At 32.9% G+C, this 72,089-nt stretch overlaps 1 protein-coding gene, 1 non-coding gene and 1 pseudogene across 3 annotated transcripts; all 3 read right to left on the bottom strand.

Moving 5' to 3' along the window:
• Positions 1-26,612: 26,612 nt before the first annotated feature.
• On the bottom strand, positions 26,613-26,685 carry TRNAK-CUU. The gene has a single exon. It is a non-coding gene; the product is annotated as a tRNA-Lys (tRNA).
• Positions 26,686-29,499: 2,814 nt separating this feature from the next.
• LOC120156040 lies at positions 29,500-33,237 on the bottom strand (annotated as a pseudogene).
• An 8,555-nt stretch (positions 33,238-41,792) lies between these two features.
• LOC120156265 (ras-related protein RABF1-like) lies at positions 41,793-47,588 on the bottom strand. Of its 2 annotated transcripts, XM_039167654.1 has the most exons (9): positions 47,402-47,588; positions 47,047-47,126; positions 46,516-46,599; positions 46,251-46,345; positions 45,992-46,097; positions 45,837-45,890; positions 45,389-45,478; positions 45,221-45,307; positions 41,793-42,074 (listed from the first exon to the last, which is right to left on the bottom strand). In XM_039167654.1, the coding sequence occupies exons 1-9, from the start codon at positions 47,424-47,426 to the stop codon at positions 42,033-42,035; spliced, it is 663 nt and encodes a 220-aa protein (XP_039023585.1). In that variant the 5' UTR covers positions 47,427-47,588; the 3' UTR covers positions 41,793-42,032. The 2 variants fall into 2 exon arrangements, with proteins under 2 accessions (XP_039023585.1, XP_039023586.1); XM_039167655.1 differs by lacking the exon at positions 45,837-45,890 and having other exon boundaries at positions 47,402-47,582.
• Between the last annotated feature and the right edge of the window lie 24,501 nt (positions 47,589-72,089).

Genomic DNA, 72,089 nt, shown 5'->3' on the forward strand with positions numbered 1-72,089 from the left:
ACAGCTTGATGGAGAAGGATATAGTACAACCTTTTCAGGTTGTGAATGGAAGATTACCAAAGGAGCACTCGTCATTGCTCGTGGTAAGAAGACTGGTACTCTCTATGTAACCTCAAATTTAGAGAATATCATTGCAGTAGCAGATGCTGATGGAAAATCAAACCTATGGCACCAAAGGCTTGGCCATATGAGCGAGAAAGGAATGAAGATACTTCTGTCAAAAGGGAAGCTGCCGGATCTAAGAATGTGGATGTCGGACTATGCGAGGATTGCATCTTTGGAAAACAAAAGAAAGTCAGTTTTGCAAAGATTGGCAAGGCACCCAAGGCAGAAAGGTTAGAATTGATTCATAATGATGTATGGGGACCATCCCCAGTTCCATCTCTTGCAGGCTCACTATATTATGTCACCTTCATCGATGATTCAACAAGGAAGGTGTGGGTTTATTTTCTGAAGAAGAAATCAGAAGTCTTTGATACCTTCAGAAAATGGAAGGCCATGGTGGAAAATGAGACTGGTTTGAAAGTCAAGAGGTTGAGGTCTGACAATGGAGGAGAATACAGAGACAGTAGATTCAGAGATTTCTACGCAAACAATGGGATTAAGATGGAGAAAACAGTTCCCATAACACCGCAGCAGAATGGCGTAGTAGAGCGCATGAACAGAACTCTGAATGAACGTGCTAGAAGCATGAGGATACATGCCGGATTGCCCAAATTTCTATGGGCTGAAGCTATCAACACTGCAGCTTACCTGATCAACCGTGGGCCCTCTGTTCCTTGGATGGCGGAATACCAGAGGAAGCTTGGAGCAAGAAAGAAATAAACCTTTCACACTTAAGAGTGTTTGGTTGTATTTCTTATGTACACATAGACTCTGCTGAAAGAAGTAAACTTGATGCTAAGTCCAACAAATGTGCCTTTGTTGGTTATGGCGGTGATGAGTTCGGTTACCGGTTTTGGGACTACGAAAATCGAAAGATCATCAGAAGCAGAGACATCATTTTCAATGAAAATGTGATGTACAAAGACAGGTCAACCGCAGAATCAAGTAATACCGAGGCTGAAACAAAGGAATTTGCTGAGTTCGAGGAGATTTCTAGAAATGATGTTCAGATCAGTCCTGAAGCAGTTCAAGAGGAAGAACCAGGCACACCAGAACTGAGACGCTCCTCCAGAATTCCTAAACCAACCCAACGGTATTCACCTTCTTTACACTACTTGTTGCTGACTGACAATGGTGAACCAGAGTGTTATGATGAAGCAATGCAAGTGGAGGATTCAGTCAAGTGGGAGTCTTCCATGAAAGATGAGATGGACTCGCTTATGTCAAATCAGACGTGGGAATTAGCTGAATTACCACCAGGCAATAGAGCGCTCCATAACAAGTGGATTTACAGGATCAAAGAAGAGCACGATGGGAGCAAACGTTACAAAGCAAGATTGGTTGTCAAAGGCTTTCAGCAAAAAGAAGGTATTGATTACAATGAAATTTTCTCTCCAGTCGTGAAACTGTCTACAATCAGACTGATGTTGAAAATTGTAGCTGCAGAAAATTTACATCTTGAGCAGTTAGATGTAAAGACAGCTTTCCTTCATGGTGATTTGGAGGAAGAAATCTATATGAGGCAGCCAGAAGGCTTCATAGAGGCAGGCAAGAAAAACCTGGTATGCAGGTTGAAGAAGAGCTTGTATGGTTTAAAACAAGCTGCTAGACAGTGGTACAAGAAGTTCGATAGTTTCATGGGTAGTAGTGGTTTTACCAGATGCCAAGCAGATCATTGTTGTTACATCAAGAGGTTCGACAACAGCTTCATTATTTTATTATTGTACGTTGATGACATGCTCGTTGCAGGCTCAAACATGCAAGAGATTATACACTTAAAGCAAAAATTGTCGAAGCAGTTTGCTATGAAGGATCTGGGCGCTGCAAAGCAGATTCTTGGGATGAGGATCAAGAGAGACACAAAGTCGGGGACTTTGATGTTATCACAGGCTGAGTACATCAACAAAGTACTCTCCAGGTTCAACATGCAAGATGCTAAACCAGTAAATACACCTTTAGGTGTTCATTTCAGACTCTCCAAAGAACAGTCACCAAAGACGGAGGAAGAACGTGCACACATGGTGAAGGTGTCGTATGCCTCAGCAATTGGAAGTCTGATGTATGCCATGGTTTGTACCAGACCAGATATTGCTCAAGCAGTGGGAGCTGTTAGCAGGTACATGAATAATCCAGGCAAAATACACTGGGAAGCAGTCAAATGGATCCTCAGATATCTGCGAGGTACCACAAACAAAGCACTTTGTTTCAAAGGTGGAGATACGATACTGACAGGCTATGTAGATGCTGACTTAGCCGGAAATGTTGACATCAGAAGAAGCACTACAGGGTATGTCTATACTCTAGGAGGAACCGCAGTGAGTTGGGTTTCTCAACTACAGAAGATAGTTGCTCTCTCCACAACCGAAGCAGAATATGTCGCTGTTACGGAAGCCAGCAAAGAGATGGTCTGGCTCCAAAGTTTCTTGAATGAGTTAGGCAAGAAACAAGAAAACAATGTCTTATATTGCGACAGTCAAAGTGCTATCCATCTAGCGAAGAATCCGTCTTTTCATTCCAGGACGAAGCACATACAATTGCGATATCATTTTATCCGATCTCTTCTGGAAGATGGGATTTTGAAACTTGAAAAGATCAGTGGAGCTCAAAATCCAGCAGACATGTTAACAAAGACGGTAACTACGGACAAACTGAAGTTGTGTTCAACTTCAGTTGGCATGCTAGAGTAACAAGACTAGAAAAGCTGCTGCATCGATCGAGGTGTGAAGATAGATTAAAATCAGTCTTCAAGTGGGAGATTGTTGGTCAAATATGAATACTAGCAGCCGGTGGCTGCTTGATATTCAAAGGTGGGGGGGGGCTGCTTTGAATAAATGGGTGGCTGCCTAATTTTGTTGAATTTAGGTTTGGGTTAATTATTTTTGGTCACTAGACTTTAGAGTATTTTCAAAGATTAGTCCCTAAGTTTTAACTATAAATACCCTAGCTCATTTAGCTTCAAAATCATCCCAAAATCTTCTAGTTCTCTCTCAAGTGTGTTGTGTAAACACCTGTAAATTTTCTCTTAGTAAAAGATCTGCAGCAGTCCGGAGACGTAAGCATAAATTGGCTGAACTCCGTTATCAAATTTCGGGTATTATTTTTCCGCTTTTATTTCGCATTCTCACTAATCTGGTTATAGGGAAATTACTTGTACTTGGTTTATTTCCTAACAACCTTAGATACCTGCAACTTGAGAAACAAAGATTTATATTAGCACATCATATCATAACTGAAATGTGCATCAAGTGGTGATATAATTAATATTCTGCTAAGATAAGAAGACATTATTACCTTTTGATTGAGCAGTGTATGGAGTTTGATTCCCACGATCTAATCGAGTTGGACGAAGAAGTTTATTTGAATAGAACAAAGCTTGGTAACAACATCACACATGTCCATCCGCTCACTCAGTGATTTAGCAGAACAAGTGAGTCCAATTTCAAATATTGATTTCGAGCACTGAAGGTGGTTGTCATTTCCCATGCAGTTTGCATTGCGAGTGATGTCTGTGAATGTTCCTTCTCTGACACTCTCTTGAAGTAGGATGGGATCGATAATCTCAACCATTTGATCGGGCAAAGCGGCCTTAACAAAGATATGGAGACTTAAACCTTCTTTGAACTTTTCACCAGTTGGTCTTTTCCCCGTAAAGATCTCCAGCAAAAGGATGCCATAGCTATACACTTCACCTTTTGTTGATAACTCGCTTCCCACGCCATACTATACAATTAATTCACCACAAGTTGCATATAAAGATAATTGTGGACGAAAACCCTCTAAATAAAAAAATACAAAGTAATTACCTGGTGGAGCATAACCAAGGGTTCTATTGATTAGAATAATGGTTAAGACTGTCTGTAAAAAGGATTTTTGCTAAGCCAAAGTCACTTAAATAACCCATCATTTTGTCATCAAGTAGAATATTGCTTGGCTTGAGGTCACAAATCACAATGAATTATCGTTGTTTCACAAAGATGTGTAAATATTGAAGTGCATGAGCTACATCTATAGCCACATCAACTCTTTGAAAAAGTTCAAGTATGTCATCGTCTCCGGTTCATTCATGCTGATAGATGGATGCAATCAATCCTCAAGTTTCCACTTGCCATGAACTCATAAACTAAGGTTTTAAAATCATTGCCTTTATAATCGATACCTGAAATGGCTGTTAATACCTTGACAAGATTTCGATGTCGAATGTTTTTCAGGCCTCACATTCAGTCAAAAAAAATTTTGATGCTCCTCGATTCATAAGATTAAACACCTTTACTGCAATAGTTGTTCCACTCTCTTCAAGAATTCTTCTGTATACAAAGCCTTAACTTCCCGAACCAACTAAATTTTGCATGGAAAAACCATTAGTAGCTCTCAGGATGTTTTGGTATTATAACTGTAACAATGAATTTTCTGCACAAGTTTCTGTTGTTTTACTCTCTTTCTTCTTTCTAAAACATAAGATGAGGAGACAAGTGAAAATCAAACTTTTGATAGAGCAGGAAAGAAACGTCGTTCTTCTGGCAGAAACGACTTGTCGACAAGAATCAAAGTTGGCAGCCCGGTTGCTTGAATAATCTATACAACAACGTTAAAAATCTCAATCTGAAAAGTTTTCGGACTGAAGCATGTAAGCATATGCTGCTTTATCCTAGAAACGTTTATGATGTCGAGTTTAAGAAGTTGAAGCTCAATATGGATCTTACAGGGCCTACAGGGTATTTCATATGCGTAAATGAGCTATGCAACAACAAAAAACATGGTGGTTTGTTTAGTTATTATGACACTCCAAGATGCACCTGCGGAAATTTGATGAATCAACAAGCTACTACTTTACAGGACCCTCCTGAATTTCATTATTGTTACAGCTTCTGTGACTACAATTCAGGAAGAAACAAAGAATCAAGAGTGGCCAATAAACCATTGGACCCGAAATCTCCGAAGCTGAGCACAACAAATAGTTCGGGTTATGTTGAGAAAGACTTGCTGTTTGTGGTCTCATGTGATGTAATAGTTAAATGACTGTCCTCCGTTTCCAGCATATCTTTACTGAAGGAAATAGGGATGCCACTTGATGAAGTTGAACAGAAAGTTATTAGCACTGGAGAGGTTTAAGCCGCTGCCTTATTGGGGGCTTGTGCGTGGTCATCCTTGTTAGAACTAAATCACAATAACTATGAAATTAACCGGATCTAAGCCAAATCATCAATAATAAAATAAATACTAAATGCGGAAGTATATCTGAATTAATTAATCGGTCGCAATCCTTGAATCTTTCTTTGGTTGTGATCTTCCAAGAAGATTAAGTTCCTTTACGTATAAACTCTCTAACGGGATAAGAGTAAATATGAGATTGTCTATTTCATAGGGACTATAACCCCTTTATATAGCTGATTTAAGAATCAATTATTGTTTATACTTATAACTTTACCCCTCATCAAGTTATAAATACAACTTTATTAATATCTATACTTTTATTTCCATGACACTTTGTTGTACCTTTTTTTTTTCAAAATGAAAATGATTTTGTTTAAAAGTGTAATGTAGGTTAAATACCTAAAAATTATTTTTTAAACAATTTTAAGAAAAATCATTTTAAAGACAAAAAATTAGTCTGTATTAACCAAAGATTTGTTTTTAAGGGTTCGGGAGTCGATTATGTGTGGGAGAAGGATCAACACCCCCACAACGCCCAAAAATTGATACATGATCGCTTAAATGTTGTCATAGTGGTGGAATCTATTGATTCGAGTCAAAATGTGATGTTTGATCCCTTCATCGAATATTGATTTATTTAATCATTTTTATTCAAGCATACTCAATTGTTTCAAGTTCACTTTTCATTCTAATGTCGTATTGAATTTTGCTACCTCCACAAATTGCACTTTTCACACCTATTCTACAAAATGCGTTCTTGAAAATAGATACGAGTATACAGATAAAAAAATTGACACATAAATGGGGCGTAGTAATTTTATTAATTCTAAAAAGTAAAATATAAAATAAATACATACATACATTAAAATGTAAGGGTTAAAAATGGGACAAACAAATAAATAAAGGAAATTATGCATTTATATACATATATTAAAAATTTAAAGGACTAACTTTAAAAGTTTTAAAATGCAAGTAACAAATAATTAACAAGCATATGAAATAAAATATGAATATAAAAAATTAATAAATTAATGAGTATTAAGATTAGTTATACAAATTTAATTAAAATACCAGTTAATAATTTTCAAACTACAAAAAACAAAATTTTTAAATTAATATTAGGGTTAATTAGTAAAATAATTGATCTGGGGACTAAATAGAAGTCAACAATGTAATGCAAGAACTTCATTGAAATTAACCATGCAAATTTCAAATAGTGACTAAATTGAATAGTATCCAAAATCGAGCATGAAAATTTATAATTAGAGCAGTGACTTAAGTGCAAAAACAAGACAAATATACATGGGTATGAGAGAGAATAAACCAAAAATAAACATTAAACCTAAATACGGAAAATAGCAAGATGAGAACAAATAAATTTGAAATAAAACTGAAATGGTCGTTGAAATTATTAACCCAGGCGCTCCTCTTCAGCTCCAAAACGGCGTCGTATGACCTTTTCTATATAAAGCCGAAATGAGGCCTAAAACAACCTTGATTTTTTATTTCACCCAATTTTCTTTTTTCCCAAAACGAGAAACCTTTCTCTTATCTGCTCTCTCTTCTCCCTCGTTGCTGGAGGAGGCTAAACGACCACCACGGGTAAACTTCGACCACCTCCAGCAGCCACTGTCAACGGTGACAGGAAAGCCCAAACTCACCAAAAACGATCTCTCTGTCCTCTACCCAAAAACAACCTTCCCTCATCCTAAAAAACCTCCCACCATCCTAGATCTAAGTGTTTACCTTCAAAAGATGGGCTTTTTCGACGATGTTGGAGGCTCCGGTGAAGGGTCGAGCACTCGGTTGGTAAGATTCTCCCTTTTTCTTTTTATTTCTCCTACCCAGTGTCTCCTCGTTTTTCTTTCAAAGTCCCCCGGTTCCTCCGTCGAAATCTCCCTCTCTCATTTTTGTTTTCCGAAAAGTTCTCCCCTTTCTCCTGTTTGCTCATGTTTTTAAACCGAAAAAAGTCTTCTCTTTTTCATTTCGTTGCATGTTATTGGAAATTGTTTTGACTTGTTTTTTTTACTTCTTTCATATTTATGCTTTGACCGAGGAGCGGACAACAATCTCCCACTTGGGTAACATATGTTTCCTGATAAATGTATAACCTTATGAGCTCAAAATTCGTTATCATACAATAGGTACTTTATAATAATCTCGTCTGTCAACTATATCTATATAGGGTCAAAGCGACCTTTGTCATATTTATCATGACTAGGCCCGTCAATGGTCACGTATACAAACACAATCAAATGACATAGATCAATCATGGAGGGTAACAAGGAAATTACATGCAGCCTTAAATAAAAAGAAAACCAGAGTGGATAAACCTAAACAAACTTTATTTATACAGAAAATAACTTTAAAATAAATATTCTTAAACTAAAGTTGTGTTTATAGTAAACGAGCATTAAAATTACAAACTCCCACTAAAATAGAATATCCTTAAATGATATTACACCCATATGAGTAGTGTGCTCATGAAAGACCTTGGGTGACAGTTCTTTAGTAAGCACACAGTTATGAGTTTGTACCAACATTCTCTATAAACACATAATCACTTTGAATTTTCTCTAATAACTAGAAACATAATGTTTATGTGCTTAGACTTAAGATGTTTCTATTATATATGGAAAAAATGACTGCAACTTAGTTGTCACAAAATAACTTAAGTGATCTTTCTTACCAATCTATAATTAGCAATTCATGTGACAAAATTTTACATTAATATTCCAATAAGTTAGAGTCCATAAACCTGATGATCTCTTACTTACTAGACCTTCGATACGTGGGCATGTAACATTTTGTCTTAAATATATTGTATGAATTAATTTGGCTGCTATCCAACGATCCATACCTAAATTGCTTAAATATTAGCTTAATATCCTAAAATCATATGCTATTTCTAAATGCGTATAAATCTGAGTATACATTAATTTCTTTATTTATTTTGAAGTATAAGGAACCTTTTACATTTCCTTAGTTTCAAAATCATCCTTAGGGCACTAATCCAGACTAAACTTGGTTCCTTTAGCAATAAGGAATATTATTTGGTTCACTCTCACTGAACTTATAATATATACAATTATCAACCAAATTCATCTCAAAACCAAACGAGATAATCACTTGGTGCGGTTTGTTATACAATACGGGAGTAATACTTGAACTTATAAATGGATTTCCTTAATTTGCATATTATTAATTTTGTATCATTAGATACAATTGGCTGATTGCATCGTATAAAATATTTCATCATTGTTTCTATTGAAAAACACAATTTTGAAATCCAATTTATGTAACTCAAAATCAAAAATGAGCAACAAGTATCATAATTATCAACTAAAGAGAAAGTCTCTACAAAATTAATGACTCTTTTCTGAGTATATCATTTATATACAAGACATGTTTTATACTTATCAACATCACTATTGCATCCATATTGATTATAAATACTTATTTATAACCAATTAACTTTGCACATTCAGGAATACTTTATTATCTTGTATAAAACTTATACTCTTCTTACTTGGCATTAATCCACTTTTGAGAGTCATAACTTTTATGACATGACGAAAATTGATTAGATCATCTTTCATCATTCTAATGTCATCCTTATTTCTTAAAGAAACATAATAATCTAAAATAATATTTCTCTTATCTCGTGGATCTTCTTAAAGACACTTGTTCTTTGAGATTGTTGAGTTTGATCTTCTGTAACAATTTGTTTTCTTAATTGGAGAATTGTTCAAAATAATCTTATTGAGATTCTAGACCCACTTCTTAATTAACAACATGTATGGACACATGTATATCATCAAAAGTAATAGTAGGAATTGAGTTATAATCCAATTCCTCCTCAAAATTAATTCCTTAAATATTGTTTCTCCCTCCAAACTCAATATCCTAAAAGATAATATTATAGATCTCACCTTAAAAATATTTTTAATTATGAGATCATAAAACTTATAACTCATGGACCGCTCAAAATAACCAAAGTAGTTGCTTACATTCCATTATGAGTCCTAACTTAACTTTAAAGATAACAACCCTTTGTAACATATTGTTGTCTCTTTTAAGTTGGACTCTTGACAATTACATTCTGATTTTATTTTATTTTATTTTTGGCCTTATCTTTATATGCCCTTATCTTTATATGCATTTTTCAAGTGAGTACTTTTAGACTTATTATGCTTTAACTTTTCTTCCTCTTGCACACAATAAAAAATGAGCTCCTTTAGAGTTCATTTCTCCCCTTGAGTTGATTAAACTATAGAAAGCGATACTGAAATCACAAGAACAAGTAATTCTTTAGAAAAACTCGATCTTAAGTGTCTTAAGTCTTGAAGCAATATGCAACATATCCATAATGTACTCCCTCACATTTCCTTGACCCTTATACTTTATAAACATCAAAGAAGTCACAAATGATGCCATTTAAACCTTATTGTTTTTGGAAAAATATTTCTCAAGGAAACCATTAGCCTTAGTAATCTTTTCAAATTATGTGCCCCTAAAGGCTTCTAAAATATTGTGCTTCATGACCACTAGACTTATGCAATTTAAACAAATTTCACCTCTCAAAATCCCTTATACGAATTAATAATGTTAACCAAAAGCTTATGTAAGTGCATTTTTTCATACCTTCATTTTCTCTTTCCTAAGTGCATTTTCCATAGAGCAGATATTGTGTTAGTAATAAATAAATAAATAATTTGAATATAGAACAAAATATAAATAAAACTAAAGCTCACATCTTAAGTAAACAAATAAATTCAAAATTATGGCTAATTCCCATCACAAGATACCAAACACTACATCAATATCAAGTCTTTGGACTGTAATATTAACAGTAAATGATACACTTGTTTACGTCGAACAAAAGACTAATCTTTGGACTAATGTAATGCTCACATAAAATAAATACCTTATAATTGTCACATGTCATTATCACAAGTGTTGTTTGAAATCTAGTCAAATATTAACTTTCATTTGGGCCAATTAATAAACGCATAAATTATAAGAAACACGTAATCATCCTGATATTTCAAATTAATCAATCTACACAAAAGAGATCACTTTGGTGACATTTTGCTTCAACTAATCTATCAAAATATTAGACATAGTCATAATATGAATTAATTTGTTTCAATATATATTATTAACCAACAATCAAATATGAAAAAATCGAATTGAATATATACATATATTGCATTAACAATATAAATAAAATCATAGAAATATTGTCAACCAATCAATTTTTCTTAATTTTTCTTTTAATTATATGGCAACCATTTCGTTATACAATGATGATGCAATAATTATATTTAACAAAAAAAATTCAGATAATCGGATAGGATACAAATCGAATAAATTCTAATTCCAGATTATACGAAATTCTGAAAATATAGGCTTTTAGATTTTATATATCATTTAGCCCAATAAATGAGTAACTCACTAACTCATTAAAGCTCTAACCCAATAAAAATTAGAAGATTTAATTATTTATTATATGTGAGTAATTATATATATATAATATAGTGGAAGAACCAGATAAATTATATCAAATAAAAAATATAATATATAAAATTATTTTTTATCAAATTAAATTTTATATTTCGATTCAGATATCCAAAAATTTGGACATTTAATATCTAATTTAGTGCAACAACTCCTTATAGTATATTTTGACATGTTGATATTGAAAGAAGAAACAAGGAGATTTCCCCCAATCCTCAAAGAAGAATAACATTTGCATGTGACAAGAAGTGGTCGGACTAGGACATATACAAATAATTGAATTCAAACACCACTATTGTCACTGTAGATAACGTCATAAAAATGTACATGAAATTTATCCAATTTCATAATTTCACTCTTATGGTACTACTCATTGAATTTGCAGCATTCTACTTAGCAATAAAAAAATCAAAATAAACGGATAATAACACATTTGTTGGTATATGTGGCTGCTGGGATTCGTGCCTAGGTCCCTATGAAAAAAAAACGCACTCCCTGGGGTTCTAAACACACGACCACATGGTTAAGAGTTTTGCGCTCTACCTGTAAAGTCAAAAAGGGAGGCTATAGGGGGCACCGTTTTGCATGGGTTTTCAACAAAAGGGCACCGAATTCGGTGCCCCAATTTTTTTACCTAAAATGTTTTTGGGTTAATTATATTTTAGCCACTTTATACTTTAGGATATTTACAAGATTAATCCTTAAGCTTCAACTATAAATACCCTAGTCCATTTAGCTTCAAAATCATCCCAAATCATTTCTTTCTCCCAATACTAGAGAGTTTTCTTGTGAGTAGTGAGTGTTTTGTAAACACCTATAAATTTTCTCTTTTAATAAAAGATCTGCAGCAGTCTGGAGACGTAGGCATAATTGGCTGAACTCCGTTATCAATTTCGGGTATTATTTTTCCGTTTTTATTTCTCATTCTCACTAATCTGGTTATAGGGAAATTACTCGTACTCGGTTTTATTTCCCAACAACTGGTAATCAGAGCTTTTGGTTGTGAATTTTGTCAATTTTTTTGCGAGGTTACTATTCATTACTATTTAAATGAATAGTGAATTTCGTGAATAGTAGAAATTTTGTCTGCGATACGAATTTATCGATAGAGGTGTTCTAATACACGGTGGTTCGCAATAATTGTCAGAAACGATCCAAACGAAGCCATATTCAAGTGGGAGCGATGGTTGTAGACGAAGGGAATGTGAAAATTGAAAAATTCGATGGTACGGACTTTGGCTTTTGGAAGATGCAGATTGAAGATTTTTTGTACCAGAAAAATCTATATCAACCCCTCTCAGAAAAGCAACCATAGGGCATGAAGAATGAATACTGGGCTCTTCTTGACAGGTAAGCCCTCGGAGTTATCCGACTGACGTTATCCCACAATGTTGCTTTCAAAATAGTAAAGGAAAAGATCACGGTGGGTCTTATGGCGACTCTCTCCAGTATGTATGAGAAGTCATCAGCCTCAAACAAAGTTCACTTGATGAGGCGATTATTCAATTTTCAGATGGCAGAAGGGGCATCAGTGGCTCAACACCTAAATGAACTCAACACAATCACAACCCAGTTGAGTTTCGTGGAAATTGAATTTGATGATGAAGTTCGAGCTTTAATTCTCTTATCATCTCTACCAGACAGTTGGAATGCTACTGTTACAGCAATCAGCAGCTCGTCGGGAAATATCAAATTAAAATTTGACGATGTTCGGGATCTGGTATTGAGTGAAGATATTCGACGGAGAGAATCGGGTGAAGCATTAACCTCCTCAGCATTGCACACGGAGTCTAGAGGGAGAACTTCATAAAGAAATTCAAATCGTGGCAGATCCAAATCCAGAAGGGGAAAATCAAGAACGGGAAAAAAAGATTATACCAGTTATAATTGTCGTAAGAAGGGTCACTTTAAAAGAGATTGTCAAGCATCGAAGAAAGATACCAGCGCACAAGAATCTGCCAACATGATAGAGGAGACAGGTGATGCCATGATTTTAAACGTCAACAATTTGATTAAATCATGGATCTTGGATTCAGTGGCATCTTTCCACTCCACCCCATGCCAAGAAATCATGGAGAACTATGTCAGTAGTGATTTTGGGAAGGTTCATCTAGCTGATTATGAAACCTTGAAGATTGCCAGAAAAGGAGACATCCGATTAAAGTTGCCAAACCAACCACCTGGACGCTGAAAGAAGTGAGTCATATTCCTAGCCTCAAAAGAAATTTGATTTCTGTATGACAGCTTGATGGAGAAGGTTATAGTATAACCTTTTCAGGCTATGAATGAAAGATTACCAAAGGAGCACTCATCATTGCTCGTGGTAAGAAGACTGGTACTCTCTATGTAACCTCAAATTTAGAACATATCATTACAGTAGCAGATGTTGATGGAAAATCAAACCTATGGCACCAAAGGCTTGGCAATATGAGCTAGAAAGGGATAAAGACACTTTTGTCAAAAGGGAAACTGTCGGATGTAAAGAGTGTAGATGTCGGACTATGCGAGGATTGCATCTTTGGCAAATAAAAGAAAGTCAGTTTTACAAAGATTGGCAAGACACCCAAGGCTGAAAAGTTAGAGTTGGTTCATACTGATGTATGGGGACCATCTCCAATTTCATCTCTTGTAGGCTCACTATATTATGTCACCTTCATCGATGATTCTACAAGGAATGTGTGGGTTTATTTTCTGAAGAAGAAATCAGAAGTCTTTGATACCTTTAGAAAATGGAAGGCCATGGTGGAGAGTATATAAATAGTAAATTCAGAGATTTCTGCGCAAACAATGGGATCAAGATGGAGACAACAGTTCCCATTACACCACAGCAGAATGGCGTAGCAGAACGCATGAACAAAACTCTGAATGAACGTGCAAGAAGCATGAGGATACATGTCGGATTGCCCAATTTTCTATGGGCTGAAGTTATCAACACTGCAGCTTACCTGATCAATCGTGGGCCCTCAATTCCTTTGGATAGTGGAATACCAGAGGAAGCTTAGAGCAAGAAAGAAATAAACCTTTTATACTTAAGAGTGTTTGGTTGTATTTCTTATGTACACATAAACTCTGCTGAAAGAAGTAAACTTGATGTCAAGTCCAACAAATGTGTCTTTGTTGGTTATGGTGGTGATGAGTTTGGTTACCGGTTTTGGGACTACGAATATCGAAAGATCATTAGAAGCAGAGATGTTATTTTCAATGAGAATATGATGTACAAAGACAGGTCAACCATAGAATCAAGTAGCTCCAATACTGAAGCTGAAACAAAGGAATTTGCTGAGTTTGAGGAGATTTCTGGAAATGATGTTCAGATCAATCCTGAAGCAGTTCAAGAAGAACCATGCACACCAGAACTGAGACGCTCCTCCAGAATTGCTAAACCAACCCAGCGTTATTCGCCTTCTTTGCACTACTTGTTGCTGACTGGCAATGGTGAACCAGAGTGCTATGATGAAGCAATATAGGTGGAGGATTCATTCAAGTGGGAGTCTTCCATGAAAGATGAGATGGACTCGCTTATGTCAAATCAGACTTGAGAATTAGCTGAATTACCACCAGGCAAGAAAGCGCTCCACAACAAGTGGATTTACAGGATCAAAGAAGATCACGATGGGAGCAAACACTACAAAACAAGATTGGTTGTCAAAGGTTTTCAGCAGAAAGAAGGTATTGACTACAATGAAATTTTCTCTCCTGTCGTAAAACTATCTACAATCAGACTGGTGTTGAAAATTGTAGCTGCGGAGAATTTACATCTTGAGTAGTTAGATATGAAGACAGCTTTCCTTCACGGTGATTTGGAGGAAGAAATCTATATGAGGCAGCAGAAGGCTTCATAGAGGTAGACAAGAAAAACCTGGTATGCAGGTTGAAGAAGAGCTTCTATGGTTTAAAACAAGCTCCTAGACAGTGGTACAAGAAGTTTGATAGCTTCATGAGGAGCAGTGGTTTTACCAGATGCCAAGCAGATCATTGTTGCTACATCAAGAGGTTCGACAACAGCTTTATTATTTTATTATTGTACGTTGATGACATGCTCGTTGCAGGCTCAGACATGCAAGAAATTATAAATTTAAAGAAAAAATTGTATAAGCAGTTTTCTATGAAGGATCTAGGCACTGCAGATTCTTGGGATGAGGATTAAGAGAGACACAAAGTCGGGGACTTTGATGTTATCACAGGCTGAGTACATCAACAAAGTACTCTTCAGGTTCAACATGCAAGATGCTAAACCAGTAAATACACCTTTAGGTGTTCATTTTAGGCTCTCTAAAGAACAGTCACCAAAGACGAAGGAAGAACGTACATACATGGTGAAGGTGTCGTATGCCTCAACAATTGGAAGTCTGATGTATGTCATGGTTTGTATTAGACCAGATATTGCTCATGCAGTAGGAGTTGTTAGCAGATACATGAATAATCCGGGCAAGGTACACTGGGAGGCAGTCAAATGGATCCTCAGATATCTGCGGGGTACCACAAACAAATCACTTTATTTCAAAGGTGGAGATACGATACTGACAGGCTATGTAGATGCTGACTTAGCCGAAAATGTTGACATCAGAAGGAGCACTACAGGGTATGTCTATACTCTAGGAAGAACCATAGTGAGTTGGGTTTCTCAACTACAGAAGATAGTTGCTCTCTCCACAACTGAAGCAGAATATGTCGCTATTATGGAAGCCAGCAAGGAGATGGTTTGGCTCCAAAGTTTTTTGGAAGAGTTAGGCAAGAAACAAGAAAACAATGTCTTGTATTGCGATAGTCAAAGTTTTATCCATCTAGCAAAGAATTCGTCTTTTCATTCCAGGACGAAGCACATACAATTACGATATCATTTTATCCGGTCTCTTCTGGAAGATGGGATTTTGAAACTTGAAAATATTAGTGGAGCTCAAAATCCGACAAACATTTTAGCAAAGACGGTGACTACGGACAAACTGAAGTTATGTTCAGCTTCAGTTGTCATGCTAGAGTAACAAGACCAGAAATGATGTTGTATCGATCGAGGTGTGAAGACAGATTAAAATCAGTATTCAAGTAGGAGATTGTAAAGTCAAAAATAAAGGCTATAGGGGGCACCGTTTTGCATGGGTTTTCAACAAAGGCCCAATTTTTTTACCTAAAATGTTTTTGGGTTAATTACATTTTAGCCACTACACACTTTAGGGTATTTATAAGATTAGTCCTTCAGCTTCAAATATAAATATCATAGCCCATTTAGCTTCAAAATCGTCTCAAATCATTTCTTTCTCCCAATACTAGAGAGCTTTCTTGTGAGTAGTGAGTGTTTTATAAACACCATTAAATTTTCTCTCTTAGTAAAAGATTTACAGCAATCCGGAGACGTATGCATAATTGGTTGAACTCCGTTATCAATTTCCGGTATTATTTTTCTATTTTTATTTCACATTCTCACTAATCTAATTATAAAAAATTACTCATAGTCGATTTTATTTCCTAACACTACCGAGCTGGACGGGCTTTGTTTATTCCAAGGCAGGTTACATCTGAACACGATTAACCATATAGAGCAGGATATAATAGATAAAAGAGCATTTTACTACAGTTGACACAGCTATGGGAATTGAACACACGGCCTTTTCGGACCAAACCCTAAAATTGGCACCTAAGACCACTTGGTCAAACTGTCAGCAGATGAGGTCCTAAGATTAATAAACCTACTAGATCATGTTACTGACCACTAAATTACAACCTCATGTTGTGCTCCCAACGTTGATACGCATTTATATGTTTATTATTAGTCTATAATCTTTGAGGTTAAGGTTCAAAATGTAATAATTTCATAATAATATTTAATTTTATTAAAAATAAAATTATATTGTGCGTCGGAAATAACGTTTTTGCACTAACTATTTAGCATATAAATAATGGTAATTTTATTAATTTGAGATTACCCCTAAGTAAATATTTGCTTTAAAACACTCTTTGGTATTTTTCCTTCAGCGTTGTTTTGAATAGAGAAAAGAGTACTACCACCCAATTCCACTTCATCTTTCGGTTTTACATAATTTAGAGAGTTGTACTATTCTCCAGTATCATTCATTTATTGCAACGATTACACGCATCGGAATAAATTTACTTCTAAGACGATAATTAATATCATGACACGATTAATCAGTTCTTGCTTATATAATTCATCTTTTATTTTTTTTAATTAATTTTAGTGTCTCGTTTTGCAGCAGTCTATTTTCCAACAATCTTAACAAATCACGATGTATAAAATATTTATTTATACAACTATGAGATGGAAAACAATGGAGTTTTCTTTTTCATGCTCCATTTAGCCTGCATTTTTATCAATGTTTTGCTTGTTCCATGAACACAACCCTAGAGAGTACCAAGAATCTGTTCACTTTGTTATTGGGGTTGGCTTTTTGGCAGAGGCTGATTGACGTGTAGTTTATACGAGTCAACTGACTTCACTTAGGTCTAAAAAATCTGCGTATAAAGCATGAATGTTTGGAAAAGAAAAAAATTAAATATACTTGAATTGAACCCACTTGATACGAAGTCCAAATCCGTAATAGTTTTTTGGTCTCAACAGATATAGAATTTCAGTGTTTGCTGCTTCATCTCAAAAGCTAGAGAGAATCCAAAGAATAAACCCTTATTGCAATTAAATTTTAGTTGGTTTAATACACTTTTTTAGTATTTAAATTATACCTTAAAATAATGATTTAGTACCTAAAGAATTTTTTGTTAATAATAGGTGGTTAATATTTTCTCCGTTACATTTTTAGGTGTCTATCGTTATATCTTTTAATTTTTAAATTTATAAAAATAAAAATATTATTTAAAAAATTTAAAAAAAAAACTCCTCGCGACGTCCCCCTCCCTTCCATCACCCCACCTCCGACTACGAATGGTCACCACCAGTCGGGTTTTGTTTGGAGCAGGACGAGAAACTCAACTGTGACGACTATGTAATGTATGGACGGTTATAACCATCAAAATCGCTGGAAAATAGCAAAGAAAATATAGAAATCCAACGACCCTTTGCGGCATTTTTCATGATGATCGGCGTAGTTTCATAGTGGGTGGGAGATTGGGTTTTGGTTGCGGTAGCGAGACAGTTCTGATGGTGTTAACAGTGATGGCCACGAACCGACTATGACTGATCGATGAAGGAAGATGTAAAATAGGGGGGGATTTTGGTTTTTTTAATTATAATATTAAGTTTTTTAAATAAATTTTTTTTGAAATTTTATATGCGTTACACGTGTCAAATAACTGTCAAAATTAATGGTTGCCACTATTCAGACACCTAAAAATATAATATTGGAAAAGTTAGACACCTATTGTTAACAAAAATTCTTTAAACGCTAAATCCTATTTTGAGGTATAATTTAAGCACTAAAAAGTGTGTTAAGCCATTTTAGTTAAGAAAATGGTAAATCCCTTGAGCTTTGGCCTTGTTCATAATGTAACCCCCCAGACCGATGCGGGTAGCCCGATCTGATCCGGGAAGTCACATTAGGGCCACCGGAGCGACCCACTGTAAAAATAGCTGAAAATTTAAAACTTTTTATCAGAACATGTAAACTTATAAAATCATTTATCACTATTTAAAAATAAAACAGATTTCCAAACTCGTATATAAATCAAAATACAATTACATGCCCCCTAATCACAAGTACCATACTCTGCAACCACGCCGGAAGAACTCCCTTACTGAAGTCGATAGATGCACTGGTACAATTGTTTTGAACCTGAAAAGGTGAGTAATAGAGTGAGCTTCGAAAAGCTCAGTAATACAGAACTACCAAATGATGCTGATGAACGTGCAGATACAGATAAATATATATTTCCTTATTGTTTCTGAACATTTACAGATTTTTATACTGAGCAGAGATCATACTGATTTTTCAGGTGGTAACGGACAATGAGCTTTCAGTTCAGAGAAATATTTAGGATGACTGAGTTCAGGAGATCAGAATAGGTTTTCTAGTGTGTTCCCAAAAACCATGTAACTTTTCAGATCTTTTTAAAACATATATATATACATATACCCCCCATCCCAACACAACATAATGTGTAGGTTCCCCAGAACTATACACCCAACCCAACACAACATATAAGGCCCTGAGCACAAAGCCGAGGAACCTGGGAAAATTCTTCCTTCAACAATACCCCCCAATTAAAACATTTTTCCGTCATTAAACGGAGATATCAGAAATCAAAACAGAATTCAGAACAGATATTAGAACAGAATCCATATCAGAAATCAGAACAGAATTCAGGTCATGTATCAGAACAGAATTCAAGTTGAAAATCAGATAAAATAATTATATGATTAGGGAACACACCAGAGTTTACAATTATTATTCGGAGGTATTGGATAATCTTATCGGACAGAGAAACGCAAATCTTCAGTTTACCAATAGAATGCCGGAAATTAGAATCACTATTAGAAGAGTTTGTTAACTGACAAAATCATCGGTTATTCAGGATATGATTCATCGGAATCATCTTATTCGTACACTTTTCTGAAGCTCTACGAAATTTGAAGGTATTCAGAATCTTTACAATCTATGACGATTAATCTGATTATCGAACAACTCCAGATGAATAGCTTCTAGAACCAATACTTACCAACTTGTCAATTCATTAACCTTTCAGGGTATTTACTCTTTAATACCAAATATTCTTATCCACAAATCATTATCTGAGTCATCACTGAATAGATCTTAAGGAGACAAGCAAATATTCTAATGGTCTTTATTTTATTTCCATGTTTCAACTATACCATGAAATGCTGACGTACTTGATTTGTGGTTCAAAATCCATAGGGATGATATATCATATAAGTTCATCCGAGTTTCCAAACTTATTCCAATCTCTTACTTAATCCTCAGTCATTGAGGTTACTTAGTTCATTTAACATTCAAGTCCAATCCAGTTACTTCGGGATTTTCCAGAATAATTTAAACGTTCCTGAATTTCAGATACATGTTGTACTTCCATTCCATTCAATTCGGTCTTCGTGGTTGATTTTTCGAACAAACGTCCAATTCTTAGTACTGAATACGATCTAGATCTTAGTTGAACTGAATACTTCCAAAATTTGTCATCGAGCCAAACTTGAGAAGACGAACACATATTCCAGTAATATATATGTCATTCAGGTATTGACATAGCTTTAGGGTTGATCTACTCACTTAAATTATTTTCCATTACCTTTAAAGGTAGTCCAATACCTATGCTTACTTGGATTCCTTAATTAATCCAAGACATTTACTAAATTTAGGTCATAAGGGTATTTTGGTAATTTTGATGTTCAGTTTTATTCCATTCATTTCAGAGCTCGAGGATATTCAATCATTCCTGAGCTTGGTGATATTCTTGGGTCATTTCCATTACAGGGGTATTTTGGTCATTTTACAGATATACAATATTTCAATCTTTTCCTTCCATCTGATCTTATTATTTAATTCAATCTTATCATTTACTTCAGTCCTTTCGAACAATTCTGACAGCAGAATACCCCCGATAAATTACTCTTCAAGTATTTACTCATTATTCGAATATTTTCAGGTCAAGAGTCTTCTCAGACTTTACAAACGGAATATCAGGAATTTTCCTGCACTAAGTCAGGATCTTAACAATTAAATTCGTACTTAATCGAGTTAAGTACGAATCCTCTAAGTATTTTCTCATTCAAAGTCATCTCAGACTATTCTACCTCTTAAGGGCATTTCCGTAATTTCTTAACCAGATAAGTTCGATATTAGCTCTTAACGAAAATAATATAATTTAGAGATCCTATGATTAATTGCTTTCTTGAACACTCTCTGATCTAGAAATAATTCCCTTAACACACTTCTAGTATCTTGCATAAACCCTCTTGGGGTTAAAAACCATAATTTCTAAGTATAACTATCATTTCTTATGCACATTAATATTTTTATCGTATCAACATGTCTTTTCAGATTTATTAATCCACTTCCAGGGACAATTCTTATCATTTTCCAATATAAGGGTAATTTCGTATTTTTACCATACCGAAGTATTCTCATAATTTCCCATCCAAGTACCTTTAACATTTAACCTTTGATGATATAAAATATAATTTACAAATCCATGTCTGATTTCTTTATCACTATTTACAAACTTGTAATTTAATTCTAACAATCTTTCAATCTCTTATATTAGTCATTCGATCCGTATTCAGTTACAGAATTTCTACCACATTCATATCGAGTGAATAAATTATTCAACTCCACAAAAGTGACCAACATTATCTTATTCATGCATTTACTAATATCAACATGTTCCATAAAGCATAAAGAGGTAGTAAAGTATTACCTCGATTTCCATGCAATACTGATCGACCATAAAAATTCCATTTGAACGTCTTTGATCTTCAATTCAACTTCCAATAATTCCTAAGATACATATCAACATAAATTATATCAGAAACGGAGCTTAATTGCGATAAACATATCAAATCGGGTGATAAATCAGTAAAAGATGGCTTACCGGGTTCGAATTTGGAGAAACGGACTTCGGATTCGGATTCAGGACGTCGAAAGCATAAAATATGACTTTTCGAAAATTTGGAATTTTCGGTCAAAATCAAAGTCAACGGGTTTGACTGCAAATTTTGAGGCCTTCGGGTCCGAATTTCGAGAAACGGACTGAGGAATCAGATTTGGAACGTCAAAAAATGTCAGGATAAGTATACTCGGTCAAAAACAAAGGTCGTTTAATGCTCGGTCAAAGCCAGTCAAAGTTTTGGTCAATAGTGGTCAACGCCGTCAACGTGTCAACAGTCAACAGGTCAACGGGTCGAGTCAACGGGTCGGGTCGGGTTAACGGGTCGGGTAAACGGGTCGGGTCGGTTGTGACCGGTCAAACTGGTCAAAACAGTTCCAAAACCGGTCAAACCGGTCACTTTTTCCTTCCCCACGCGCTGTGGCGGCGCGTGGGGGCGCGTGAACAGTGCTAAAATCCCGGAAAAATTTCTAAAAATTATTTTGAGCGATTTCGAGATACTTACAAAGCTCAGTTCACAATTTTGAACGGCGGAGAGCTCGATTTCAACAAATCGGAAACTTTGACCGCTTCACCTCCTCACGCGCCGCCGTCGTCGGAGACCAAGGATGACACCGGAAAACTCGTAACGATGCAACGAACACGATGGTGTGGGAGGTGTTGTAAACGGATGATCCGATCGTCGTGAATCGATGAAAAACCAACTAAAACCGTGTTATCACCGATGATACTTCCGACTGAAATTCACGACGAACGGCGATGATTCATGACGAAAGGTTTGAGGGGTTTTGTTCCTCGTTTGACAACGAACATGATGGTGGTTTCGGATCGTCGTTTGGAGGTCGGACGGCGAGTAGATCGGAGTTGGAAGTTGGGTCGTTGGAGAGGAAAAACTAGAAAATTTTATGTTTCTGCGCACGGGGAGAGTTTATAATTCTCTCCTATAGGAAATTGGCTAAATCAAGAGTTTAATCACTGAACTTCCTGTACTTCATAAAACGGTCTGCCAACTTTAAAAATTTACAATTTAATCCCCTGTTTCTTTTAAAATACCAAATTAAATCCACCACTTTATAATTTCTTAATTTTAGCCCCTAAATTAGGGTGTTACACATAAGTTTCATTATTATTAGATATTGATTCGTATTCTAATCAGTAATTAGTTTGAATCTTTATGAATTTCTATTAGTTGAATATTACAAGATATTTAAAGATGATAAAAAAGTAATAGAAAATAAGAATTTTTTATGATTAAGTAATATGCTCTATATACAAAGTAGACACTAGTAAGTTTGAGTATTCGAATGAGACATGTCAAGTTAAAAAATTTCAAGTCATTCGAGTTGACAAGTCTTATTTTATGATTCAAATTTTATCTAAATATTTTCCAGTCAGGTTGTATGAGTTTCTCTTTAAATTTAATTATAATTATATAATAACATAATGATTCAAATTTAACCGACTTTCTCTAATGAGTTTCTAAAAATATATGAGTTTCTCTTTAAATTTAATTATAATTATTTAATAACACATTGATTCATATTATTTGTTCATATAAATCAAATGCCAACTAAAATTATAAATTATATTTATAATATGATTTTCTAAAGAAGCGATTTTAAGGACAAAGTATTGATTGAAGTTAGTAAAGGAACTAATGAATTGATGATAAGAAAGAATTTATAAAAATAATAATGCAAAAAAATTCAAATTGAATAAAGGCTTAATGTAAAAAATTTCTCAAAATATACTTCTTTTCTCACTTAGGTGTCTAAATTTTTTTTATCAATATGGGTAACTAACGTTTTTGACGTTACCATTTTATGTGTTTGGTCCGTCACAGCTGTTAAAAAAATATCGTCAACCACTCTAAAATGTGAAATGGCGCACTTCTATTTTTTAAAATATTGTAAAAAAAATTATTTATTTTTTAAAACCCCCAATATTTCTCTAAAATATCGAAAAAGTCTAAAAATCCTAAATCCCAAAGTATCAACCCCACTATTTGGTCGTCCCCCGTAGTTCCCCTATCAATCGCTTACCCACTCGTCGTCGGTCGTCACCCGTATTCACAATCCCTAAATTTCATAAACCTAAATCTTTGAATCCAAACCTTGAATCCCTAAATCACAAGACACACATTCATCACAATCGGTGGGTGAGTGGGTGGGCGTCGTTGGTGATGATGGTCAACGAAAAAATTTAATGGATATTTTAAAATTTTATAATTTTAGGATATTTTTTGAAAATAGGAAAAGTTGGGATTTTTTAAAACAAAATAAAGGAAATAAAAATTTAGGTCACATGTCAAACATTGGTTGACTTATTTTAAACAAGTTTTTTAACGGCTGTGATAGACCGGACACCTGAAATGGAAACGTTGAAAATGTTTGATGCCTACGTTGATCGAAAAAATAAGAACTTAAAAGGGAAAAGATGTATAGGTTAAGCACTTTTTTATATTAAGCCTTGAAAAATACAAATTTTAAGAACTAATTTGAAAAATGAGTAAATTTTTTGTTAAAAATAGGAATTGAAGTGACATAGGTATTCTATAGCGATAGAGGGGCATGTGGTTAAAATTTGGTCAAAATAGAATTAAAACAAATGATGGATCGAAGAAATGAGAAAAATATTTAAAATTGAGAAACTAAAGTCACACCCTAATTTTCGGGGTTAATTTTTTTTAATTCATTTTATGGATTAAATCAATTTTTAAATAAATCTTGATACAAATTCGTAATTTAGGAAAGACTCGAGGACTTAGAGTTGAATTTCACTATTTCTTTGGGTAAGGAGAATTTAAAAAGCCCCCACATTTCCGGAGACTTCCCAAAATTAGCAAACTTCATTCTCTCTTTCCACACCTTTCCACTTTTATCTCTCCTCCAAGAAAACTTTGAAACATCTTTTCAACGTTGATCGTAGTTCTGTTTAGTACATCGCCCATACTATTGAAATACTGGTATTGTTCTGAGTCGATCGGTGGTCTCAAAATTATGGTAGTCACCGACGTGTGAGAAGTGATGGAAAATGAGTTTTTAATGTTGTAAAATTTAGTTATCTGTCGTGAACCGAGCTTAGTAAGTGACTCAAAATCTCATTTTATTAGTTTTATAAATTTTTCATAATTTTTCGACCATTCATGCCACAGCACGGGACCCCACGTTGTCGTATGCGCCCTCACGCACTGCCCCTTTGCATGGGGTTACTCCATTGCCCAGGGGAGATGATTTTGGGAAACAGGTTAATCCGACCTGCCTACCAACTCGTATCCTGCCTTAAACCCGTCCGGTCCAAGCCAAAATGGGCCCAATCGAACCGGTCCAACCGAGCCAAGTCGAGTCGAATCGCGTCGAACCGAGCCGAGCCGAGCCATTGATCGTTGACCATTGACTGTCGTCTTTTATCATTGGCCGACTTTGAATTCTTTTAAAAACCTCCCTCTTGACATTTTTGATGTTATGAGTCTGATTTTATGGTTTGTTTCACCGAATTCTAACCTGAAAACCCCAAAATAAGCCCATTAACCCAAAAGTGTGTTAGTATTTTAGTGTTTATACACGTTTATTAGGTATTGAAATTATAATTGATTTGAGATATATTTTTAGGAAAGTACTAATGTTTCCCCTTATCAAGGATCGATTAGATATGACGCTTCTCATCCAGTAGATTCGCACGATTCACGTACTTTGAGAGTTACTCATAGGTTTTCATAAATTGTTTAAATAAAGTTTATAATTTATTATTTTTAGGATAGTGATATAATTTCTTCTTATTCGTATGATCTAGCACGGTCGTCGATTGGGATATACAAATTCAACAGTAGTCTACCCTATTAGACTTCTCCAATCCATTCAGGTGTGTTCCTGATTGTGTTACATTATTGTTTTGACTGATTTATCTGAATTGCTCTGAACTTTTGATGATGTTGAATATTTTAAATGACATGATTTCTGATTTAAAATATACCGTTGATTTGATTAACGATTTAATATATGTTTTGACATGATATCTGGATATCGTATTTTCTGAATATGTTTTTAGATCATGGATTATTTTCATGCTTTGATATTAAACTATTACTTTCACTTAAAATACATGCATATTATTACTGTCATGAGGGTATTGTTGGAGGAAGTATTTCAAGCCTAGTCTATTACTTGTAAGACCTTACCACATGCTCGTCTTCTTTATGTACATGGTAAGTCCTTACCGCATGTCCTTAAGCTACAAGTATAAAGTCCTTACTGGGTATACAGGTGGATGTATGGTTCGGAGGAACCTATACATTTTGATGTTCAGATGTAGGTTGTGCTCATGTTTTTAAAACATGTTTTATAAAAATTTATTTTTACTCAAGTATTTTATTTTTATTTCTTTCTATATATTATAAGGAGCACATTAGGCTTTTTAGCTTACTTTTTAATTTTTTTAACCTTTTAGATATTAACAGACAGTAGACTAGCAGAATTGGCATCAGAAGAATCAATCGTTTCTCCTTTTTGTACCACAGTACATTCCTATATGCCTTTTCTGTTATATTTTGGTGACACGGATTTTACTATTGTCTTTATGTATTTGTATTATCGGTATTTTGTTTCGAGTATGTTTTATCTGAGTTTTCGACGTTAGTATTTTTATATGTCTATAGTATGAATTTTACTTGATGGATATTTCCGTAATAGACTGTCATAAGTATTTTAATTATTGAAATGGATTTGAACTACGTTTTAAACATAAAAAGATTTTTTAATATGACATGTGACCGCCTAGATTCGGTCGTAATGTCTGGGGCGGGTCTAGGGTTACATTAAATTGCAAAAAGAGAATTATTTTCAAAAATAAGAATAAACGCTACATTGTTATTCTATAGTGGTTTAAGAGCGTTTGATTCCAATTTGGTTAAAACATACTTTAAGTGAAGAAGGAAATGGAGAAATAAGAAAATCAGAGACTGCATTGCAAATTGATTAAACTACTTAACTGAAGATCAAAATGCCGTAGTTTTGAAATTTGATTTTCGTTCTTTAAAAACGATAAAATATGAACTCGATTCAAACTCAAAAATAGACTCATTAATTCGAATTGATTAAAATTTGATTAGTTTTGTGTGGTTAAAAATTTGCTTCACCTTTCTATATTTGTCATAGTGAACATGAATATATATAATTTGCAGAGAACCTTTTTTTTATAACACTTATACTCTCTTCACTCATGCAGAAAAATGCAGAACAACTGCATTTCACTTTTTGAACACATCGTTTCATTCCAGCTGCTGTGCCCATTTGAATAGTTTTGCAAATAAAAGAAAACGCCCACCGTGGGGCTCGAACCCACGACCACAAGGTTAAGAGCCTTGCGCTCTACCGACTGAGCTAGACGGGCTTTGCTTTTGAAATCAGGTTATACCTTTACAGACTTATTCATTCAGAACAGGCATAAAATGTGTAATTCTAGACTAAAGAATTGATTAGTTAAAATGGTTGACAACAATGGGATTTGAAACCACGCCCTTTCGGACCAGAGCCTAAATCTGGCGCCTTAGACCACTCGGCCAAGCTGTCAGCGGATGAGGGGTCAAGATTAATAGACCTTCTAGACCTGTTTCTTGAAATTCTTACCACTATGCTACAACCGTTCCCTACATTGATACGCTTTTAAATGTTTATTATCAGTCTACAGTCTTTACTAAACAAGAGATCTTCACTCATGCTGAATGACTGGTATGTTATTGCTTGTTCCATGAACACAACCCTAGAGAGTAGCAAGAATCTGTTCACATTGTTATTGGAGGTTGGCTGGTAGGTCCCAACAGATATATGATTTGAGTGTTTGCTTCTTGATCACTGAGAATCCAAAGAATAAAGTTGAATCTGAAGGACAAGCTCTCATCAAGAACCTATATAACTTCTTCCAAGGGTCAATGTTCCATGTTTAAGCAACTTTCTTTTTACCCTACATTTGCTGTTGTTGCATGTGGCTCGCAGTAGCATGAAAAGCTCTTATTTGCATGATTTGCTGTTTTTTCAAGGTTTTTCAGCTTTCTAGCTGATAGTATAATGTTTAAATCTGTATATATTTCAAAAATGTGCAATGCCTTGAACCTTTGGCTTTGTTCATAAGTTTCATTATTAGATGTCGAATCATATTCTAAATAACAATTAGTTTGAATTGTTACAAATTTTTATTAGTAAATGAGACTTAGCCAACATAAGAATGAATCAACAGTGATGATAACCCAACCTTTGTGACTGACGATCCCATGAAGAAGGTTCATATGAGTAAATAACAATTTTTTGTATATATCCGTGATTATTCGGTGAGTTAATCGAGTTTATGAATCTTATTTTATGATTTAAACTTTATTTGAAATTTTTTTATTCAATTCAAGTTGGTTCAAGTTTCTCTTTAAATTTAATTGTAATTATTTATAATATTATGATATAATTTGATTCTAGTTTAAAACATTTTCTAATTATATAGGTTATACATACATATATAATGTTATTTTCTAAAAAGGAAGTGATTTTGAGGACAAAGTACTTATGGAAGCATAAAGGAGTCATATAGTTGATCAAAATAAAAAATTTATTAAAAAAGATACTGCCCAAAAATCAAAATACAAAATTAAGGGATTAAATTGAAAAAAAAGAATAAATTTGTTGTTAAAAATAGGTATTGAAGTTACATAGGTATTCTATAGTGGTAGAGGAACATGTGGTTCAAATTTAGTAAAAAATAATCTTAAAACGAAGGAGGAATCGAAGAAACAAGAAAATCATACAAAATTGAGATACTAAATTAAAAAAAGAGAAATTATATTTTGAAAAGGAGGAAGATCATGTAAAATTAAAGGACTAAATTAAGAAAAGAGAAAATTTATTTTCGAAAAGAGAAATTAAAATTATATAAGTATTTTATAATGATTATGTAATATGTGATTTAAATTTGGTGAAAATAAAATTAGAACGAATGTGCAATTTTAAAAATGAGAAAATCATACAGAGTTTGAAAGACCTTACTTATTCTTGCATTGAAATACAAATAATAATATACATGTTGTCCGTAGGGATGGGCATGGGTCGGATTTTTGGTCCATCCCGACCCGATCCGAGGACAAGAAATCCTCCACCCGAGATCCGACCCGACCAAAACAAGATTTCACCCGTCCTGAACTTGATCCGATATACAATTTAAAAATTCAACCCGACCCAACTCGAAATAATAATAAAAATATTATTTTTATTCAATAAAAATAGTGACTTAATTGAAAAAATAATATATAGAAGGGTATTATTCTAATTATTCCTAAATATATAAGATAAAATTATATATTTTTTCAGGTCGGGTCGATTATTTTTCACCCTAAATCCGACCTGACCCGAACCCGAATTAAAAAAACTCGACCCGATAGGATCGGATCGAGTTGGGACCCGTCAGGTTCGGGTTTCATGCCCATCCCTAATTGTTGTATAAAATTAAATGAAATATGCACTATTTACAGATACAAATGTACAAAATTAAAATAGAATAGAATAATTTAAATTTTAGTTCATGAAACATCTAAATAAATATATATAATAGACAATCTCAAATTAAAATACAAGTGAGTACCTTAAATTAAATTAACAAATGATTATTTAATTAAAATGTGTGTTATATACATTATAAAATATAGAGGGTAAAGTATTCAAATGATCCCCGACTATATGATATTACTTTGTTGAATCTTCTGACTATCAAAAGTTACAAAATGATCCTCTAATTATATGACGTGTTTTGTTGAATCCCAACTACTAAAGTTACAAAATGATCACCCGAATATTTATTATGTTTCGAATTCGTCCTTTTCCGTTGAAAAAAATGACGAAAATCTGAATTGGATGTTAATTTGTTGTTTGGAATATGATAAAATCTAATATGAGAATCTCAAATGAATATCATATCTTAGACAATAGATTAACATCAAACTTAGAATGTCGTTAATTTTTAAAGAGAAAAGACAAGTTTGGAACATAATGAATAGTCTGGTTATCATGTTATAACTTTTAATAGTCGATGGACTCAACAAAGCAACATCCTATAATCGGAGGACTATTTTGTAACTTTTAATAATCGAGGGTATTAAAAGACAATGTCATATGGTTGAGGGTCTTAAAAAATTGCAGACTCAGTATCACATCTCAAGCAATTCAAGTAAAATAACTGCTGCTCTTACAGTAAATAATCACATTATACACAACGAACATGACAGTAACTGAGCTTCATGCTGCAATGGGAAAAAGTTTACATACACCACAAACTCTAAACTTCTATCAAAATCCATAATTATATAATTAACAGCTGCTGATGGCCTTTCCGTTTAAGTACGCGGAGATTCCGGGAAACGGTGATGAGTTGCAGAAGAGCAAATCCTCCCCATGGAAAGACGAGCTCAAAGTTCGCTACTCTTTCGGGTATTCTGTCGATCTTGGATATGTCCTTCCTCGTATATCCGTAGTGTAGAAGTCGTTTGAAATTCAATCTTATAGCATGGATATCACAAAGAACTCAAAGAAACTCGGTCTTCCTGAACTTCGAGTCGTTGGAGGAGTTCCAAGATACTTCCGGCTTTTCTCTTCGCTCTGTCGGTGCAGCTTTCGGACAGGCCCCTTTAGTGCCTACTCTGCACCGAATTCCTTGGCTATTTTTAACTGCTCTAAATTACCGGTGCAGAATGACCACAGTATGGCGGCAGCATTCTCCCGGTTACGTGGAGAACCAATCCGTATGACTTCCAATAAAACACGAATCGATTCAGCCTGACCAATGGCGACCTTCCCTTCTTGATGGCTTGCAAGGATGGCGAGAATCGCCAATGCTTCGTCCACCATCCCACCTCCGGTGTCCTTCAGTAGTCTCATCAATGGTGGCACAATACCAGCCCGAACAGCCCTGGCGGGAATAGCACCGGCGGCACCAATAGCTACCTTGTTCTCATCTATAACAGATAAACTGAAAAGGGTAACCGCAGCATTTTCTCTAGCCTCCATGCTGCCATTTTTCAACACATCGACTATATGGGGTATAGCTCCTGCATTAACGATAGTTCCCTTGTTGCTGTCATTAATGGAAAGGTTGAGGAGAGCTGTCACGGCATGCTCCTGGGTACGAGGATCCGTGGAGGACAATAACTCGACAAGAAGTGGTACGGCTCCTGCCTCAGCAATACACACCCTATTATCCGCATTTCTTTTTGCTAATAACCGTAGTTCACCAGCAGCTGCTCTTTGCTGTTCTGAATTTCCATTTGCCAGTTTTTCCAATAAAGCGATGATGACAGTACGATCGCAGTCTGAGGCACTGCTTCCCGGTTCTCTGCTTCTACAAGCACCTTGGTTTTAGGAAGCTCGATGCCATTGCTCTCGCACCACAAAGCTATGAGACTTTTTAAAACGTAGTTTGGCGTAAGGGCAGTGTGCAATAGTGTCTGCTGTGTTTTCGGACATGTCTTGTGCCCGGCATCCAACCACCTGTCCGGTGGAGACAATTACAGGGTCTTTCATCAATTCAAGAGAATTGGGCACCGGAAATCATCCAGGATAACAGGTGACCTGTGTTTCATTAAGCCTTTCTCACCCTCAGAGGTGTCAGCTTCAGGGTTTTCGGTCAGAACATAATCGTTAAGCTTCTTGAGCAGTGATGCCATCTCCTCAAAGCGCTCCCCCGGATCTCCACGACTTGCAATAAACAGTTCGAGGAAAGCAACCGCTCTTTCGTTAGATCATTGATTGTCCTCAGCTGCAACTTATCTGAAAGTCTTTTGAGAATTGCAGGGTCAGGATCTTTCTCTTTCTGTGCTACCGCTAAATCACGTTCCAGTTGCAAATCAGGTGAGTCCGGCCTTCCTTTTGCTCGTCTGAATCGTGCATGAACAAGTTCAATCTGATACGAAAGAGAAATAGCAAGAACAGGTCAAAGAAGTTGCAAGCACTTGGGAATTTATTTATCGGCATCGATTCTAGCGGTTTTCTTTAGTCGAACTATAGTTTCAATTGTCCTAAACGTGCATGGAACAATTCAAAAAAAAAAAAGACTCAAAGGAACAGTTCTATTTTCAGAAAAATTTTCACGGAAAAGTACCTGTTCCTGGACTTCCTCCACATATCAAGTTTATCATACGGAATCTCATTCGAAGCAGCTTCAATGGCTTCCTTCATTTGCTGGAACTTATACGCTATCTGGTCCTTTTGCAGGGCCTAAACAGATTACTATCATACATGGCTCCTAACAAAGAGATGCTCATTAGGTTCGTATGAACAATATGGCACTTCCATTGATGACCTCGAAAGCAAATTCCCGAGATCGATAGTCAATTAAAATCTATAGCTCCATAAACACATGAGGCAAAAACTCATGGAAAAATCAACCAGCTTTTCAATGTTTCGTGGAAAAGATAAAAATCACACCCCAGGACCTGATTCATCAATAGAACCTAGACAAAGCATCAATGCCAATAACACACAATTTGAGAGAAACTCGATATATATATATACACACACGAATAATCACGGGTGAATACAAAGTAGTATTTGTTTGGAATTTTCTTAGTTTACTTGCCTTGCGGACGTAGCTGCTCAAACCCGGGTGTTCAAAGGAAAAAATAATTTGTAGAAAGATTTAATGTTCCATTAGAGATGATAATTCATAACCTATAAAACTAACTTAAGAAGAATTTTGATTCAGAAAACCAGCTTTTTCTCTTTTCATTTTAGTTTTCCACCAACACTAAATTTTCTGAGCAACCAAACAGAAAGTTCTGACTTTTTCCCTGTTCAACCAACATCACGTGGCTCCAAAAACAGACCCAAAATTTTCCCTTCTCTTTCCTATCACTTTCTCAACAGCCAAACAGGGCATCAACAAGGAAAAAGGAAAAAAAGGTTACTTGGTACAATTTGCTTCCTTCGTTAATCGATTGAAGAAGCTCTTTAGTGGAATCCAAAGCAATTTTAAGTACCTCAAACCGTTTAATCTCTTCAATTTTCATCACCGACTTCTCGTTTCCGTCTCTTAATTCTTCAAACAAAGGGCACAACAACTTGATTCTACGAACCATGCATTTTTTTACTCGAATTTCTATACTCTGATAAACCGGATATATCCTTCACTGACTCATCTAGTTGACTCAGCAATTGCCCCTTGGAATCACCTGTGAGTCCATGATCATTCAAACACAAAAGAGAAACAATTTTGTTTCGAAAAATTCCAAAATTGAAGGGAAATTTTGGTCTTGGAGGAAAATAAAAAACACCCAGATGAGGGAATTCAGTTAAAAGAAATGGGTAATTTTGGAAAGGGAGGCCATGGAAGCTGGGAAATTTAAGCTGGTTGTTCTTGTAGAACAATGGGAAATTTTGGTTTTTTTTTTTTTTTAAAAGTAGTGTAAGTAAGAAATTTTGATTTTTAATATTGATTCGTATAAGAGCATGAATCACTCTATTTTATACGGCGAAAAATATAAATTTGAGTGATGTTATGTGTAATTGATAAGTAAGAGAGATATTTTAGTTATTTTGGTATCTCGATTATTTTGTCATTTAAATAATATAATGAAATCAATTTTTTAAATTCTTACATAGTAGGCAGTTTTCTTAAGGCTCTTTCTTCTTCTTTTTTAAAAGAAAACAAGAATAATCTCTCTTTTTTTGAGGTTATGATTCTTTCATCAAGAATCAAACAAGTATTGATATCATGACAAGGCAAATTGAGAATTATACAGTATTAGAATTGAATAACATTTATTATTTCTTGCTTTTGGGATATCCAACTATCATAATAGAATCATCATGTAAGTTTTCATTTCTTTTACTATAATCCTTGATAATTATGACACGAGCTTGATTTGGTTAATTTAATTACCATATCAAGATCTTTATGTGTTAATTGTTTTCGCATGCAAGATTAATTGATTTTAACATTTTGTATCAGAGTTGGGTTTGATAGGAATCAAATCACCAAATTAGGTTTCATAAGAAATTTTGGTATTTTTTCTTATTAAAGGTATCATAAGAATTTTAGGTATTTTCTTATTTAAGATTAATTGAAGTTGCAAATTTATAATTGATTATGATATTGATGTTAGATTGATTGTTAGTTGATAAGGAACAATAATATGATCTTGATTTGATGGTGAATGACGTTGTCGTAGCGAGTAGAGTTACTGATGTTGTCGTGGCAAGTGTGGGATCACATCAAACAATTTTAGATCATGATTTAAATCTTTAATATTTTAGTGAGTGTGTTGGTCATCAAAACGACCCAGTCAAAATTCATTAAATTATTTATATTATGTATATAAATGTTTATCTGATGTAGCATCATGACATTTAAGAATAATAAACATTTATAGTTATTGGCATGTAGTTATACGATTACCCAAAGTTGATCTTACTCATGGTTAATAACAATTGAAGTAGGTTATGAACTTTATTTAATTAATATATAAGTTACATCCAAAGATGACTTATATGTTAAAGTAAACTTAATGATTGATCTTATATATGTTATAAGAATGATGAATGTTTGATGATTGATGGTTGTGTTTAGATTTAACTCAAAGGTGAATTTAAATGCAATATTTTGATATATGTTATAGTCTGAATTGTGGTTTGAATTCAAAGCAAGTAATATGTAAGATGTAAGATGTAAATGTTTGCAGTGGTTTCTACTATGTCAAATATGAATACCAATGGTATCAAGTTTAATAGACATAACAATGATGATTGGATTGAATATGTCAAGTTAAATGATGACATTTTGAAACTTGATTTAGCTCTAGTTATGTATGAGCCCACTTAATCAATTGATACTAGTCAGGAGGCAGACAAGAAATAGTGGGAGAACTGGGAAAGATCGAATAGGCTTATGATGAGCTTTCTTAAACTTAGCATAGCGCCTAATATTAAGCCTTCCCAGCCCAAGACTGAGAATGTGGGGAAATTTGCGGTTGAAATTAAGAAGTGTACTATGACAAACATTGTGGATAAGTCTATTGCTGCTACTTTTATTGATGATTTATCTAATATAGAGAACACTATAGCTCATTCAATGGAAGAACACATTACTCACATGGTGAATAACTACAACTAGCTTAAAAGTTTGGATATAGATCTTGGTGAGAGGATGTTTGTTGAGTTCATGCAGAAATCATGTAAGGGTGATGATTTCAAGCAAATTCGAAGAACATACAACCAACTTAAGGAAAAATATTCTCTTTCAGATACTATGGACATGCTCTTGCAAGAGGAGGCAAGGCAAAGGGAATACCTTAAGGGCAAACTTTCCCAAGCCAACTTTTTCTATTGTGGTAATTCAAACGCTGGTTCTAGTGGGGGTAAAGCTCCAAGTAAGAAATGAAAGAACAAGAGAAAACAACTATTTAAGGTGCAACCCGGTAAAGGGAAATGAGAGGGTTAAAAGATACTGAAATATTTCTTTTGCAACAAACCTGGGCACAAGAATGTTGATTGCCCAAAGAGTAAATCATGGTTTGAAAAGAGAGGTTTACATTTTGTTTCCATATGCTTTGAATCAAATCTGATTGAGGTACCTTCTAATACTCGATGGCTTAATACTAGTCCAAACACTCATGTTTCTAATGTTATGCAGGGTTACCTAAATATCCACTGAATGCCAAAAAGTGAAAGCTTTCTATTTATGGGAAACAGGATAAAGGCTAGAATTGAAGGTGTATTATGGACATATAGAATTATGTTAGATACGGGCTATTGCCTTGATCTAGAGAAGTTTCTATATGTTCCATATTGCTCTAGAAATCTTGTTTCTGTTTCTAGGTTGGATGTTTTAGGATTTGATTTTAGGATTGGACATGGTTGTTTTTCATTGTATCGTGGAACAAACCTTTGTGGTACTAGTTTATTGTCGGATACTTTGTATTGTTTCAATCTAAATTCTACTTTTGTTAATTCACTGTTTAATGTTGATGTTGAATGTGATGTTGGTATCAAATGAATGAACTCAATGAATCTTCTGCTGACTTGTGGCATAAAAGACTCGGTCATATATCTAAAGAAAGGATTTTGAGGCTAATTTAAAGTGGAGTTTTATCTCGATTGGATTTTACTGAATGGAATGATACTTATATGGATTACAATAAGGGTAAACAAACCAAACATGTATCTAAACAGGTTGCCACAAGGAGAAGTGGATTACTTGATTTAATATACACAAATATTTATGGTTTTTTCGATGTATCATCTTGGGGCGGTGAGAGGTATTTTATCACTTCATTAATGATTACTCTAGGTATTGTTACATATATTTACTATTTGAAAGAACTCAATCAGTTGATGTCCTTGAGACATTCATTACGGAGGTTGAGAGGTAGTTAAATAGTTAAGATAATACATTCCGATAGAGGTGGTGAATATTATGGAAAAACATCGGAAGTTGGACAAATTCTAGGTCCATTTAAGAAACTCCTTGAGTCTAAGGGAATTTGTGCACAGTATACAATGCCCAGATCGCCACATCAAAATGGTGTAGCATAAATGCGTAATCGTACATTGATGGAAATGGTGAGAAGTATGATGAATGATAGTTCTATACATGTTTCATTGTGGATGTATGCATTGAGGATTGTCGTATACATATTGAATAGGGTACCTAGTAAGGCAATTCCTAAGACATCTTATGAATTTTGGACATCTAGGAAGCCTAGTTTAAGACATCTTCATGTGTGGGACTGCCAAGTCGAAGCGAGGATATATATCCACATGAAAAGAAGTTGGATTTCAGGATCATTAATGGTTATTTCATTGGATATATGGAGAGGTCAAAATGGTATAGATTTTATTATCCTAACCATAGTACAAGAATTGTAGAGTCTGAGAATGCCCGCTTTATTAAAAATGACAAAGTTCGTGGAAGTATGGGAGCAAGTAATGTAGAGATAAGAGAGTCATTGATGGACCAAAACTCATCAAGTGATCTATCTCAAGTTGATGTTCCTATTATTGTAGCACGACCACTAGGCATAAATATGGAACAAAAACAAATGGATGCTCCAAATCCAATTATGGATGGCATTGTTCAAGAAGAGGAGGAAAATGCCCGAGTTAATGAGAAAGTGCAACCTCAAGAAGCAATAACATTAAGAAGGTCTACTAGAGAGAAAAGATCGGCTATTTCAAATGAGTATATAGTTTATGCACTTGAGAATGAAAGTGACGAGCATTGATAATGACTCAATCTCTTTTGATCAAGCCATGAACGGTGAAAAATTTAACAAATGGTTGATGGCCATGAAGGAAGAGTTGAAATCTATGAATGATAATAATGTTTGAGAAATGACGGAATTGCCAAATGATTCTAAAAGAGTCGATTGTAAGTGAGTCTTTAAGACCAAACGAGACTTTAAGGGCAATGTCAAGAGGTACAAAGCCAGACTTGTTGCCAAAGGTTACACTCAGAAGTATGACATTGACTATAAAGAGACTTTTTCTCCTGGTTCTAGAAATTACTCTTTAAGGATTGTAATGGCTTTGGTGGCTCATTTTGATCTTTAGATTCACCAAATGGATGTTAAAACAACCTTTTTCAATGGAGATTTGGAAAAAGAGAGATATATGGATCAACCTTAAGGTTTTGAGACCACAAGTGAAAGAAATCTGGTATATAGGTTGAAGAAATCAATCTATGGATTAAAATAAGCTTCTCGATAATGGCACTTGAAGTTTAATGATACTATATTGTCATATGGCTTTATAGAAATGATCGTTGACCGGTGTATCTATATGAAAGTTGTGGGAAGAAAGTTTATAATGCTTGTGTTGTATGTAGATGATATTCTTCTTGCTGCTAGTGATTGTGGGTTATTGCATGATGTTAAGGGTTATCTTTCTAGAAACTTTGAGATGAAGGATATAGGTGAGGCTTCCTATGTGATTGAAATAAAAATATTTCGGGATAAATTACAAGGAATTTTGGGATTGTCTCAAAAGGCTTACATCAACAAAAACTTACATCAACAAAAAATCTAGAAAGATTTAAGATGAAATCATGTACACCTAGCCCAGTTCTCATCCAGAAATGAGACAATTTCAGTCTATCCCAATGTCCCAAGAATGACATGGAGCGCAAAGAAATGGATAATATCATTTATGCTTCTTTGTTCGGGAGTTTGATGTATACTTAGACCTATACTAGGCTAGATATCAGTTTTATGGTCGGTATGTTGGGTTGTTATCAATAAAATATTGGATTGATTCATTGGAGAGTTGTAAAGAAAGTTTTAAGGTACTTGCAAGGTACTAAAGATCACATGCTCACATATAGAAGAACTAGTAACCTTGAGGTTGTTGGTTACTCGAATTCAGACTATCTAGCGTGTTCGAATACCTGAAAGTCTACATTCAACTATGTGTTCCTTCTAGCTGATAGAGTTGTCTCATAGAAGAGTGGTAAGTAGTATGTCATTGTTACTTCTACTATAGAGGCTGAATTTATAGCATGTTTTGAAGCTACAGTTCAATCGTTATGGTTGCAAAATTTTGTTGATGGTTTAGGCATCGTTGGTACCTTTGCTAAACCAATGAGGATTTATTGTGCTAATGCGACAGTTGTATTCTTCTATAAGAACGATAGATACTCCAAGGGTGTGAAACATATGGATTTAAAGTATATGTCTATCAAAGAAGAGGTGTAAAATCAAATAGATCAAATAGTGCACATTGGCACCAATGATATGATTGTGGATCCGTTGACTAAAGGATTAACTCCTAAGACATTTATTGGTCATGTTAGTGAAATGGGAGTAATCGCGTAGTCCTTGTATAGCGGATGATTAGTCATACATGTATGAATATATGTCTTGTTTGTTTGATACTCTAGATATCATGTTATGTATTGTTTGTTTGATACTCTAGATATCGATGTTTGTTCGGATTTTGCTTATCTATGAATCATATTTCAGTTATGCATATTTTTTTTATGATTATAGATGTTAGATCTTATTTTTAAGATATTGTCGGATAAGATATTTTCAGGTGTCTATCTTATTAAATTGTGTCTGTTTGAATTGGATTGACCTGTAATAAATGGAAGGAATCGGGATGTTTTCCAGTCAATTATCGCCATGATTCGGTTAGTTTAGTTCTTACGAAGATGTGACTTGTATATTACATTATTTAAGTGAGCTAAAATTATGTTAATATGTTATATACTTGTCATATATGAATCAAGTGGGAGAATGTTAGAAATTTTGATTTCTAATATTGATTCATATAATTTAAGTAATTGATAATTGGTGTTATTGAACACACGGTGATGATTAGTGTGGTATGGAGAAGGCAATTATCGGGTGTAAATCCCTCCGTCCCATATCGTAAAAATATAAGTTTGAGTGATGTTATTTGTAATTGAAAAGTAAAAGGGTCTTTCGGTTATTTTGTGATTTAAAAAATACATTAAAATCGGTTTTTTCAAAATCTCACGTAGCGTACAGTTTTTTTTCTCAAGGCTCCTTTTTCTTTCTTAAAAGAAAACAAGAACATTATTTGTTTTGGGGTTTTGATTCTTTCTTCAAAAATCAAACAAATCTTGATATCATCACAAGGCGAATTAATGATTATTTAGTATTGAGATTGGATAGCATTTATTATTTCTTGCTTTTGGGATATTCAACTATCATAATGGAATCATCAAATAAATTTTCATTTCTTTTACTGTAATCTTTAATAATTATGCCATGAGCTTTATTTGGTTGATTTAATTACCCTATCAAGATTCTTACGTGTTAATTGCTTCCACATGCAAGATTAATTGATTTTAATAATGTAAAGTACACAAATGGTCCTCAATTATAGGGTTGCTTTATTGAGTATCTTAACTATTAAAAATTATAAAATGATCCTCTAATTATAGAGTTTTTTTACATTACTCCGACTGCTAAAAGTTATAAAATAGTAATTCGACTATTCATATATTTTAAACTCGTCATTTTCCGTTAAAAAATTGATGATCATCTTTAACTTATTGACTGAATATGATAAAATCAATATGAAGTCTATTGATTATTTATGCGGTTCTGTTTTGGCCATTCAACTATTCATTTTTCAAAATTATACCTAATGTTACATTTTGGTCATCTGATGTTAAAAAATTAATAGATCTACTAATGTGATGCTCTTTTTATTTTTTCCAATGATAATGTGATATTACCTTATGATGACATGTCAGCATCGCAGTTGATTTTTTAACGATAGATGACCAAAATATAACATTAATATGATTTTAAGAAAATAAATCAATTTAGTGACTAAAACAAAACCACAAAAATAATCTACTGACTAAATAAGTAGCTTCCCCTACATTAATTGAAGAGCATAATTAAATGTGGATTATACTTGGTCCAACTGTTTATATTTGACCGTTTAAAAAATATAAGAAGTCGTTAATTATGTTTAAATTATTATTTTTTATATTAAACTTTTAGAAGTTGTAAAATTAGTTTGTTTACATAATTTAGTCATATAATTTTTGATGTATTAATCAATTTTATTAAAAATATAGAGTGCTCACTTTGTTTTGTTTTATTTGATAAAAAAAGGATTAAAACAAAATAATTGAGTGGAATTGGTCAAAAAAGGACAAATAGAAAACAAATTATCAAAACTTAAAAATAGAGACAATGTCATTATCGGGAAATTATACGACAGTCTTAATATACGGTTAAGGAAAGACCTTATCAGTTTTGTTATTATTTTTTTTAACAAAACCGGTAAAATTACCTAAAACATTATTATTTCTACCTAAAACATCAATGTTTTTTAACATTTCCGATAAAGTGCTAACAATAACAAAACCGGTAGAAAAATAACAAAACCAGTAGCGTTTTACCGGATATGTTAACAAAACCGGTAAAACACTCAATAATTAGAAATAATTTTTTCGTTTTTTACCGATTTAAATAATAACAAAACTAATAGCATCTTTCCTTAACCTTATATTATACCTGCCAGAGACTTTCTCGACATTATCAGTTCCTATTCCAACCTTAGAAATATTCGTTATATCACAATCATGAAATATATATACCTAATTTATACATAAATTGTATAAATTTATTTTTTTATTTTTTATAGTATACTTGACTAAAAATATTAAAATTTTATCATTTTTGCATCACAATATATATATATAACATTTTTTAATTTTTTAAATTTTTTTTATAATTTTAAATATTTATTGACTTGGTATGTAAAATAAATATTATCACGTTAGTATGAAATACTTATAGATTATCATGCGATCATTAAAAATAATAATTTAATCAATTTTTTATGAAACTATTCTACCTTTTTTTTAAAAAATTGAAGATCAAATTAAATTAAAAATTCTAATAATTGATTTGATAAATGTAAATATTGATAGTTAAATTTTATTATATTTTTAATTAGAATTTAATAAATTCAATCTAATTTTTTCTTATTTGCCCTATTCAAAGATTCTTCTGAATTGAATTTGATTATTAATTGTTACTGAAAATTAAAGATAATTCCTAGTATGTGTTATTTTATTGGATATGTCAACATCCTAATAAATTCACTTAATGCCCAACACAAATGACATAATGTGAAGGTTAATACCCAACGGTTAATAAATAATCATTTTGAATTTTATTTTTTTAAAACATTTTAACCTTTAATATTTCATTTTAAGAGAAAAAATCATTAATATTTAATAAAACATTAACCCTTATTAGATTCAAAATAACTATTTTAAAGTATCAACCGTGTGTTAACTAACGATTTTCATTTATAGATAAGACTTTTTATCTTAAAATGAAATCCTAAGGTTAAAATATTGAAAAAATAAGAAGCAAAATGATTATTTTGATAAATAATGAGAGCCAACTTCAGTATCATGTCAATAAACTTATCACAAACAAATTTGTTTTAATAACTCGAAGTAATTATAAAATAGTGTCTGTTCAAAAAATTTCTTAACCATTGACATTACACACACCCTGCAAAAACAGTCGCTCGAACCCAAAACCTCTAAAAAAAAAACTAACACTCTTTTTAACCCTAACTTTATTCTTACAAATGCTTTTAGTGACAGAGAATTAGTCTACGGAACAAATCTATTGGCTTGTATATCTTTGTTGACTTATTATATAAATAAAAATTTCTACTTTAAAGAATTTTGAACTATTTTTAATAATAAAATTATTAGTATAAAATACATTTTATCATTCATGAATTGTCAACTAGGGTTTGATGGGGTCTAAATAGTTTCCTCTTCCTCGCACCCTACAAACTCAGATGCTCGAATTCAAGACCTCTAAAGAGAATAATATTCCCTTCTGCCACTTAGGCCACTTTGATTGATAATTATTGCTTAAAAGAAAAATCATTATATGTTCGGGAAAAAAGAATAAAAATAATAATTTGGAAAAGCAGAAAAAAACTACATGAAGACATGACAACTTGAATAAGCATAATAAATTGTTAAATCTGATGAAACATGTCATAATTGTCAAATATAATGATATTTCATAGTTTACAACCAATCCTTTAAAGTGATGATGATGGCAACTCACAACTGAATGTGTTCTTAAATCAGATTCAGTGTTGCTTCACGGACTAAGAAAACGTAGAACATATTCACAAACTTGTTCCAGAGCATTAAAAATACCTGGTAGTTGATTTGGTATCACCGTACTCCGATCACGATGACGACGATGTCCGTGGCAGTCTCTTAGCGATTTCCTGTCATGTAGATAAGAAGCCTTCAATCCAGATTCATAGATAAAAACCTTGACAATCTCAATCTAAGTCATTTGGACTTAGGCGTCTAACACGGGTGTTTCATAAAAAAAATTAAGATTTAGAGAGCAACATAGGTGAAAACAACTAAGTAGGGTTGATAATGCATTTAGATGACCAACAAACTTAGTGCATTGATGGCTAAAGTAATCCATTGACATGAATAGAGGTTATCGATAACAAGAAACGAATTCGTAAGATGGACAAGTACCCGTAAGTGCACATAAAAAGAACAAAACTGATTTTGGAGGCATCAACGACTACTACTCGAAATTGAATAGTAATTACATGCTAGTAGCAGCAAATCTATATTCGAATGCTCTTGGCAAGTTTGAGCAAATAACTTTTTGATACCATCAACATTAACTCTAATGCTACATTTGGTTGGAGTGTTAATTTTTTTCCTCATGTTTTAGTACCAGTTAGCAATAAACTACCTTCACAAGGTAATTTTTAGCCACTCACATGACTTAATTTGAACAAAGATAAGGAATGTTTTAAAGAAAACGTTGTTCTCACTAAAGGAACCGGATTCGAGCAGCTGCGTCTGCAGGGTGTGTTATTAATTGGTTAAGAAAGTTTTGAACAGATACTCTCTCGTATTCACCCCAAACTATTAAAAAAAAAACAAATATAAGGAATATATATTGCTTATTTTGAATAGGTACTATTTCTTACTTGAGTTTTTACTCATCTTACAGCCAACTAGGTGTTAGTGAGAGAAGCTCCTCCTCTCTAAAAATCAGGTGTTTTAGATAAAATTTTTCTGTTTTTATTCCTTTTCATTTCTCTTGATGGCGAGTAAGGTGAGAGTTCCTGTTAGGAGAAATTGTGTCACAGTGATCATTTTCAACATTCCTGAGAGTTTCATTACCAAGGTCTTTGGTTATTTTTCGATAAATATGACGAGGTGGTTGATTCTTTCATCCCTAATAAAAGAAGCAAGGGAGGAAGTAGGTTTGGTTTTGTTCGTTTCACCAGACTGGAGGACGCGAGGAAGGCTATCAACTGTGTTGATAGATCTTGGATTCAAGGCAACAAAGTTAGAGTTTTCATGGCGAGATATCATCCTCGTGATGTTTTCTGGAGGAAGAAGTTCTCTGGTCCATATCCAGTCGAGGGCAAGAGTGTAGTGAAGGATGTTAGTCATACGGAGGCTCCCTTTGTTGGTTCTGTTGACGAGAGTAAGCTCTCGACTCTCAAAGACAGCTTGGTAGGATGGTGCAGAATTTTTATTAAGTGGGTAGAGTCGTCTTCGTTGGAAGAGGCAGTTGCATCCCCGTTATCCAAGGTGGGGGAGCTCGTTGGTGTCTCTCCAGTTAATTTTCCCGAGCTGGAGGTGGGTGCTGAAGAAGCAGGATGATCCGTGCACTCTTCGGAGGTGCAGTCGGCCGAGAGGTGTTCTGAGAAAGAAGAAAAAATTTTCTGCTGTTTGGGGACTAGTGCTAGAGGCAACTTCTTGTCGGGTGAGGGTATGGAGGACAGGAACATAGGCGAGGAATTGACGATGGGTCCGAGGAGTGCCGTTGTGGGTCAGGGGATGGTTCTTTCGCAACTTGAGGAAGTGGGGGAACACGAGACATTGCTGGTGCACGCGGAGAGAGAAGCAGTGGATGTCTTTAAGGACAGTTGCTTGCCTGCACGTGGTTATGAGGGAAGTAAGGATTATTTAATTAATTTTCCCATCCTGGATGGTCACTTAGTGTCGAGGGAATTGGAAGATGTGAGCCTAAAGGATAAAGTGGATCTGTTGGTTCACGCGGAGAGGGAGAAAGAAGATGCCTACAGGAAAAGTAGTGAGCTTGCATGAGGATTATTATAATGATTTCCCCATGTTGGATGGTCGGGTTGAGTCAAGGGTGGTGGAGGATGGGATTCATGAGGGCCTTTCTTACAACTACGCATACATAAATCCAAAGGGTAACGCAAGGCAGTACATGAGACCTAAGAAGGGTTTTGGCAACAAATATAGATCTGACCAATTTTTTCAAGAGAATTTTACAGCTCCCAAAAGAAAGTATAGGGGTTACCGAAGCAAGAGACATCAGAGTAAGGTGCAGTGGGAGGAAGAGGTGTCTGTTATTGATGGCAGATTCATATATGATTCTGACTTTCCAGCATTGGGGCAGTCTCAATAGAAGGATGCGATCGATTCCTTACAATTTGGGAAAGAATTGGGTTGTGAGTCTAATGGCTCAGTAGTGTATCTGATTTCGGAAGACTATGGTGGGGGAAGGAGTAGAAGTTTCAGGTGATCTGCATCATGCTTATTGTTTGGAGCTGGAAGTTCGGATGGTCTTAGTCGACAAGACGAGTTAATGTGGTGGAAAGGCGGCTATGTGTGTGTTTTTTTGAATTCTTATCATGAGAAAGCATGGTGGCTTTTGAGTTAGAAGTTGGCTTCTATGGTTTTAGTCAGTTGTTACCCTTGGCTTTTATTATGGTTGTTTTGTTTTGTTTGGGCATCTATCGGGCCACGTTTAGGCTTTGAGTTTGACCAGTCTGCTTTTTAGGCTGTTGTTGTTGCTTTGTTGGATTAGGCCGGTTCTGGTAAGATTGTTTGAGGTTGTTTTTGGTGTTTTGTTTATATTGGGGGTGGCTCCCTGGTTGTATCGTGTATTTCCTATGGTTAATGAAATCTTAAGGCACTCTTTTCCTCCTCCGCTGATTAAGGAGCTTCTCTATAAGCTCCTTTAATCATGAAGGAGGTTTTTAACGAGACCTTCAATTCCTATAAAAAAAAATTTTACTCATCTCACTTCAAGTTTAGATTTATGCCAATTCGTCTTTATTTTACACAAACTATTTTAATACTCATGTAAAAGTAAGAACAATGATGCTTAATAACTATTGAAATTCAAAACACCTTGCATCAAATATAGACTAAAACCTAACTATGAGATTGCTTATGTGATCAAATTTAAGTTTCTATCTTTAGTAACTTGTATAAAATCTTGACCTAGTCAATTGTCATGGAATGCGGAAATAACCATTCTATGCAAGTTCAAGAATCAATAAACGTGCTCACACGGTATCAATAATTATTCATGAACTATTTAATTGCACTTTGGGACATATTGAAGAAATACCTCAAACAACTGATTTATATTGTCTGCAGTCTTGGCAGATGTCTCGATAAAGAACATTCCGTTCTTCTCTGCATAGTCAACGCCATCCTTCAAGAATTAAACAGAACACATTAGAAGATAGTTCAACATGCATAAAGGTATCTCTGTTCATATAATTTTGGCACTAACTTGGACTTGGACTTCACGTTTCTCTTGAAGATCGGCTTTATTACCAACCAAAGCCATCACGATACCTGGGCTCCCATGCTTTTGTAGCTCCTGACAGATAATAAAACACATTAATATTAGAATTTTCAGTAATATTCTTTATAAAAGAAAAAGAAGTCTATATCAAAGACGATATTTCATGGAGAAAACCAAAAGACCTTTTGAAAATTCATTAATCCAAAAGAATTAAGTTCTTTTCGGCATAAAAGACAGAAAAATTCGCACTTGAACTGCAAGACAATCTTCCTGAGACAACTAGTTTATGCTTTTGCATAGAAATATGAGGGGAAAATTGATATTTCGGAAAATGAGAAACATTAAAATGTGGATGACAGATGCACCAAAACTGGGTTCTATGCAATTTGCAGTTTTGCACTATTAAAGACGACAGATACAGTTGGTAACTTAGATCTTCCGTGTAATATGTTATCATGCCAAGAATACTACTCCAAAACCATGAAAACTGTCATTTGAAATTTTATCACAGCCAAAAATTTTCACATTCTAAAATGAAGCAATAAAAATCCTAGAAAAAAAAAACAATATTGCAGTCTCAGAAACTACCTTAACCCAATATTGTGCTTTGGCAAAAGACTCAGGACTAGTTATATCATACACAATAACTGCAACTCCTGCTCCTCTGTAGTACAGAGGTGCCAGTGCAGCATACCTGAGGAAGACAAATTAAACAATTAGCTCTTTCCTTCCAAAGGAGTGATCATAGCAAAGTAAAATGCATAACATAAACTAAATTGTAATCTAAATTACAGTGAAAAGCATGCAGTGATGATCACAATATCAACATGGTATTCGAGAATTATACCTCTCTTGTCCAGCTGTATCCCATATTTCAAACTTAACAGTGGTTGAATCTTGCAAAGCTATTGTCTGTGACAAGAATGAAGCTCCTACGGTTACCTGAAATGATAAAGTGTTGACAAGTCAGAAAAATTTCATCGGAGCAGAACTTTTTCACCCTCATAAGATGCTTACACCAATCAGTTTGAATATGGTTGGACAAAATGAAGCTCAAAAAGAAAGCCAGATGGCAATATTATAAGTTGATGGCTTAATAGGAAACTCCTAACCTTGGATGTAGGATCAAACTGGCCACGGACAAAGCGCAGAACAATACAACTTTTTCCAACTCCAGAATCACCTAACAAGACCAGCTGGGTGTAGCAAAATGATATTGAAATTTCAGTTGCATCAGTAGGACGTAATTAAAGGAGATCATGTAGAAAATTACACTTGTTAAAATTCAGTTTTCAGAATCCAAAAACAGGTAATATAGTGAATCTTTTAAATAATAATTTCACGATTAAATGATAAATATGAGCCACCAAACATGCTAAGCAAACTACCACCGTTGTTAAAGTCACTGTGCCTTAGCACCAGATGAAACAAATTCACCGGACCCTTTCAACCGAGGTACATTTTTCATTAACGGTATGATTACTAATGAGACGGAATATAATATCAAACACTTTATAGCTCAATATTCGAATATTCAACAACATTTATAACTCAATATTCTAATATTGGACAAGACGACAACACTTACAGCTCAATCATCGAATATTCAACGACAGAGACATGGACCTGAAAGAAAAATTTACCTTTACGCGCAGATTTTTATCATCAGGACCTTCAGAGTTGTCTCCGTTGTTAAGTCCAGTCGACCGCCCGGAACTCCGATCTACAACCAATAAAAAACGACCCCAAAACAAAAGAACCATTTTTTTAACAAAAGCCATTATAACCCAAAGCTAAGTACAAAATCCCCAATTAAATCACCATCTACCAAACCCCACAATTCAGGAATCAAATTAGAACAACTTCTCAGCTCAAAACCCAAATAAATAAACCAAATTAAAGAGAAAAAAACAACCCTTTACAGACGAATAATAAAAACACTATAAAAATACCCAAAATAAAAAAAAAGAAATCAAAGTATTCGGGTAAGGATTTTACCTGGGACAGACGAAGAGCAGCCCATAAAGAACCAAAAACTAATTTAAATTTCTATGTGATAATTCAAATTAGAGCTTCGAATCAGTAGAATAAAGTTAAGAATTTGAGTTTTTTTTTTTTGGGATTTGATTTCTAGTGCATAAACTGGAATCGGAAATTCCGAATTGCAAAAGGGGTTAATGCAGGTTAGTGGGAAGCTTCCACCGGGTTCGTCGTCTATTTAGGCTTAGAGCCAAATATTAATATCCTTTAGGGTAAACTACATCATATATCACTAAACTTTAGGTGTTATATCTTTTAAATTACTAAACTTTAGGTAGTATATCTTTTATACTACTGAACTTTTAATTTTGACAATTGTAACACTAAACTTTGATTTCATTTTAATTATATCATTAAATCGTTAAATCGTTTACGGCAAGATGATGTGACTGCCGACTGTCGATATAGACACCTCACCAAAATGATGTCATTTTCATCCGGCAATTAAGGATTTAATAGTTTAGAGGTATAGTTGAAACGAAAATTCAAGTTTAGTGTTATAATAGGTAAAATTAAAAGTTTAGTGATATAAACGATACAACACCTAAATTTTAGTCTTAATTAGTGTAGTTTACCCTATCCTTTGTAATATAGGATAAACTATGGAGTTTTATATCTAAACTATTGTTTTTGTTCTATTTTCATATCAAAATTTATTTTTTAAATCATATTTAATGTTTAGTTTGAATTTTAATTTGGTATCATGTCGTTAAAAATTTAATAGAACTATGATGTGATATTTTTTATTTTGTTTCAATGATGACATGATACTAATTTATGATGACTTATGAATATCATTGATAAATTTTCATTGGACTATCACAACAATATCTAAATTAAACATTAGCTATAATTTAAAATAATAAAATTTAAATATTAAAAATAATATTTTAGATACTAAAAGTATAATTTATAATATATGCATCTTAGCCCAGTCTCAATTAATTTTTAACTAATACTCTCTTTGTTTCGTTAAATTTATCCATTATTGACTTTTTGGTCAAAACTTTTCAACCTTAACTCATTATCATTTAAAATGTATTACTAATACAAATATGAAAAAATATATTTTAAAAATATTCAATTAAATAGTTTTTAGATATATATATTTTATAAAATTTAATTATATGAAATAATCATAGTCAAAGTTTAAAAAAATTACTTTTAAAAAATCAAAAGAGACAATTTTGACTTGATTGAGAAAGTTATTTTTATAGTGGATCTATATAATATTTAATTTAAATTAATCGATCAATGTATCGAATATTAATGAATAAACCAAAAAATGAAACCTTTTTTATTGTCATTAAAATAAAACTCCATTGGACCATTAGTAAAAAAATATTCTAAATCAAACTTTACATACTAAAGTAGCCCAAACTTCACCGGGAAGTTATACCGTGCGACAACTTTAATATACAGTTAAGGAAAGACACTATCAGTTTTGTTATTATTTTTTTAATATTTTCGGAAAAAATTACCTAAAATATTATTATTTCTACCTAAAATATTAATATTTTTTAACATTTCCGGTAAAGTGCCCAATAATAACAAAGCGGGTAGAAAAAAATAATATTTTAGGTAGCACTTTACCAGATATGTTAACAAAACCGGTAAAGCACCCAATAATAAAAAAACTGATAAAATAATAATATTTCTGATAATTTTTTACTGAAAATATTAAAAAATAATAATAACAAAATCGATAACACATTTCTTTAAGTGTATATTAAGAATTCACCTCATGAAGGCCTAAATCCAACAAATGAATTGTGGGTTTTGATTGAACACATTTCTAGAGTAATCATCAAACGTTTTTCCAAGTGTCGTACACCAAGAGTTGATGAACCGTTAAATATATTTAGAATTATCTTTTTAGGAATAGATTGTAAGAGTGTGGGTGGTAAACAAGCAGAGTCCGATTTTATTTGAAAAGTTTAAATATGGATTCCACTCGAAAATTTCGTGAGCTTAAAATTATCATGTTCGACTTAAACTCGAAATGAAAAACTGATGATCGACTCGAGTTAAAAAGAACTTGAAATTGAAATATTTTTAGGAGGTCGATTGAAGTTTGAACTCGAGCTCGAATTTGAACCTTAAGCACATGAAAACTTTATATTGTATTTAAAAACAATATATAATATTAAATATTATTAATAATTTAATATATTATTTTTCTGAGTTGCTTGTTAGTTTGTAGAGTATTAAAAAACTCGGTTCAGCTCATTAAAAACTTGAGTTAAGCTACGAGTGTTAACTAAATTTTGACCAAATTAAATTCAAATAACTCACGGTTTGTCTTATCTTATTTAGGGATGTAAATGAACATAATGCCTAATAAACTGTTCGTGAACCACTCCTATAATATTTGTTTATTAAGCTAAATAAACGAGTATGAACAAAATTTTTATGTTCGTTTAATAAACGAACATACACGAATAGTGTGTTCGGTTTGTTTATGTTCATGAACAAGCTAGTTAGAAGCTCGTTTATTTTTTTATATTTTGAATATTAGTGAAGATACTTACTAAATTGAATATATGATTAAATTTGGAGTTCAAACTATGAATCTTAAGAAGTTTAAGCATTAGTTGTGTAGTTTTACCACTTTCCCTATTATAACACACACAAAAAACATTTCCCCGTCGCTCTCTTTTCCGTTTTATTCTAAACAAACATGTTCGCGAACAATAAGTGAATATGTTCGTGAATGATAAATGAGCATATTATCGAACGTTAAACAAACACGTTCTCGAACGCTACATGTACATATAAACGAACATATTCACGAACATTAAACAAACATATTAACAAACGTTAAATAAATTAATACGATACTAACAAATTAAACGAACACGATACTAACAAATTAAACGAACAGAGCATGAACACCTTCAGAAATAAACAAACGAACACAAATATAACTTTGTTCATTCAAGCTCGATTCATTTACTCACATTCTTATTTACAACCCTGCACGAACAACTCACCCACTTCAAAAATTAAAGAATTTGTGTTCCATGAAATTTTTAATTCATGTTCAATAGCATTAGTGGACCATAAGGAGGGTCATGACTCCAAAATTTTGAGAAATTTGTTTGAAGCTATTTAAAATTTTTGAAAATTTTAGTTGAAATTTCTAATTTTTTATGATGTTTTATTAAGTCTAATAAGTTTTAAAAATTCTCACTAAATCTCACAAAATTATTGAAAATTTTAATTAGGCCCCTAATAGGATTTCTTGAATTCTTGCCTTTTATGTTTCTTTTTTACTTGTATTATTTTTTTTATAATTTTGTAATATACATAAGCCCAAAATTCCAAGTCCAAATCTAAATTTCAAAATTCCTATTCATATTAATAGTTTAATTTAAAATCTAGGTAACTAAATTACATTTAACTCATCGTACTGGAATCAAATCATTTCGAAATTATTAGCTTAAATCAGTAGAGTTGACGACACATTAACAGAATGATCGAAATAGAATGATACTGATAGTTCGATGATTGATATAGAATATTTTAATGTTTCAGATCAGTTCAAAATGGTAATCATAATTTAAAGACTGATATAGATTTAAAATTTAAGAACTAATTTAGAATAAGAATCACAGTATGGATCTTCTTCCAACTTTTAACATAGCTAGAGTTAAATCAATTTGGTCATGATGGTGTTGTTGTTTTGCATGTTAAATCAAAGGGAAAAAAAGATGGGTTAGTTCACGAACCATACATTGACGCTTCATGCTTGCCGGTTGAGGCACTATTGATTCTCATCCCTTTCATTAATGAGAGCGGGAGAGATAGCTTTCGCATGTTTGTCAGATGTGTAACGCAAGTCGTTCCTAAATAGTCAAGACGAAATCTTAAAATCGGGAAGATGACAAAAAGAAAATAGTATTATATTTATAAAAAAATTTGATTGAATCATTCGATTTTCAGATTTAATTTTCAAATTTTTTCTTATCCATTTGTAGCAATTCACTTTTTTTTTTGAATTAATCACTGGTATCTAATCTATTGACCGACTAATTCAGATCAAGTACTGCAAAAGCGAGGACGACCCTCCCAACCCAGTTTGCTCCATTCACAAACGTCAGGGTTCAAACCTCTGACCTTACTTAAGGGACCTAGTGCCTTATCCCACTAGACCAACTGATCTTAGGTGCAATTCACTCTTTTTAATTATAAAGAAAATAGAATTATATATATATATATATATTTTGAGAAACCTAGGAGTTCTTGAAGGAACCACTACATGCAACCTAAGAGATGGCGACTAAAGTTCTATCAATGTACAAATTCAACAACAACAACAATGAAAAAAATGCAAGAATTTGACATGTATGGTCATATTTTGAGCTCTTGAATGGACAAACCAACTTACAAGGAGACATTAACACCTGAAGTTTAAAGATAACTGGGTCCCATTCTTTGGCAATTTAGTCACATTTCTTTTTTATAATAACTCAATCAATCAATATCAGAACCCAATCTCTAAGCTGTAGTCGGAAAGAACCCTAGAAAAATAATGGACTCAATAGTTCAATCTGGCATTTGATTTTGAGACCAATCCATTTCCCACAATTAATGGAAGAGATAGACCGACGCAAGATTTTATGTCGGGGATAAACTTATAAAATTTCAGGGGACGAAAATAAATTTTCAATAAAAATATATAATTTTTTTAAAATATATGGTAATTTTAAAATTCCAGGAGGCAACCATCCCCACCCGTCTCTAGGGATGGGCATGGGACCCAAACCTGACGGGTTCCGACCCGACCCGATCAGGTCAATTTTTTTTTTAAATTTGAGTTCGGGTCGGGTCAGGGTCGGGTTCGAGTTTAGGGTGAAAAATACTCGACTCAACCCGAAAAAATATAATTTTACCTTATATATTTAGGAATAATTACAATAATACCCCTCTATATATTATTTTTTCAATTAAGTCATTGTTTTATTGAATAAAAATATTTTATTATTATTTCGGGTCGGATAGGGTTTTTAAGTTATATACTGGGTCAAGTTCGGATCGGGTGAAAACTTGTTTTAGTCGGGTTGGGTCGGTTCTCAGGTCGGATCGGGTGGACCAAAAACCCGACCCATGCCCATCCCTACCCGTCTTCCCCGGATACATCCCTATATCTATATATGGATTACAATGCCTCGTAAGATTTTAGCATGAGTTTAACCAAACCCTCGGTGGGTATAAATAGAACAATGGGAGTAAATATGTAATTAGAGAAATAGACATAATTTTATATTAAGCGGGTGAATTCATAAAATTTTAAAAGGATAAATTTATAATATTTTAAGGGATACAAAAATAAATTATTAACAAAAAAATATAAATAATATATAAAAATTTAAAATTTTAATGAGAAAATTACACCTGCCTATCTCCATCACTGTATGCAATATTTCAATTCATAAAATTATTAAATATTTAAATTTAATTCATTAAAAAGTAAATTAAAAATTAATTGGATAAAGTGTAAAATGAATTCAGATACTCAAATCCAACACTGAGAAAAAAGATAAACGAAAACAATGATCAAATGACAAAAAACGTACAAAAGGAAGAGAAAAATGTTCTATAACCTATTCGATTTGAAAGTGCAATATATCTTACTACAACATCTAACATTTATTATACATAATTAAATTTATTACCCGATTCGATTCGATTTTATACATGTCACGAGATGGGGTGGATCGATTTTTGGTCTCAACGATTCCGACCCGAAAATATGTTGCTTATATCCGATCTCGCCCCGTCCCAAAGCCTCCCTGATTTTTTTATTGAAATCTTGACCTTGACCTGACCCGATATGAATATATAAATATTTTAAAATAATATATTTTGTAACAACATATTTATAATTATTTATTATATTTTAAATGATTAAAATAATATATTTTATAATAAATTTTACATTTTTAATAAACATAATCTTAATCAATTGCGACGACGTCAAATTTAACCTTAAAAAATAAATAAAAATAATAATCAAACGACCGATAAAAAAGAGAGACTCCAACTACATAAAATCAAACATAATCCATAAATGAATATAAATCCATAATAACTAAATAATTTCACCTAATTTCGACTGTAATGACAATTTAGAGTTTAAATGAAGTGGGCTCCATGAATTGTTTAAATAAACAGACACGAGACAGAGTGTGAAAAGGCGTTGCACGTGCGGCTGAAAACGATTTAACGGAGCGTCACCGTCAAGCCCATTCTTAATATATGCAATGCTAAAAAATATTTAGGGTAAATGTTGCATTTAATATTTTAAATTATTAATTTTGATTTATTTTAGTATTTAAATTTTTAATTTTTTAAATCATACTTAAAGTTTAATTTATGTTTCATTTTAATGCCATTCAAAATTTAGCATTGAGTTTTAAAAATTGAAAGTTTTGGTGCTAAAACGGATCAAAACTAATATTTTAGGTATTAAATGCGTTAAGTTTTTAACGACATGATACTAAAATGAAACAAAAATCAGACATTATGTATAATTTTGAAAAAATTAAAAGTTTAAATACTAAAATAAACCAGGACTGATAATTTAAGTATTAAACACGTAGTTTACGCAAAATTTATTAAATTTATTATGTTTTTTAATTTACTTTCTCAAAATTCAAATATTCTTAATATAAATGGAAAATATGCATTGAAGTTTTCCAGTTTCGTACGAGAATATTATTTTAATATTATTATTTAATTTGACATTCCATCACTTAATTGAGTGGTGAAGAATGTTTACTTAGAAAATATAATCTCTCAACTTAGTTAAGATATTAATTAATTTAATTAAAATATCTATATATATTTTGCTTTATTGATTTGTGTTTTCTTTAAAGTCTGAGTGATTATAGCGTAATATCTAAAATATTTTTAATCAATTTACAATGCACATTTTATAGAAGTAGCTACTCAAATTTAAAATTCGATAACTGGATTCCTTTTATCAAATTTAATAAGTTATGATTTGAGTTTTATTCATATATTCCTATACTCAATATATATAATAAGGTAAACAATGCATTTAGTACAAAAATTATCAGTTTTGGTCTAATTTAGTACCTAAATTTTTAATTTGTTTTAAATCACACCTAAAATTTAGTTTTTGTTTTATTTTAGTAACCGCCATTAAAAACTTAACGCACTTAGCATCTAAACTATTAGTTTTGGTCTGTTTTAGTACTTTAACTTTCAATTCTTTTTAACAGAATGTACTAAAATGAAATAAAAAACTAAATTTTATGTATGATTTTGAAAAAAATAAAAGTTTAAATACTAAATTACACTTTTAACTTTATATATATATAACTATGTTATAACTTATAAATTTTATACATAGTCACCCAAAAACCTAGATTTAATAATGTAAAATTACACTTTTAAATATTGGAGTGAGTTCGATGCCTAAACGAACTCAAAAAATGAAAAAGAAAGGAGCCCTTTGATCCCTTTTCATCTGACATTAATTCTATATAATATATGCATATACATATAGATTCTCTTCTAATATATCTCTTCTAATATATCTCTTCTTCAAGTGTCACCACCTTCATGCCAGCAAACAAGCATGGTGACACACCGCCGGAGAATGTAGAACCTAGCCCTCTGCTCCTTCACCAGCCGGCTGCACCGCCGTCCGAACGCCTTACACCGATCCACCACATGTCTATCGCAGGAGCTTCTCTCACTACTCTCTTCCTTCATGTCACTATGCATCTATATTTAATTTAGAGAAAAGAAAAAGAAATGAAATGGAGATTTGATTTCTCTCTCTCTCTCTCTCTCTGGTGGAGAAGGAGGAAGGCATTTGGGGCATTTGGGGGTGGGGTGAATTATATAATTTTGATGATAGTTTAATTGGGTATGTGAAAAAGACTATAATGCCCTAGTGTATCTTAATGTTTATTTCAATGTAGTAGGGTAGATGGGTAACTTTCTTTATGGACCACATGCTCTGTCATCCATTTTAAAACAAAGGGCTTATTTATTATCTTTTTAGTGGGAAAAATGTAGTTAATATATATTAAAATAATGTCTTCAAGCTAAATTTGATGCAGTATAAAACATAAGATTTTTCAGTGCACTTTCGGTTATTAAGATTTCGTCTTGATTAATTTAGATTGGTTTAGGTTGTACATCTGATTTTCGTGGATAAGTCTTCCGGTAAGATTTCTTTTTGCATAAATAAAGACTCGAACTCGAAATATACTTAAACGATATCAAATTGTTTATCACTCGAACCAATCCTATATCAATAAATATAGAGCATATTTTATTTAATCATTTATTTATTCGAAAAGAACATATAAGAAAGGTAATCGATCAATAAATTTGAAGAGACTATTGTCTCATTCGTCTCCCTCGGTCCATCCTTAGTTCTTATAATAAAGCCCTACACTCTCTAATTTAATTTAAATTAATCGATCAATAGAGCATATAATAATTATTATACAAAAATATATTGTTTATATGAAATATTTGAAATAAAAAAAATAGTTAAAGGACAAAATAAGGTTTTGGTAAAAGAGTTACTTCAGATCCTCCTTTTCGGGGACACCACAGTTTGACTGATGACTGGATTTGGTTCAAAGGCAAAGCAAGCAAGCGTGTACACTTTGGCATTCGTGTGCCTTGATGTTTTAATTTTATTATCAATTATTTTATTTTATTAATGCACCTATATAATATTTGATTTGAATTACTCGATTAATAAATTTAAAACTAGTGATTAAATTTAAAAAATATTTTATACTTATTTTATTGTAATTAATGATTTAGATATTATCTGTTTGAAAGAATATTAATTATTTAATTATTTTGTTTCAACAATTTAGTAAATACTATATTCGATCTCGAGATTTTTAAAGATAATAATTATTCTTAATTGAGGTTTAGTTAGTATAATTATGTTATTATTCTTTTAAGGTTGAAATAGGTCATAATTTCTTTTAATTATTATTATTATTTAAGTTAAACTAGCAAAATGGTCGAGATAATGTAAGTGATATTTTTTTAATTCCCAATATAATCCAATCTGGTGATTATTTTCTCATCTAGGGTGAATTGCATAGTACTAACTTAAAGACGTCAGGTGCTCCACGCGTTTTCAAGCCAAATAGGAAGACTCCACGACTGTACGACGTTTTCAGGCAAATGAAGAAGACTCCACGACTGCACGGTGTCTTCAGACAAATGGAGAAGACTCCATGTAGGGGTGTTCATTTGGTTAAAACGGTAGCCGACTGAACCGAAATACCCTTAACCGAATTAATCAATTTTTTTTTCTTTAACCATTAACCGAACCGAACTTTTTTATGAAAGTATTAACCGAACCAAATAAATTTCGGTTAATTCGTTAATTTTCAAATAAACCGAAATTTTTTAGAATTTTAGAATTTAATATTTTTTAATTAAAAAAACAATTTACAATATCTAATTAATTAAAATTGATTTGGGTTTAAAATGGGTTTTACATTTAATTTTGAGATTATTTTAATTAATTAAAATTGATTTGGGTTTTAAATGAGTTTTAAATAGATTGGGGGTTGGTTGGGGCATTGGGCCGGCTGATGGGCTGAGTTATATAATTATATATTTATATTTAAAGATTAATTCGGTTAATTAACAAATTTCGAACCGAATTAACCGTTAACCGAATATCAAAAAAATCATTAACCGTTCCCGACCAAACTATTTCGGTGGCCGACATAATTAACCGAATTAATTCGGTTCGATCGGTTAATTTGATTAAAATCGAATTTTTAACAACCCTAACTCCAAAAGTACACGGCGTCTTCATATCAATAAAAAACCATAATTCAAGAAATAATATGTTGGATGTCTTATATGAAAAAATTATTTTTTCCACAACCATATACAGTGTTTTTCCCGAAAAATCATCGGTGATCGGTATATTTACCGATCTAACACAGGTCAGATTATATTTCCCGATCTAACACCCGTAGCAGTAAAGCGCGCCCCCTGAATCGTGCTATATGTTGATTTGACGCCACGTGGAGTATAGCACGCCCCCTGTACCGCGCTATACGCTGACTGGGTTACACGTGGGGTATAGCGCGCCCCTGCTCCGCGCTATACGCCACGTAGGGGTATAGCGCGGATCGGGGGCGCTATACGCCGAACCAAAATTATATTTAACGCGGTCCTTGGTCCGCACTATATAATAATTACATATAACGCGGTGCAGGTACCGCGCCTTATATGTTTATAAATACACTCCTTCGGTTCTCACATCTCCTCGCATCTCTCCTCTCTTATAAATTAATACAACAATTCTATCAACGATTAATAATTCTGACAATCTTCTCATATTTGATTTAGAAGTTCGTGCGATTTTTCGTTATAAGGTAATTTTGTTATAATTTTTTAATTATACTTATTGTTTAGAGAAAATAACATCAGTTACCAAAAATCTCAGATAATATACGATTTTGACCAATTTTTTTTGGATTTGAGAAAATGACCAACAAAATCGCAATGCGATCTCTAATTCGCATTGCGATCTCCACTATCGCAAATTCGCGTTGCGATAGTTGAAAATCGTGTTGCGATTTTCCATTTCGCGTTGCGATAGTCTAAAGTTGTCGTTGCGATTTTCCAAATTCGTTGCGAAAATTCGTTGTGATAGTTAAAAAAATGATTTTATTTCTTAAGAATTTTCTCTAAAAAGATAGTATCCGCGCGGACGTGTCGAAGACACGTATTACCATTACCATTACCATTACCATTACCATTACCATTACCATTACCATTACCATTACCATTACCACGACCACGACCACGACCACGACCCGAGACGAGACGAGACGGACGGCGGCGGCAGCGGTGCGCGAGAGTCCCCCTTGTTCTCTATCACTCAACAAGAAAGTGGGAAAGCCAAGCCTTAAATACCATTCCCAATAGTGTTTCTAATACTATGTGGGATTTGAGCATTACCAACACTTGTTCCCAATACTATGTGGGATTGAGCCTTAAATAGTGATATTATTTTTTAATGTTTTGCTTAAAATTAAATAATCGCGATTAATTGTAGATTGACTTTTAATTATGACATATTTAATTGTATAATACTAATGCAATTAGTTGCTGATTCAGTTGTTTTAAGGTGCATGATTGTTAATTGTTTCCTGAATAATCACATTGTATTGGAAACAAGTGTTGGTAATGCTCAATCCCACATAGTATTGGAAACACTATTGGGAATGATATTTAAGGCTTGGCTTTGCCACTTCTTTGTTGAGTGATAGAGAACAAGGGGGACTCTCGCGTGCCGCCGCCGTCGTCCCGTCTCGTCTCGGGTCGTGGTCGTGGTAATACGTGTCTTCGACACGTCCGCGCGGAGATTATCTTTTTAGAGAAAATTCTTCAGAAACAAATTTTTTTTAACTATCACAACGAATTTGGAAAATCGCAACGACAACTGTATACTATCGCTTGGAAAATCGCAACGACAACTGTAGACTATCGCAACGCGAAATGGAAAATCGCAACGCGAAATGGAAAATCGCAACGCGAAATGGAAAATCGCAACGCGAAATGGAAAAGCGCAACGCGATTTTCAACTATCGCAACGCGAATTTGCGATAGTGGAGATCGCAATGCGAATTAGAGATCGCATTGCGATTTTGTTGGTCATTTTCGCAAATCCAAAAAAAATTGGTCAAAATCGTATATTATCTAGGATTTTTGGTCACTGAGATTATTTTCTCTATTGTTTATTATCATTATTTGAAAAGATATTATACTAATTATTTTCAATTAATTTTTATGTTTGTAAAATTGAAAAGTGGGAGCATACGTCGAAATAGTTTTGCGGTGCAGGTAATAATATAAAATTATATTATTTAAATTATTTATGTTGATGTGTAAAAAAAATTTTGTGTTATATTTTCGTTCATATATAATTTATTTAATCAGGTTTGTTTCAGTTTTTTTTGCAGATATAATAGTGTCGCACTTTTAAACTCAAAGAATAACGCGACTTTTAGCTATTGTTTATTATGATGGTGAAATTCGAGAAGATGAAACCGGCGTTGTTTTCGTATCAAATGAGCGTGTTAAAATATCATTCAAAAGAAACATAACTCTTGAGGAGCTGATAACGAAGATTTCGAGGAAGATTCATGTTGGAAGTAGTAGAAGAATTTCGTCGTTGCAGTACAGATTTCCAACATCATTGTTGCAATTAACTTATACAGCGTTCGAACTTATACAGTATTTGAGAGAAATTTAGAGAATTTGAGAGAATTTAGTGTGATAAAAGTGATTGAGGATGGGGGTATTCATAGGGAGGATTGGGGGCGCGTTATACTCACGTGACGCCAAATCACCGTATATCGCAGGACAGGGGGCGCGCTATACCCACGTGACGCCAAATCAACATATAGCGTAATTTAGGGGGGCGCTTTACTACTACGGGTGTTATATCAAAAAATATAATCTGACTGATGTTAGATCGATAAACATACCGATCACCGATGATTTATCGAGAAAATTGTCCCCATATACGGGCAAGAAGCGGTTAAGATACATGGGTCCATTATTTATTTATTGTTACCTGTCCTTGCATATTACTTTTTCTTCCAAGCCATTTATTATCATGTTATGCTTGCAGTCCTAGACGTCTATTTATTGAAGTTCAGTTTTATTCAAAATGTATGATTTGATTAGAAAAAAAAAGGAGAATTATGATTTTAGTTTGACTGGAGTCTATTTTTTTAGTGGATTTACTTTTTTTTTAATCTAAATTATTTTTACATTAATATATATATTTTTTGGTGATAAGGGTAATCCACTGGCAAATCAGCGATGGTGCCTTTGTACGCGTTCAGATTGCAGAATTCTTTGAGCCTCGAGAGGGGGATCACATCTGAGTCTCGATCAAGACTTGCCATCCTATCAGCCAAGCTATTGCCCACCCGAGAGATATGCTTGAACTTAAGGTTCCAATGAAGATTAAAATAGGGTCTCATCTTCCGAACAATGGTCGGATCATTAAGGGCAGCCTTGGTGCCGAGAAGACTTGCCATCCGTTTCAGTTTCCATACTCCGGTAACCATTCTTCCAGGAGATCTGGAGTGCATCGAGGATCGACCAAAACTTGGCTCGTAGGACGGTAGTACAAAAAATATTTCTCGAAAAGCCTTCTATCCAGTCACCATTTGCGTCTCGAATCACACCCTCGCTTGACGCTGTAATCACTATTTTTCGTTATTTATTATTATTATTATTATCATAAATAAAATATTATTATTAAATGTATTTATTTATATGTACAAATTCAAGCCCAAGTACACAAAATTAAAGAAACCAGCACCCAAACCCACAGGAGAAAGCCCACTCATGCTAAGATTTCATACTTTTCTTCGACAACCACTCAACGTCAACCGTCAAATCCAGATCTTCATCAAAGGTCCGGATTGAACACCAACTAGGGTTTTGTACTCTTCTCCAGCCGCCACTCAATAGGGGTTGTTAGATCTGGGCCATCCAACGGTCTAGATTGATTTCGCACCGCTGTCAATGATGACTGTCGATCCGCCTGTCTGTGAGATGCAAACGTCCGGTCAAAAGAGCCACCTGTGACTCCTCCATTCCTGAGGACTGCCACCGCTGTCGGATTTCTCGCTGTTCACCACAACAAAAGGCCTCAAGGAAAAAACAAATTACCTCGTACCTCACTCTCGTCACGGTCGCCTACCATACACTCTCCCCACTGTGTCTTCCTCCTCCGCCAGAGCACCGAAGTCAAAAGAAGTAAAAAACAAAAGGCAACAAAGATCATAGATATTTCCCATAACATGCAAAAAGAAAATGAAAAGGGAAGGGCTTCGTTTATAAAAGTTTTTTTTTTAACAAAACGAGGGGAACTCTCGGGGAAAAAAAGAAAAGTGAAGAGAGAGAACAACAACCAAAAGAAAGAGAAAAAATAAAGAAAGAGACGAAGGAGAGAGGAGGCTTATCGTCTTTTTATCTCACTGAGAGTCCAGCCGTCGTCGAAGGGTGGTGTTTTCGAAGGTAAAGTCCTAGATCTAGGACGAGAGAAGAATATTTAAGACAAGTGGTAAGTGATTTCGGGGTTTAGGGAAAAGAGGTGATCGTTTTCGCATAAGTTTTCGAACTCCGGCTGCCGTGAACAGCGACCTCTACTAATGAAGCACTACTCCTTTTTGGGGGGATATTTTTGCTAACAAAATTTATTGAATCGGCCCTTGATTGTTAGTAAAATTTTATTGCATAACGTTTCAACAGGGAAGAAAGTACATGTAATTTACTGCATCTTTGTGTTTAGAAAGCTTGTTTCCCACATTGTTACATTCATTTTTTACTGCATTGTTTCACCTGCAACCGTACTCGTCCCTGAAGTTGAAGTTCCATAGACGGCAACTATTTATCCTTGTCATTGCTGTTGGAACTCGAAATCGAATTTCGAGTTCATCAGTGGATATGGTTCTTGTTGAACTCCAAATATCATTAGCCGAGAGGATTTAAACACGTAATATTCTTCGGGATAGGGTTAAGAAAGATTAGGAATCGAATTAATTAAGACCAAAATCTCGTTCATCCAAGCTTCTAGAGCTGCTTTCTAGCTATTCTCCAATACCTAGTTATAAACAATATACAATATTCTAATCACTTAACAAAAATACAGTTGGGAGAATGTTTGTCTCCCAAAATTTGAAGGTGGCCTGGGAGCTAAGGGTCTGAAGGAGTGGAATTAGGCTTGTCTAAAAGAGCACTGTGAATGGTGAGGGGTCGTTAGGGGTGTAAACGAGCCGAGTCGAGTTCGAGTATTGCCGAGCTCGACTCGAACTCGAAAACTTTAAATGTAGGCTCGACTCGACTCGAAAACTCGCGAGCCTAAAATTTCCAAGCTCAACTCGAACTCGAAATATAATATTGAAACTCGACTCGAACTCGAAAAGGCTCGAACTCAAAAAAAAAATTCAGGAGCTCGATTGAAGCTCGAGACTCGAGCTCGATTGAAGCTCAATTTTGAGCTCGATTCAAGCTCGAACTCAAACTTAAACTTGAGCTCGATTCAAGCTCGAACTTGATTCAAGCTCGAACTCAAACTCGAATTTGAACCTACAAAAATCTTATATTACATTTAAAATATATAAATAATTTTCCCTTTAATCAACTATCACCAATACATTTTTTTTATGATAATATGACTCATTTCAAAAACTTTATAGGTTGCATATACGAGTAGTTATGGTTGTAGAACAGGTTCTAAACACATAAGAATCTTTTAACATGGTGGAATCTGATAACAATTATAAATATTACATACATATGTTTACCTACATATATACATACATAGATATATATGATCTATAATAAATTATATTAAACCTGGGTTTTTTCCGTTAGTCTTCCAGAAGTGGACTACTTTGTTGGGTTACAAACATTTGCTAAATCGGTAACTTCAATTAGGAAAACTTGTCCAGAAAAAGCAAAAGATGCAGATCAAGGAGTGCAGTTTTTTTCCCTTTACTAGAGGAACGCATTGGTTCAGTTTCCACTTTCCAGAAACTATGCCAGTTACAAGCATTTGGTTATGAACATGCATATGCACATGAATGCAGGCTGAGGTGAACAAGAGAGGAGGACCTTCGAGACAAGCAAAGCAGCAAGTTGTCTCTGATGCTGGCCAAACTCCTCATCTTCATACAAGCTTTCTCTGAAAAAAGCAAGCATAAGATCAATATACCCACCCAAAACTCATTAAGTACTCTACTTTGGATTAGAATCCCTCCCATTTATAGGCCCACTAACCTATACAAACTACCCATGAAAGAAACAGATCTTGCCATAATAAATTTAAATAAGCTGAAAGCAGATAAGTGAAAATAAAGTTAATATCCCCATCCCTATTTCACTCCAATCCCCGTTGTTTTTTCACTGTAAAGTTCAATTTCCTAAGTGAACAAACTATTAACTACATTACAAAATAATTGCTTTTAGTTCTTTCCAATCTGAAACTTATGCAGTACATATAGTTTAACTAAAGTAATCAATTATCACATGCCAAGAATGGACACAATATAGCGGTTGAATCCAAATTTTCACCCTCTTCCAGCTAAATAAAAAATCGAAAACGGAAAAGTTGAACCATGCTAAATCTCCAAGAACAAGTAAAACAACCCAAGCTTACCAAAATTTGAAATTTACCCACTTAACGTACTGAATGTCAAACTAAATTGTCATTTTTCTAGTGTAACTAAATCAAAACATCAAGAATAACTTTCTTCACTTCGTTTCATCCAATTTCCTCACCTACGAATCAGATCAAAACAGCCGACACCTAAACCCAAACTAAATAAAAGAAAAATGCCAAAGAAAAAAACTCAGGCTTACATGATAGGAACGCTGGTGGAGATCTCGGGCCAAAATTGATCAACGAAGCTAATTAAATTAGAAAGTGCGTGATATTTCAACTGAGGATTGCTCTCATTAAGCATCGCCAGTAACCCTTCAGCCGAACTGACCATGGTCGCCGCAGCAGCAGCCTCCATTTCTATTCTTCCCCGATAGGAGCTTGCCTTTGTCGCCGAGAGTCTTGGGGGAGCGTTTAGGCCACAGTGGCTGTGGGTTTCTGCTAGGGCTACGAGTGGACGAGGTTTGAGAGGAGAACGACGAGGGGGGAAGTTTTAGCCGGGGGAAAGTTTGAGGGGTTGCATTTCAATCGTATGCATGCATGTATCGTGTAAGCACATTTTAGTTTAGGTAATAGTTTAGGAGTCACATAACATCATTTTGTATAATTTGTATGTTATCTTCATGAGCATAAATAAAACCCTAAAACCATAAATACTAAACCCTAAACCCTAAACCCTAAACCCTAAATCATAAATCCTATCACATAATTATAAGGGATCTTAGTTGTAATATATAATTTTTAATATATTTTTAAAATTTTATAATTATCAATAATGTATTTTATAATGTAATTTTAAAAAATCTAAAATTATAATATAACATTTTTTTCGAGCTGCTCACGAGCTTTTCGAGTCGAATATCGAGTAGTTCATTTCAGCTCGTTAAGAAATCGAGTCGAGCTCGAGCTCGAGTCGAGTCCATTCGATCCGAGTATTTATCGAGCCTTGATCTAGTCGATCTCGAGTAGCTCGCGATCTGTCTCGTCTCATTTACAGCCTTAGTCGCTATGGACTGCTTTGGGTGTATAAATATGCCATTAAGGGAGTTGACATTTGGCAAGTTAAGTGCAGGCCAAGTTTCAGCTGAGGGTTAAGGAAAATCTTGGAGATGAGAAGTGTGGCTCTACCCCTGGTTACCAGTGTAGTATTTGATTCCCTGTAGGGTGATGTTGTACCCTAATTTTGTCAGGATAATTTAAATCAATGGAGGGTCATCGAAAGTCAAATCGAAGATATTCAAGTTGATCCAATTCGAAAGCCAAATCGAAGTTATAAACAAATCATTGACACTAAAATATTAGAAGGATTAGGTGATGGATGAAGTTATAAACAACGTGATGCTTTTTTTTTTACAATATTTAATATTTATATTATAGTTTTTTAAAAATTCAGTGATAAGAAAAATCATTTTATGCGATTTTGATGATGATTTGTAAACTTAACCCTTTAATAATTATATAGGTGTATATATATAATGGCCATAGATAGGTTTAGGGTAAAACAACCTTAACATATACAAACCACTCTTGACTACCTCGGAAAAATGGCGAATTATAAAGTTATATTTACATTGTTTAAATATGTCTTAAGTTTGAATCCTTGCATACGTAAAAGATTTCGTTGAGAAATTAATGTACTAAAATTAAGTATACAATATAAATCGGTCTAGATTAATCGAAACGAAACTCTAAAATCAAGAGATCAACCAAAAAAAATATGTTAACGGTTGATGACAAAGACAGTTGAAAACTTGATTTTAATAATAAAAAAAATAAAATTCAACAACTTTAAAGAAAGTAAAACAAAAAAAGTTATTATCATATTAAAATATAAAAAAGTAATAGATTCGCAAATTTAAAAATAAAATTAATCAATTTATACGACAAACTCACAAAATTTAAGTCTTTCAATCTCCAATTTTTTTTAATAATAACAGCTGAATTTCATTAATAAAATCTATAGAAAAAATCAGAATTATAATGCACCCAAACATAAAGAGAGGAATAAAGAAAGTAGTCGCAAAAATTCATATAAAAATAAAATATTAAACCTAAAGATTCAAAGGAAAAAAATGAAATCTTCAAATTAATAATGATTAAATTCATAATTTACACATATTATACATACTAATATAAGAATTTAGCGGTAGAATTGGGCATATAAACCAAACGGGCCGTTTATTTAGCCCAATTAATTAAAGGAAAGTAAATGTACTAAAAATATATTTATAAAGTATTACGAAATCTTAAAAAAAAAAGATAAAAAGTTGGGTGATATCCCTCTCACAATTAATTAATTTGAATAAATAAAGGCTGTAATAAAATATAGTAGTAGGTTGCTGGTATACATGCACAAAGTCAAATAAAAAATCGATTCGGATTGGATAAAAATCGATTCGATTTTTTCACTTAGCAAAAAAATTGAATTTTAAAAAAAATCGGTTCGGATTCTAACTGATTTAGAGAGACGGATAGTGTAACCGGTGTAACGAGTTTCGATTTGAAAAAACCGATTTTTTAAAAAAATCGGATATAAAAAATTGGTTTGTAGCCATGATGAACAAAAAATTACAAAAATAAGATTTTAGAGATGTTTAGGTGTTGTGTAATAAGATTTGAGAAAATTGTAATTAACCAAATACATCACCAACTTATTTATACATGTTTAGAGTGGTAAAATGGTGATTTTTTAAGAAAAAAATGGTAAAAAAAACCCAACGTCTATATTAACGGCTAGTTTTTAAAACCCCAGACCAGATTTTTTTCTTATAAAAACTCATTTTTTCAAACCGATTTTTAATCCGGTAAAAAATTCATCATCCAATTTTTTCCCAAATCTGTTATACTATCCAATTTTTAAATATCTGATCCGATTTAAAAAAATCAATTTTTTCCAAATTCAATTTCAGATATTTTTTTTATACAAAATCAAATATTTAGATTTTTTTGTACACCTCTTATTGCCGACCTAATAAAGGCAAATAAATGTACTTAAAATATAGTACTAGGTTGCTGGCATAATTATGACAGGAAAGCCCCACTCACCTTTCGCTTTATTTCTCATCAATTATTTACGGGTAAACTATAATGCTTAGTACCTAATTTATTAATTTTATTCTGTTTTGGTACCTAAACTACCATTTGTTTTAAACCCATACATAACATTTAGTTTATGTTTTATTTTGGTACCCATTGTTAAAAATTTAACGGAATTGTTGTGTGTAGCATTTTTATGGGTAAATTACACCATTCATCACTTATTTGTCTTCTTACTCCTATTTTGGTCCCTAATTTTTAAAAGTTTTCAATTTAACTACTCAACTTTCAAATTTTTCATGTTTTAATCAGTCTAACTTATTTTATTAATAATTTTGCAAAATAAATTTGAAAGTTAGAGTGATTAAATTAGGGGTAATTTTAAAGTTAAGTTATAAAATTAAAAAAAAATTAAACTTCAGTGGCTAAAATAGAAGTGAAAAGATAGTTGAGTGATGAATAATATAATTTACTCATAAAAAAGTGTCATGTTATAATAGTTCAACTATGTACCAAAACGAAACAAAGAGTAAACGTTAGGTGTGATTTTGAAATAGATGAAGTTTAGGTACCAAAACAGAACAAAAATAATAGTTTAAGTACTAAATGTATAATTTACCCATTATTTATTCTAAAAGCTACATAAAAAATAATATTAATCAACAAGATTAAATTTTATTTATTTATTTAAATTTATCCTGTAATTATATTATCATGTAAAAAATATTGATATGTGGATACTTGATCCACCATAGAACACAAGCTGTTGAAGACGATGGATAGGGTTCTGTTTTTTAGTTTGATTAGAGTTAACTGCCTTGTTAACATATGAGATTAGGAGTGGTTCTGGCATACAGTAGCTTAATTTAAGGTTAAGGAACGGCTAGAAATGGGCGCGATCGAAAATATTATAAAAATCATAATATTTTCGGTTGGATGTAACCTAAAATGTTAACTTTTTAACATTTTCAATTGAACCAAAAATGTTATGCAAAATGTAACATTTTCGATTGTCATTCGAAAATATTATAAAAAAAATTTAATTGAAAAATATTAAAAAAAAAGTTAACATTTTAAGTTGCACTCAACCGAAAATGTTATGATTTTTATAACATTTTTAGTTGCGTTTTTTCAACCTTAAATTAGGTTATATTTCCTAAGATTTTCCGATAAAATTAATCAATAATTACTTTTCAAGTTGTAATGTAATAATAGTATTTTTAAAATAATAGATTTTTGGTTTAATTTGTAAAAAAACCCTTCGACTTTTCTAAACAACCAATATGACCTTCCTAAAAAACATACTTAAAGTAACCCTTATTGTTTCAAAATGTACCAAATAAATCATTTCATTAGCAAAAACTTCTCGAAATTTAAAACCACAAAAAAGTCAAAATTACATTTAAAATTTAAAAAAGATTTTTTTAAAAATTAAAATGTTTCCAAAATATTTAAAATAATAAAATAATTTAAAATTTTTAAAAAGTTAAAATTTATATGTTAATTAAAAATTCAAAAAATATTTTTTTAAACATTTAAAATTATTCAAGAAAATCTTAAACGGTCTTTTGTCAATTTATGATTACAAGTGATAATATTTATTTTAGAAACTCTCAACCATCGACAATGAACGTTCAAATATCTTACATAGGGATGCTTATCGAGCGAGTCGATTGTGAGTTGGGCAGCGCTCGACTCATGCTCGTTAAAAAATTTGTTGCTCGACTCGTTGTTCGTTAAGCTCGTTAAAGTTTTGCTATATTCGTGCTCGTTAAAAAAAATTGTTGCTCTACTCGTGCTCATTAAGCTTGTTACTCGTTAATCATGTTACTCGTCTTATTGCTCATTAAGCTCGCCAAAATTTTTAACTTATTTTTTTAATTGTAGGTAAAATCCACTAATATTATATAAAGCTTAACATAAACATAAATTAAGAAATTTAATCAAAAAAATTATCAAAAGAGTGTATGGAACATATTAAAAGTCTAAACTCTAAAATAATAATCTACAAATACATTAAAATAATAATTAAGGATTGATTTTTGGGTGTAATAAAATATTAATTATTAATTTAATATTTTTATTAGAAAAATAATAGATTATTCATTTATCATCTTTTTTATTATCTATTAGTAAATTAGAAATTTTTTGAATAAAATAATTTTTTAAGATAACTACTAAAAATTATAAAAAAAATTAACGAGTTGCTTGCAAAGTTATTGAGTCGAGTCAATTCCAATCGAGATTTTATCGAGTTTTGACCAAGCCGAGTTCGAGCTGCTCAACTCATTAAGCACCCCTAATTATGTAGTCGTTGGCACTCAAACTCGTAACCTCTAAAGATAATAACTATTCATTTAACCATTGAGATAACTTTTATTCATGTGGTGATATGCATAATTAATTATGATAAAAGTAAAATTAACTGTAGATATTTTTATGATTATAATTTTTAAAAACAACGTTTGCAATATATTCATTTTAAAAATTAATTTATTAAAATTAACTTTATATATATATATATATATATATATATATATATATATATATATATATATTCAATTAATATATGTTATTGATTTTTTAAAAGGTTAAACGATTAAAAAAAGTTAATTAAAAGTAGATAAAGGTTTGTTTTGAATTGATTAGTAAGGAGTAAATTCGATCTATTTTTTTATTTTAACATTATATAATCCTTTAAATTAAAAATTGGATCCTAATAATTTATAAAATGAGTTTTCTACGCTCGACAAGCATCGCTGAGCATCACTAATGATGAGCACTGTTGATCATCATTAATTTAATTTATAAAAATTTAAAATTATAAAGGATTCAAAATATAATTATAAATTAGATAAAAATTTAAATATAAAATATTTAAAATAAATTATTAATCACATTATTTTTCATAATTTTTTAATAATAAAAAATATAATTTACCTTTAAAAATTGTTAAATAAGATTATATAAAATAATATACTTAATATTTTATTTTAAATAATTTATTTTTAAATTTTTAACTAATTTATAATTATACTTGGATATTTTAAAATTTTAAATTTTAATAAATTAAATTAATGATACTCATCGTCGAATATTATAGAATTTTCCTAGTTGATATTAAATTATTAACTGCTTTTTATTATTAGTTTGTACCTTTTTTTTATTTAAAGGGGAGAGAGTAAACTCTAGTTTAAGATAACTCTTTTTTCAGGTATCCTCAATACCACTTCTTGTATAAGTCATTTGGGTGTAACCATGCATGTTTACTTTTGTTTAGTTAGAGCTTTACTAATGATTTATGATTTTATTTAATATTTTATTTTTCAAAATTAAACTTTACATTTATCGAGAATTATTTTTATAATTAGCAATTAAATTTTATTAAATACAAAATAGGTTTTATAATTCAAATTTAGTATTTATTGAGTTAAATATTTTTTTATATTAAATTAGGGCGATATTATCTATTATAAATACTCTAAACTATTTGATAATGAATATTCAAATATCATGTAGTCACTAGTACTCGAACCCGAAACCTCTAAGAATAACAAGCATCCTTTTAACCACTAAAATATCTTAATTTGTGCATTAAATTAAATATTAAAAATTTTAAGCTTTTAATTTTTTGATACACTATAGTCTCAACGTTTAAAAGGTTCTAATGAATCAACAAAGTGTTAGTATCTTATGATCATGTTCTTGTATTCTTCTTTTAACATTAGTGAAATTTTTTCTTCTCTACTTATGATTTTTGTTATTTAAGGTTTTTGACGTAAAATCTTGATGTCTCTTTTATTGTGTGATCATTGTACCTTTTGTTATCCTATAAAAATCTGGTGTCAAAGCGTATTCAGGTATGATTTAATCACGATAATGATATCGATGAAATATAAAATTTTACTGATGAAATATGTCTCTTGTAAGGTTGCATGTATTACGTATTGACATAATTAATATTAAGATGTTCAAAGGAATTGTTCGAACATTTGATTATGTAATGCGTGTTCTAGATTTGAGAAGAAATTTGATTTCGTTAGGTACTCTAGATGCAAAAGGGTACAATACTCTAGTAAAGATTTGTAAGGGTTCTCTCGTTGTGATGAAAGAATAAAGAAATGTCACCAAGTTTTATGTTCAACGGATATAGATAACGCGGTTATTGTTTCTTCTTTCTGTCAAATGATGACATTACTAGTAAAAGTGTATTGACTAAATCAAATGAAAGAGGATTCCGAGTTCAACAAGATAATCATGTGCATAATGATTCTGGAAAGCAGAAAAGAATTCAATTTTATAGGTATAATGAATTTGAGAAGCAAATGAGAGTCCAATTTTTTGCAAGGATAAATAATGAGAAATATAAAATTGTCATTGAATATATAGATTACGTGGTGCATGATATTGCTTGTGATTATACAATTTTGAACAAAGTTAACACTTATGACGATCTTACTGATGTGAAGACTTAGTTACTTTATACATCCAAGATTGATCATGACTTGGATCTGGTTGAAAACCATTGTTGAATAATACCCTTTAAAGATTTTAGTGAAAGAGGTGGATAACTTGTTTGTCGAGATGAAAAATTGGTTCTTTGTTGAGTTTGGACTTTCCATGCATAGACACAACATAATAGAAGGGAGCATAGATTTTCCATGCATTTACAAGTCATTTGACAATCTTCTCTTGGGGATATGATGTGTATATAAGCACCATCAAACTATCCCATTTCCTTCACCCACTACTTTTCTCTTCTCTTAGGTTTCTTGTATTAACTTGACTAGATCTCGACTTATATATATCATAATATTCTTCTCCCTTCCCCTTCTTAGACCTTCTTCTTTGACCATTTTCCCTTCCCCCAAACACTTCAAAAAAGTTTAAGCCTTTATTTTTTTTTCAATTTCTCAAAGACATTTTTTTTGTTTTAGTGCTTAGGGTTTTTTCTTGGTTTGGGGAGTGAGGGAAAGTGTTTTAGGTTTTTACTATCAGTAATCCAAGTTTATTGGATTTATTGTATGACCTAACTGAAATAAGTTTCACATTTAGTTGCAGATTTATCAGTCATTTTCTGCTGAAGCAGCATCCTCAAGATTCACATGCAAAACGCAGTATGGCCATGGCTTTTATTTTTGAAACATGAGAATCTTGATGATGCTGCATCGGCCATTAATGACTTCACAGCTCAATAACATTCTGAAAATCTTCTTAGATCTTGAAATCTTCACATCTTTTTTTGGCATCCATTAAAGATAAAAATAAAAACTCTTCTCAAACTTAATACCCTTTTTCTTTATATATATGTATACGGAAACATATGTATCTTGAAAAGCTGAATCAGTATTCGAGGACTGTTGTGCCTTTTTGCAGAGAACCTGA

This window comes from Hibiscus syriacus, unplaced genomic scaffold (assembly GCF_006381635.1).
Source record: "Hibiscus syriacus cultivar Baekdansim isolate YM2019G1 unplaced genomic scaffold, ASM638163v2 tig00111213_pilon, whole genome shotgun sequence".
NCBI classification, from domain to species: Eukaryota; Viridiplantae; Streptophyta; class Magnoliopsida; order Malvales; family Malvaceae; genus Hibiscus; species Hibiscus syriacus.

Excerpts from the sequence above, each read along its gene's own strand:
- LOC120156265 (XM_039167654.1), bottom strand. The coding sequence starts at position 47,426 with ATGGGCTGCTCTTCGTCTGTCCCAG. Across the intron at positions 45,891-45,991 it reads AAGCACAATATTGGGTTAAG|TTTTCATGGTTTTGGAGTAG; the intron begins GTAGTTTCTGAG and ends TTCAAATGACAG. Across the intron at positions 45,479-45,836 it reads TAACATATTACACGGAAGAT|GAGCTACAAAAGCATGGGAG; the intron begins CTAAGTTACCAA and ends ATTATCTGTCAG.